At 59.2% G+C, this 56,453-nt stretch overlaps 1 protein-coding gene across 1 annotated transcript; it reads right to left on the bottom strand.

The window, feature by feature from the left end:
• Positions 1 to 812: 812 nt before the first annotated feature.
• PLXNA3 (plexin A3) lies at positions 813 to 42,963 on the bottom strand. The gene is made up of 32 exons (XM_029067623.2): positions 42,857 to 42,963; positions 34,634 to 35,918; positions 33,727 to 33,909; positions 29,865 to 29,993; positions 29,478 to 29,578; positions 23,391 to 23,514; positions 22,743 to 22,899; positions 22,500 to 22,599; positions 19,878 to 19,992; positions 17,670 to 17,870; positions 16,793 to 16,889; positions 15,905 to 16,095; positions 15,056 to 15,201; positions 14,626 to 14,746; positions 13,907 to 14,043; positions 11,909 to 12,079; positions 11,684 to 11,777; positions 11,103 to 11,342; positions 10,585 to 10,728; positions 10,249 to 10,483; positions 9,816 to 9,958; positions 9,468 to 9,724; positions 8,233 to 8,299; positions 7,822 to 7,968; positions 7,472 to 7,631; positions 6,455 to 6,558; positions 5,814 to 5,910; positions 5,239 to 5,429; positions 4,924 to 5,093; positions 4,045 to 4,257; positions 3,283 to 3,433; positions 813 to 3,082 (listed from the first exon to the last, which is right to left on the bottom strand). The coding sequence occupies exons 2-32, from the start codon at positions 35,828 to 35,830 to the stop codon at positions 2,987 to 2,989; spliced, it is 5,679 nt and encodes a 1,892-aa protein (XP_028923456.1). The 5' UTR covers positions 35,831 to 35,918; positions 42,857 to 42,963; the 3' UTR covers positions 813 to 2,986.
• Between the last annotated feature and the right edge of the window lie 13,490 nt (positions 42,964 to 56,453).

The following is a 56,453-nucleotide window of genomic DNA, read 5'->3' on the forward strand; positions in this document are numbered from 1 at the left end:
CTCTCTGGGGCAGGGGTTCTGTCTTTACTTGCATCGTTCCCTTCTGTAGGCCCAGGCCATTATTCTATCTCCAGCCGGCCTTCGCTCAATAAACCCTGGAGAACCACCAGCGGCTTCCGGGGTACCTCGGTGTGGTGATAAGGGGCCAGTTGGTCTTGACCAAGGGCTCCCACTCCATCCCCCCACCCCACTCCTGGAAGCCACAAGCGGTCCTGTCCCGGGAACGTTTTCTGGCCAGAGCACGGGGCCCAGTTCTGCCCAGATGAAACCATCCCCCCGGCCCCAGTCCGTCCAGCACGTGTCCCTCCGGGGCCGAGGCCACAGAGCCAGGTCTGACGGGGAGGAGAATCCAGTAGCCCTCGGCCCGGACGACAGTCACACCAGGCACTGTTTCCAGCATTTAATTAGCAAAAGAAAATAATCAGAAACTGAAAAAATAAAAAGCTCATGCGGGCGGGAGTGGGGAACCCCCAGGCTGGGGGGGACGGACACTATTTACAGGGGCTTGGTCCTCAGGCCGGACCCCGCTTTGTACAGGGAATTTCTACATCCAGGAATAATTTACACGGATCCCTACAAGACTGAATAAATTAAGGAATAAGGCACCGTCCCTTTGCTTCACAGGACACCAGAGCGAATGGGGAGGGAGGGGGCAGGGGACTCGGGCACACACACACACACACACACACACCCTCTCAGAGGGTCCCAGCCCCGGGGGGGGGGGGGGGTTGGAGGGAGGGGGGAAGGGGAGTGGAACACCTCGTCCAACTCCGGGGTTTTGGTGTATTGCCCTTTACACATTTTCTTTTCACTTTTTAAATTCTCCATCGAAACTACTCGATATACGTCACAAGGAAACACGAACGTCTCTGGGGCCTCTTGGTCTCTCTCTCTCTCTCTCTCAATATTTATAGCTCTATGGACTATATATATACACACGTATACATATATATATATATGTCTCTATACTGCGCGGCTCAGGGGCCCGGCTCCGGCAGGCTCGGCTCAGATTCAGGCTCTGGGTGGGGTTGAGGTTCCTGCTTCCCAGTTGGGGGGTCCCGGGGGTGGGAAACTGAGGCAGCAATCTGGAGCGGGGAATGGGGGAGCAGCTTGGCCTTCTGAGATGGGGCCGAGGGAGGGTGGCAGAGAGCAGACAACTCTGACCTCTCCGGGCAGATCTGGGGAGGTGGGGGGGAGATAGAGGGAGGCTCCTTGCCTCAGTTTCCCCAGCTCCAACCTTACCAGGGATAATGGGCATAAAGCAGGTGAAAGGCACTGCTGCTAGAGTAGGGTGGGTGGCACGGGACCCTTGGCAAGGGAGGGGGTGGGGAAAGGGAGAGGGTCACCCAGAGCCCCAACTACCTCAGTCCAGGCAGGCAGGCAGGCAGGCTGGCGGGCAATGGCAGTTTTGCCAGGCTCCTTGTTATTGCTTTTCTGGGTCAGGTATATCTGCAGCTCACCCCCACCCCCACTTCACTTCCCCTGGGCCACTGGGACTGGAGGTCCTGAGCCTCAGGGGCCAGCTGGCTCCAGAAGGTGGCCAGAGGACAATGAACCTGGGAAGCCCCCACCCTAGATCAAGTCCCAGGGCCGTGGCCTGCTCTGTTTCGCCCTCCTCCCCCTCCTCCCCCGGTACCACCAGTTCCCCTCCACCCCACCCCAGACCCAGACCCAAGCCCCTCCTGGGGTCAAGGGCGTGGGGGTCCAGAGGGTATTTAGGTTGCTGGTTTCCAAGGACCAGTTTGCCGAGGAGGACGTGGGGAGGAGCCAGCACCGGGGGAGGCTTTGGCGAGGTGGGTGGGGAGCGGAGGGGGGCATCATCGCTGGCCAGAGTCAGGGGGAAGCAAGAAGATCAGGGAGGCAGAAGGGCAGTGGAGGCAGGCAGGCACAGGAGAGAAGGGGCTTCCCTCAGCAACTCTGGGGGTGACATCGGGGATCTGTAAAGCTCCCAAGCCTTCTCCCTGGCTCCTGGCCACCCCACGCCAAACCGGAGAGGGGGAGAGGCAGGTAGTCAGCATAGTTTGGTGCTCCCAGGGCTCCCGACCCACCTGAGCCCCCACCTCCAGGGTTGTTACTTACAAGCTGTGCGGGAGCTGGGGAGAAGTGTGTGTAGAGGGGGGTGATTAAATTAAATAAATAGAGAAGGGAGGGGAACAAGGACACATAAATAGGACAGGGAGCAGGGAGACCCGCCTGCCGCTAACGCACATCTTAGACAGAAGCCAGGGGGGAGGGGGCGTTGGGAGGGAGCCCCCGACTCCTGATGGCATTGGGCTGCTGCCAGGGGAACCCTGCTCTTCCCGGGAGCCTCCGGCTGGCCCTGGATCCGGGGACATCCACTCAGAGACTCTGCCCAAGCCTGGCCCTGGTCCCCCGCCGCTCTCCGGTCTGGTTCACCCATGCTGAGGAGCCGGTAGGGGACGGGGGGTGTGGAGGCTAGGAGGACCGAGGGGCCGGGCTAGAGGCTGGGGTAGGATATTGCTGTTGGAAAATACAGCTCTGGAGGTAAGTGAGGGGAGGCGGGGCCCCCCCCGGCGCCCCCCCGGCCGCTGTGCCCAGCCACCTGGGCCCTGGAAGAAAGGCACGAAGTACGGATCCCCCCAGAGGCCCCGCGGGCGGAGGCACTGGTGGGATCCATCTAGAGTGGGAGGGAATGTCCCGGGGGTGGGGTCGCTGCCCATGAACTCACATTCTGCCAGACCTAGAGGCGGGCGGGGAGGGTGCCCGCTTCGTCCTGCTGCTGAGAGGAGTTGGTGAAGGGAGGGAGCGTCTGCCCAAATCTCTCCCCACCCCACCCCCTAGCGGGGTTGGTTTCACTGAACTGGGTGCCGGTTCCCCCCTCCACCCCCAGTGGGTCCCAGAAGCTGGAAAGCGGAGAGGAGGGGGCCAGGTTCCAGGCTCCAGGGTTGAGAGTGGGGCCTGTCCAACCGCGGGGTGGGAGGGCCTCGAGGGCGGGGGCCACCGACTCCCCCCCCCCCGACCCCTCTCAGCTGTTACTGGATACCAAGCTGATGATCTGCTCCAGCTTCTGTCGCAGTTTATGCTTCCGACAGTAGGCATCACGGTCCAGAGCGGTGAGGATCTGCAGAAGGCCAGGAAGAGATGGGGGTCAGGGGCGGAGAGGGTTGGGGGTCGGGGAGGCGACTGGCATTTTGCCCCAGAGGTCGCCAGCGGGCAGCACGGTTCCTGGAACAGCCACCACGGGGCCAAAGCTTGGGCTGGGCAGCGGTTGACCCGGGGGGCTGCGATGGGGAAGGGGTTAAGGGGGGCCGTTGAACAGACCTCCTCCCGGTACTTGTTGATATAGAAGTAGAGCTCGCTGAGGGCACTAAGGGTGTTGAACTCGTTGGCGTGGAGCCGCGACTGTTCCACGAGGTAGGCATCCATGTCTTGGTCGCTAATGGCCGCCATCTTGGAGATGTCACGGTAGTACCTGTGGGGGCGACGGTAGGGGTAGCAGAGCCGAAGGGAGACATAGAGGCACCTCCCCCCATAAAAAAGCCCCTTGTGAAACCTCAGCCCCCCACCCTGCTTAATCCTTCAAGGGGGAGCCAGGGGCCTGGAGGGCAGATGGATGAAGTCGTGCTCTGCCCTCGGCCCCAAGTGAAGGGGAGGAATGATGCTGCAATTGTCTCTCGGGGCCCCTCTGGGTCGTCTTTGGTCAGGGGGACGGCAGGGCAAGGAGAGGTCCACTTCCCATCTTCAGCCCCCGCCCGGCTCGGCAGAGGGACGAGGGATGGCGCCAGCCCCGAGGGCGGCCAGCCCTCTTCTCCTCCTGGCTCTCTCAGGGTGCCGTCTGCCGGGCCTGCCGGTCGGCCCAGCTGTCACGTGATGTTGCCAGGGGAGGGAGGCGGCCAGCGGGGATGGCAGCTACGTTCTCCGCTAGGCACTATCGACTCCATCCTTCTCATCCGCCACCCGGGGTCTCGGCACTGCCGGACCCCCTCTGACCCCAGCGGGTTGGACACGGGGGTCAGCCGCCCTGCTGGCTGACGGGAAAAGTTAGCCCTGTCCAAGCCCCTGCCCCGACGCCCTACCGCCCACCTCTCCACCCAGGCCTTGTAGCTGGGGATGTCCTTGGCGTAGAGCAGCTTATTGGAGGGGGAGTCCTTGCCCAGCCGGTGCTCCGAGGTGGAGCAGGAGTCCATGAAGGTCTGGGCCACCACTGACAGGCAGGCATCCGTGATGCTGTTCTTGTGGATGTCGAACACGAACTGGGGGTTCTTGATCACATTGACCCAGAAGCGCAGAGGGAGACTGAAGTGGGGTGGGGGGTGGGGTGGGGGAGAAGAGAGTGAAGAGTCCTCAGATCGATGGGGAAGTGGCAGGGGCAAAGGAAGGTATCCCTCCAACTTGACCCCAGGTCCACCTGCCCGGAATATGACGGCGAACGGGTGAGGGGTCCGGAGACTCGGTGAGTGGGGTGACCTCGGCAAGTCTCTGAACTCCTCTAAATCCCCCATTTCCCGAAGCTGTTGGGGGCCGCTCCGGGGGATTTTAAGCAGTGTGGCCTAATGGAAAGAGGCCGGGCCTGGGAGTCAGACAACCTGGGTTCTCATCCCAGCTCTTCCACTAAGTCTGCTCTGAGACTTTGGCCAAGTCACTCAACTTCTCTGTGCCTCGGTTTCCTCATCTGTAAAATGGGGATTAAATCTTACTTCCTTCTACTGTGAGCCCCATATGGGACACGGACCATGTCTAACCTGATGTTTTGACCCGATCTATTCCAAGTGCTAAGTACAGTGCCGGGCAGACGGTAAGCGCTAAACATCTGATACAATTATTAATGAGGCCTATGGAGATAGATGGGAGCATCCTGAGGTGTGAAAAGGTCTGGAGAAGCGAGGAGGGGAGGGAAAAGTCCAGGGCTCTGCTAGGCCCCCGGGGTCCGTCGGGGAAGGGAGCGGTCACGGGTGGCATTACCAATTGCTTTTCCAGGTGTGGCGCACGTCAGGGTCACCGATCTGCCGCCTGTCAGCCTGCTCGTCCAGGAAGTCGAACATGTACTTGATGGCGAGGGGCAGGGCGGAGCCGCGGTGAGCCGTGCTGAACACCGTCTCAAACAGGTCATCCACGAACTTCTGCAGCGTGCCCTGCGGGGTGGGCGAGGGCCGGGACGCCCCTCTCAACGGTGGGGTCTCCCGCCCGCCCGCCCGATCGGAAAGCGGCCTCCGCCCCTCTGGGTTCCAACCGGGGTGGGGGCGGTTCCCCCGCTCAAGGCCGGAGTCCGGCCCTCACCTTGGTGGCGAGCAGGCGGGTCAGGTAGATCTCGGACACCATCTTGCTGCCCCGGTCCCCCTCCTTGTGGTCGTTGTGGTCGTGGTTCTTCACCAGATGCCACAGCTTGGTGCCCGTCTCCTGGTCAGGGGTGATCATGGGGGCGCGGGAGCGCAGGCTGTCCGGGCTGCTGGAGGTGCGCAGCAGGCTCTCTGCCGGGGGAGGGGGCAGCTCAGACCGGCCCGGGGGGCTGGGCCCGGACAGAGGCCCGACCCCCAAGGGGAAGGGCTCTGGGGGTAGAGGGCAGAGCCACCAGCCAACTTTTGCCTGCTGTACTTCAGGCAGGACACTTCACTTCTCTGGGTCTCGGTTTCCTCTTCTGTAAAACGGGGAGTCAGTGTCCGTTGTCCTTCCTTCTTAGACTGTAAGCCCCATGAGGGACAGGGACTGTGTCCCACCAGACTAACTCGTATCTGGCCCAGCACTCAGTACCATGCTTGACACGCAATAAGCACTTCTCAAATATCTCCATCGCCACCACCGCCACCACTCCCACCGTTATCAGGGCTGATATTATCCGCCTGCGGCCGACTTACCGTAACGGCTGAGCGAGCGGGTGAAGGTGAAGGAGTTGGCGATGTTGTAGGCCGAGATCTGCTTGGGGACCAGCGCCACGATGGATCCATCCGTCACCTGCAGGGACCCGGTTGTAACTGTTCGCCTGGGGCGGGGGGTGGCGATGCGGGGAGGCCCATCTCCTCCAAGAGGCCTTCCCTGACTAAGCCCTTCTTTCCCCTTCTCCCACTCCTTTCTGCATCGCCTTGATTTGCTCCCTTTATTCGTCTCCTCTCCCAGCCCCAAGGACTTATGTACTAATGTCTGTCTCCCCCTCTAGACTCTAAGCTCGTTGTGGGCAGGGAATGTGTCTGTTATATTGTACTCTCCCAAGCGCTTGGTACAGTGCTCTGCACTCAGTAAGCACACAATACATACGAATGATTGACTGACCTCCTGAAGGCCAGCAGGGAGGAGCTGGCAAGCTCTCCGCTTGACGCTCTCAGGGGTGGGTGAGGGAGCTTGTGAATCGTGGGGGCGATGCATCAACTGGAGACTGGCTGGGAGCCAGGACTCTCCTTGCACCCACGGAGGGGGATGCCTCAGTGATGAGGCCCTGGGTTGGGGTCAGAGCCCTTGAGCTGCAGGGGCTAGAGCTGAGGGCCCAGGTCAAGCCGCCCACCTGGTAGTGTGCCAGCGAGTTCAGGCGCTTCCAGTCGCACTCGATCTTGGTGGTGACGTCCTCGTCCTGGAGGGTGATCCGGGCCAGTCGGCCCTGGCGCCATTCTGCGGGGGGCACGGCTCGATCACCGGGGCAGCCCTGGCCCCGTGGCACCACTCTGCCCCCTGCCCCCGTCGGCCCCACCGGCCCAGCCCCTGCCGGCCACGCGCGGAGGAACTGCCAGAAAGGGAATGGCTGCTGGCCAGTCCCTCCAGACCAGCGAGGGGGAGGGCAGCCTGGGATCCCCGGGGCCGCTCAGCCCAGGCTGCCTCACCCCTCCAGTCCCAGAATCCAAGCCACTTCCAGCTGTTGCCAGGAGATAGGAAGCTTAGTATAGTGCTTGGCACACAGGAAGCATTTAACAAAGCAGGCATGATAACCCTCAGGTGGGAAGAAGTTGGGGGTGAGGGCCCCAGGCGGCCTTGGGCCAACCTGGGAAATGAGGTCCCCGGTTTGGGAGTGGGCTTGGTTGGGGGGCACCAGGTCCACACTGAAGCTAAGCCGGAACCGCCCCAGATGGCCTTGGACTGTAAGCTCATTGTAGGTATGGGATGTATCTGTTTATTGTTATATTGTACTCTCTCAAACACTTAGTACAGTGCTCTGCACACAGTAAGTGCTCAATAAATACGATTGAATGAATGATTGAATTGGGAGCTCCTCAGGGCTCATACCTCAGGGCTCACACCTCAGGGCAGGTTTCTCCCACACCCCTCCGCCGCCCCTGTCCTTGCCATTTCCCCAACTATCTCTTGGAGAGGGGAGGGAAAGAGGAGGGATTCCCCGAGGCTGAATTGGAGAGCAACTGGACTGGTGTGCCTGCTGCATGGCTACTGTGGTTTGGGGTGGCCTCGCTCCCCAAGCTCTCTGCTTCCTCTTGACCCTCCCGGGTCCCAGCAGTCCTCGCCCCCAACCCCACCATCCCGGGGCCACTCGGGAGCAGCTGGGAGGAGGCCTGCCCCCGCTTCCCTCCAGCACCTAGGTCCATGTCTTCGGCCTTGGGGCGCTGGGAGTACGGGAGGCCCTTATAGACCGTGTCCAGTAGCTTGTCCTTGGCCTGCGTGACGCTGTCGCAGTTGAGCACCTTGACGGGCACCTCCGTGCCGCTCTCGCTCTCTGGGCACACACAGTTCAGCGTCTGACAGTGACGGGTGAAAAAGGGGACAATGGGAGGGGAGGGTTGGCAGCTCCCATCTTCCCAGACGTCTCCTCCAGGCAAGCTAGCCCTGAGCACCACCTTCCCCTGGGTCCCAGGAGATCCCGGAACCGAGTAGCACGCCCCCAGAAAGCCCGGCACAAGGTTCCCGCGTCCTACACCCAGCCCTCACCAGGGTCTTATAGTCGATTTGCTGGCGGATGAGCTTGTCCTCGCTCAGGGAGTAGCGGGCCTCGCCCGTGATGGCGTCGATGGGGCCCTTCTCCATCTGCTGCTTGATGGCGCAGTACAGCATGAACAGCGGCTCCCCGGCACACTCCTGGGTGGGGCAGGGGCACAGGTTTCTCAACTGGACCCACGGCCCTTTTAGGGGAAACTGAGGCAGGGGAGCCCTCTCCGGGTCAGGGAACTCTGTTCACCCCGCCTCCTGCTCCAACCTGTGCCGGGCCCGGGGTTCCTGAACTCAGCTGAATGTGCAGTCTGGGTGGGGAGGAAGTCGGTGGAGAGAAGTCCGACTGTGGTGTCCCCCCGCCGGCCCCCAGACCACCCACCCTGCCCTGGGAACCCACTCCCGTGAACTCGCCTTCAGAAACCTGTGCAGGAGGAAGGTGAACCAGTTGGTGAGCATCTTCTCAGCCACGGACTCGGTCCTGAAGGAGCAAAGAAAGGGAGGGCTCAGCCCCCACTGTGGGGAGACAAAGCAAGGGAGGGGCCCGTTTGGGGATGGGGAAGACAAAGCCCAGATGCAAGGCCCCGAGGGGTAAAAATAATGATTGGGGTATTTGTAAGAGCTTTTTATGTGGCGACAACAGTACTAAGCCCTGAGAAGGACACGAGACAATCGGGTCGGACACAGTCCCCATCCCACATGGGGCTCAGGGTCCAAGTAGAAGGGAGAACAGGTTTCGGATTTCCATTTTACAGATAAGAAAACTGAGGCACAGACAAGTCGAGTGACTCACCCAAGGTCGCACGGCAAACAAGTGGTAGAGCTGGGATTAGAACCCTGGACCCGTAACTGCCTTGCATGAGGATCTGCATCCTCTATACACCCTTAACTCCACAGCACTTATTTATATTAATGTGTGTCGCCCTCTCTATACTGTAAGATTGTTGTGGGCAGGGAACATGACTAAAAACTGTTACACTGTATTCTTCCAGGTGCTCAGTACAGTGCTCTGCACAAAGTAAACAGTCAATAATTGCAATTGACTGATTGATTCATGGGCTCTTTCCCTTATGCCCCGTTGCTTAACACAACCTAGAGGGAGGATGCAGATCAGGGGAGAGAACAGGGAATCCCTAGAGCCAGGACCTCGACCCCAAAACCAGAAGCCCAACTATAACTGGCCACAGGGCACGGATGAAGGTGTGACAGGGGTGAGTCAAGCAGTCCTCTACACTGTAAGTTCCTCCTCTCGACTGTATGCTCCTTGTGGGCAGGGAACATGTCTACCAACTCTACTATATTGGTCTATCCCAAGTGCTTAGTACAGTGTTCTGCAAACAGTAAGCGCTCAATAAATAAGATTGAATGAATATGATTGATTGATTGTGGGTTCACAGGGGACTTAGGCCCTACTCTACTCCTTTCCTAGTGTCTCCTGGCCCACAGCCTCAGACTCTCCTCCTTCCCACTGGCTGTGGGAAGCAAGAGGGGGCTGACAGCGTGGGCCACCCAACAACCGGCCCCCTCCCACAGCTGCGCCCCAGAGACCAGGAGGGGGAGGAGTGGGAACGGAGGGAGGAGGAGGGAAGCCAAGCTGGAAGAGGAGGGGAGGCCCTAGTCTAGGAGCCCAGGGGTCCAGGAATCTAGACCTGCGCAGCAGTAGCTTGGGCTGGTTCTTGTTTTCCAGATTCTTCTCGATGAGATCGGCGAGCAGCTGCTTGAGCACCACGGTGGCGTATTCCATGCGGCCCTGCAGGGCCACCATGGCGAGCGAGGCCACGTTGCCGCGGTCCCGCATGGAGAAGCTGCGCTGGGCCTCCAGTGTATGGATGAAGGTCAGCAGGAACACCTTGCTGTTGAGCAGCTGCCCGAACAGCCGCAGGGCCTTCTCCACATTGGGCGGTGTCTGTGGGGTGAAGGGAGGGAGGGGGAGGGCAACCGTCACCTTGGGAGCGGGCGGAGGGGCAGGGGCAGGGCCGGGGCCGGGACACACTCACATCCAGCTCCTTGAGCACTGGGTGTTCCTCTATGCCCGGGAAGAGCACCCGCATGGCATAGGTCTTGTAATCCAGGAAGGGGATCTTGACGCCATCCATGTTGTTGGTGAGCTCGTTGATGTCCGTCTGCAGCTCGGCAAACGCTGGAAGGAGGGTCGAGCAGAGGGGCACGGAAGTGGGCACGGAGGGCAGAGCGGGAGGGGAGAGTATAGAGGTCAGAGAGCACGTTAGGTGGGCAAAATGGGGGTACCATGGGGCTGGGGAGAGTGCCATCAGGAGAAGGGGAGGCCAGGCCAGAAGTGGAGAACTCTGCTTCCCATCCAGATCCCGGCCAGGGACACCAGGAGCCGCCCCCACCCGCCGTAGCGAGGGTCCCCCGCCCACACCGCCCGCTGCCCAGAGTTCTCCTGCTACCCGGCTGGTCAACCAATACCTTCCTTGCACTCCAGGGCCACCCGGGACTCCAGGTTGTCCATCTGCATCTGCAGCCTCTTGAGGGTGCGGTCGGCGTCGCGGGTCTTGCGCTTGTAGGCGATGAGCACCACGACGATGGCCAGGAGCAGCAGCCCCCCGCCGGCTCCGAGCCCCACGATGGCCGGCAGCGTCAGGGCGCTGTCCGCGTAGATGTGCAGCGTCCCCGGAGAGAACTCCAGCCCCCCAACTAGAATCTGCATGGGGGGAGAGAGGGGTGTGGGCTGAGCAGGAGGGGAGGGGAGGGCACGCCGCCATGCTCCCAGTCTCCCCGTCTGAGTCTCCCGCGGGGCCTGACCGTGACGGGCCGCTTCCCGGTCTGGCTGGGGGAATCGCAGAGCAGCTGGCTGTCGGAGACCGTGAGGGCGCAGGGCTCCGTCCCGATCAGCACCGTGTAGTTGAGCCGCGAGCTGCCTGAGGCGGCGGGGATCAGGTTCTTCCCCTGCACCAGGTGGATGGGCCCCACCCCCAAGAGAACAGACACATGAGGGCCGCCCCCCGTCTCAGTCAATCGTATTTATCGAGTGCTTACCCTGTGCAGAGCACTGCACTAAGGGATTGGAAGAGTACAATCTTACAATGTAACAGACACAAGCACATGGCCTAGACCCCCCCTTCAGAATGGCCAGAGTCACCAGGATGGAGTCACAAGCTGCCTGGGTCCCCATCCTATCGATCAACCCATCAATCAATTGCATTTAGAGCTTGGGAGAAACGTCCTCAGGCCTAGTAGCCCACCCGTGGCTGCTTTCCTGGCCCCGGTGCTCTCGGCACCCAGCAGCCACCACCCCTCCCCTCCCCGGCCCCTCCACCAACCTTGAGAACGATGTGGGAGCCGGGCTTGATGTCCATGACGCCGGCGGGGCCGAGGGGCTCGAAGCTGGGATCGGGGTAGTAGGTGAAGGCCGAGCGGTTGAGCGCACGAACGGACTGGACGTGGTCCAGCACGAAGCCGAACTCGTCGGGATGCTCGCCTTCCAGGGGCGGGCGGGGCTTCCTGAAGAAGATGCCTGGGGCCTTGCACAGCATGACTGTGTCGTTCAGCACGTGGCATGTCTGCGGGTCAAAGCTGTGGGGTCAGGGACCAGGCCACACAGGGGGTGACCTCAGACCGCGCCTGCCAGCTGGGCCCTTGTCGGGGGGACGGCCAAGACACCCGAGACACCCGGGAAGAGGAACGGGGGAGAGGTCAGTAAGGGGGCCGGCCATGGGCAATTCGCTCTGGGTCCAAGGAGACTGCATTTCCCAGCAGCGCCGAGCCCAGATTAGACTGTAAACCCATCAAAGGGCAGGGACTGTCTCTATCTGTTGCCAATTTGTACATTCCAAGCACTTAGTACAGTGCTCTGCACATAGTATGCGCTCAATAAATACAATTGAATGAATGAATGACTCACATTGATGGTCTCGATGCCGCTGTATTTAGCTCGCACGCGGGGCTCCTGGATGGTCAGCAGGTGGGTGCCAGTCACCGTGATGGTGGTGCTGCCACTGTGGGGACGGGGAGGAAGGACAGCTGTGAGCCCCTCCTGAGTCCTGCCACCTGCCCACAACCCCAGCACCACCTCCCTCCTCCCCTCCCAAAGCCAAAAGCCAAAGAGAGGAAAGGAGGTGGAACTCACTTGAAGATGCTCCAGGCAGGCTCCAGGCGTGCAATGGCAGGGTCCTGGGCGTAGGTGTAGGAGAGACCCGGGTTGGGGACGTTGGCCCGATCAATGCTCAGGGTGACGGGGGCCTGGCTGGGGCCCAGAGCGGAGGCCGGTGAGATGCAGACGATTTCCTGGGCATTCCTCCTGCCAGAGCGCGAGAGAGGGAGTGGGATGGGCAAGGGTAGGTCTGGGTCCCCCCCATTCTCCATCTACACCCACTCACTCCCTTGGAAAACTCATTCAGTCGTATTTATTAAGTGCTTACTGTGTGCAGTTACTGTGTACATGTACTAAGCACTTGGGAGAGACAATGTAAGAATAAACAGTCCCGTTCCCTGCCCACAACGAACTTAAACTAATTCGCTCCCAACTCCCATCTCTATGTGGATGATTCCCCAATCTACCTCTCCAGCCCCGACCTTTCTCCTTCTCCGTAGTCTCGCATTTCCTCCTGCCTTCAGGTCACCTCTACTTGGATGGCTGCCGACAACTCCAATTTAACAGAACTCCTCCTCTTCCCACCCAAACCCTGTCCTCCCCTAAATTTTCCCATCACTCTAAACAGCACCACTACCCTCCCTGTTTGACAAGTCCATAACCTTGGCAGTATCCTCGATTCATTCAACCCACATATTCAGCTAGTTCCCAAATCCCATTGGTTCTTCCTTCATAACATCGCTGGAATCCATCCCTTCCTCTCCATCCAAATCTACCACCCTGCTGGTTAAAGCACTTATATTCTGCCTAAGTCCTTACTTCACTCTTCAACCAGATCATTTGTCTACAACATATTCAGTCTGCGTTTCCCCACTTCTCAAAAACCTGCACTGGTTGTCCATCCAACTCCATGCCAAACTCCTTCGATCAGCTTTAGGGAACTCAATCAGCTCTCCACTCCGACCAAACCTCGCTGATTCCCTACTTACAACTCAGCCCCGCGCACTTCACTCCTCCAGTGCCAACCTGCTCAAGCACCTCAATCTTCTCTGTCTCATTGATGACGCGGTACTCCTATCCTCCCTCTGGCCTGGAACTCCCTCTCCTTTCGTAACTCGACACATCTCCTCCAAGAAGCATTCCCTGACTAACCCCTCATTTCTTCACCTCCCTTCTGTGTCACTTATGCACTTGCGCCTGCGGCCCTTTAGCATTTTGATTCTCTCCCACCCTCAGCTCCACATCACCCTTAAGCACTTGGATACTCACCCCAGCCCCACAGCATTTATGCACATAACTCTATACTTGGCACTTTCCCCCATCTGAAATTTACTTTTATGTCCACCTCCCCCTATAATCTGGAAGTTCCTTGTGGGCAGGGATGATGTCTACCAACTCTACTACACTGTACTCTCCCGAGCGCTTAGTACAGTGCTCTGCGCATAAACTCCTAATAAATCAATCAATGGCATTTACTGAGCACATGCAATTGATTGATTGACTGGATGAGAATGGCAGGCAAGCCGCAGGCAAGCAGCATGATCTAATGGATAGACCACGGGCCTGGGAGTCAGAAGGACTTGGTTCTAATCCCAGCTCTACCACTTGTCTGCTGTGTGACCTTGGGCAAGTCACTTCAAATCTCTGGGCCTCAGTTGCCTCAACTGTAAAATTGAAATTAAGACTGTGATCCCTATGTGGGACGGGGGCTGCGTCCAACGTGATTACCTTGTACCTCCACCAGTGCTTAGAACAGTGTGTGGCACAACAGTAAGCCTTAACAAATACCATTATTATTACTATTATTATTATTATTAACATGTTCTCCTTGAGGGCCTTGGGGAGGGGGCTGCTGCCTCAGTGAGCAAGGCCCAGGCTCCGCCCGTATCACCTCAGTGTTTCGGGGCCCACGGCCTGCCAGCCTGTGTCAACCCTTTCCTTTTTTCTAACCACATCCTACCCTTTTCCCTCCCATCCCACCCACCAAAGAGCAAGTCATAGCCCTTCTGCACCACCACCAGGGCCCTCACCCACCTCACAAACTGGCACTCCCCATCCCGCACAGCCACAGTCACCCTGCTGCCCGCATCCAAGTGGTTGCCCGAGATGGTGAGGCGGGTGCCCCCGGAGGCTGGACCCCGGCTAGGGTTCACGCGGTGGAAACTTGGGGTCTGTGGAGGGGGCGCAGAGGAATCGCTCAGAGGAGGGGTTCAGCAGAGGGGGTCTCAATGGTGGGGGTTGGGGGTTGGGCTTCCCCCAGGCCAAGAGAGGGAACAGAGTCCTCTGACTCCCCGACCCCATTGGGAGGTTGAGGGCTCCCATCTCCACCCTGATCAGGTCCTCCCATCCTGGCTCTGAAGGCAGCAACAACAGAAGGAAGGGGAATCTGGGGGGAAAGGGAGGAATGGAAAGTGAGCTGAGGGAGAAGCAGGTAAGTAGAGGAATGTGGGGGAAACCAGTTAAATAGGAGAGTAGGGAGAAAGCAGGTAAGTAGGGGAGCCAGCAGGGTAGAAGGTAAGGAGGAAGGAAGAGTCAGTGTTTGAGAGGAGGAAGAAGAAAGGGGAGAAAGTTGGGGAAGGAGCTTAGGGAGGAACAGAGACAAGAGGGAGGAGAAGCTGGTGAAGGAGAAGACGGTGGAGGGGATCTGGGGGCTGGGGAGAAGGGGTGGTGGGGGGACCCGGGGACGGGGAGATCTGGGGTAAGGGAGCCCAAAGTAGGGGAGCCAGGGATAGAGGATGCCCAGGAATGCATACCACGAAGGTGTAGAGCTGCTCAGACTGGGTGCGGTAGTCAGCCGAACAGTCCCCCACACAGAGCTCCACGGGGCCAGGGGGAGGGTTGGGCACCAGAGACTCCTCCATCTCACACACGATCCTGGGCAGTAGGGCAGGGTGAGGAGCAGCCCAGCCCCTGGCCCCCGTCCCAGCCCCCAGCCCAGCCCCTAGCCCACCCCGCTTCGGGCCGTGCGGGCCGCTGGCCGACTGGACAGGTGGGAGGGAGAGCGGCCTGGACCACGGCCTGCGGTGCCCAGCCCTGTTCCACTAATAGGCTCGGCCGAGGAGGAGGCCCCGGGGAGCCGCGGAGCGGCCGCGGCCTGACCAGCCAAACCACAGACACTCAGAGCCGAGTTCCCCCCCGCCCCTGCCCGCCATCGCCCGCCAGCTTCTCCGGCCCCACCCGCACCTTTCAGCGCTGATGTACTCGGCAGGGATGGAGTTGCAGCGAACGCCGGCCACACGCACGGCCACCTCGAAGTATGTCAGGCCCAGGTTTTCACCTGACACCGTGACTCGGGTACCCCCTTCCTTGGGGCCCGTAGCAGGCTGGATCTGTGGGGAATGGGGGTCAGTGAGCCCCCCCCGCCCCCCAACCTCTCCCCTCCCTGGAGGTGCAAGCACTTTTCAACCTTCACTTCTGGACGATGAGGAGGTAGGGAGAGATGGGGTACAATCCGAGAACAGGAAAAATCCGGTAGGGGCCACCTTACCCCTCTACCACCAGCTCCCTTCCAGTGTGGGCTTGGGTTGGGCTCTGCTGGTCCCGGGCTCTCTGGTGGGTTCAGAACCATGGGGGGGGCAGATCCCACCAATCCAATCAACTCAGATCCCCCCTTTGAGGGGAAGTTCCTGGTGGGTGGGGAACTTATTCTAGATTTCCCAAGCATCTAGTAGAGTGAGCCACAACAAGTGGGTGTGCAATAAACGCCTCGGTGACGACTACTGCTCTGGGACCCTGGAGAGTCGGAGGGGAGTTTCAGGACTCCCAGAAGGGTTCTGTTCGTGAGGGACTGGGGCTGGGGGGTGTCAAACGAGACCCCCAGAGAAACCCATCACTAATGGGCTCTCTCCAGAACCCTTAGAAACATGGTGGGGGTGGCCCAGAAAGGGGACAAACCTCCCCATTGCCAGGAGGAGCCTCGGGTGGTTACAGTGGTTTGGGTCATGGAAGCTCCCGACTGCGGAGCCAGAGTGCCAAGTTTGTCTCCCCCGGGATGGTGGGGTCTCCCTGAGCCAGGGGGTGCAGGGGTCCTACCTGGGTGATGCGAGGGTGGCTGCAGCGGGGGTTGCGTTTGCTGGGGTGCATCCAGTTGGCTTTTGGCGCCGGGCAATGGGCTCGGAGCTGGCACTTCCTCTCGGAGACACACCAGCCACACTCAAAACGGGCATCGGCTTTGAGGCAGAGACCGCAGCTCTTCCGTTGAGCCCAGCACTTGTACAGGAGGGCTGTGGGCACAGGACATGGCAGAGGTGGGCCATACTATTGTTATTCATACTATCTCATTTATTATTTATTTATGTCAACGTCTGTCTCTCCATCTAGACTGTAAGCTCGTTTTGGGCAGGGAATGTGTCCGTTATATTATCTCGTTAAAGTGCTTAGTACAGTGCTTTGCACACAGTAAGTGTTCAACAAATATGATTGCCTGACTGATCGTGGGCACCCAGGAGTTTAGGAGACTGGAGCTCGGGCAGGTGAGGACTTGGAACCGAGTGCAGGGAGGGGGGTGAGGGAACAGAGCCTAGGAGAAATTTGGGAGCAAGCTGGGGACAAGGAAGCAGAGCTGAAATGCAGGGTGGCCTAGTGGAAAGAGCACCGGCCTGGGAGATGGAGGACTTGGGTTCTAATTCCGGTTCCTCCACTTATCTGCCATGTGACCTTAGGCAAATCACTTCTTTGGTTCTCGGTTTCCTCATCTGCAAAATGGGGATTCAATACCTGTTCTTCTTCCCACTTAGACCGTAAGCCCCACGTGGGACCTAATCATCTCTATCTACCCCAGCACCAAGTATAGTGCTCAGCCCATAATAAGTGCTTAATGAATACCAGCATTATTAATGGGGACTGGGGAACAGGAGACAGAGGTCAGTTCTGGGGAAAGGGGAACGGTGAGGTAGGGAGAAGGGGAGGCAGGGCACCCACCTTTGAAGTTGGCAGGCTTGTCGATATAGAAGTCTCCATCCCACACCACCGAGAAGTCCAGGGTCATGTCACCGTGCTCATCCCCGTCGTAGGTATACTGGGGGGTGGGCAGTGTTTCAAGGTCCGGGGGGTGGCCTTTAGGACCCAGGCCCCAAACCCAGCTTGGTGGGAACAGGGAGGAGATAGGCCCGGTCAAGGGGAGGGGTGGGCTGGGCAGGAGTAGAGTCATGGCTGGGAGTGGAAAGTTACACAGCGGATATGGAGGACAGGGCACAAGCAAGAAAGAGCTTGGGTTAGAGCCGAAAGGCTCCCCACTCCTTCCCAGGGGCTACAGGGCGTTGATGCGCTTGAAGGGGGCTGTTGGGGAAAGGCCAAGAGGAGCCTTGCACCCTAGGGTTTCCATAGCAATGGAAGGGCGGGCTACATCCTGTCACCTAGCAACACGGCCTTCCCTTTTCCCAGCTGTGTCAGGTGTGAATTCGCATCAACCGTCTGCCACACATCTACATCCTCCTGGGCCCCTTGGACTTGCCACCCAGTCACATTCACAGACGTTCTCCCTCAGCTCAGGGGTGCAGTGACATTTCCCCCTCATGAATTATTCCCCTCATTCAGGGAGTACCAGCTGGGCAGGACCCTGCCGGGCGGCCCGGATACCCACTGTTGGATAGCGCAAGGGGCACTGGAGAGGAGGGAGAGGGGCCGGGTCAGGATGGAGGGGACCCGGTTGGGAATTTGATGGTGTTGGGGGACGGTCAGGGCAGAGGGTGCTTGGCCAGGATATGGGGTTGGAAGGGTCCAGTTAGGGCAGAGGGAGTGTGGCCAGGATGTAGGGTTTGGCGAGGGGGATCGGTGGGGATGGAAGGAGCGCCCATACCGAGGTATTCTGGCACTGCACGCTGCTGCTGTTGAAGCGCACAGCAGGGACGCGCTGCTGCCGGCCCTGGATGTTGAAGACGCACTCATAGTTCTTCTGTCCTGACTGGGGCTGGGGCAGGTTCTTGGCCCGCAGGGTGAGGGGCTGTACTACGCCCACCGGAATCAGGATCTCCCCACTGGGCAGGATCTCTGGGCAGCCCTGGTGGGGCACAGCAGGGGAAACAGCCAGCTCCCACCTCTCCTCCTCCTCTCCCACCCTCCCCTGCCTCACGAGACAGCTCCTTCTGAAACCCCTCCTACCAAAGGCTCTGGAGGGGAGGAAGAAATAGGGGGAACCACATAAAGAGGTCAGGGGGAGCAGGGAGAGCCACACTCGAGGAGGCCGGGACCCGGTTTGCCCTGGTGAAGGTGGGAGGAAGCAGATCCAGTCCTGGGATGGGCAAGGCAGGGCAAGGTCCCCCACCCCCGCCACTTTGACCCCTACACAGAATGGATGGAGCCTAGTGGGAGACCCAGAGGAAGCTCTGGACAACGCAGGCCCCCGCCTTCAGCCGTTCCCAGCCTCTGAGCGGGTGTGAGCCGGAGTCTCCCCTCCCCCCGGGGCCGGCTCAGCCCCAGACAGAGCGAGGAGCCAGGCGGCGTGTGCTGAGCCGCCATCACCATGACAACCCCAGAGTGTTTAATTGCTGCCGGGGACCGCGCTGGGGCTGAGAGCGACGACTGTGCGATGGGGTGGGCGCAGTGCTGGGAGAGGAGGGGGCTGGGCCCATTCATCCATCTAGGGGTACAGGGTAATGCCTCAGAATCCAGCTGCTTTCTGCTCAAGGTGCACCCCCTTCCCCCTCCGATCCCCTTCCGCCTCCCTGAGTCTTCTCCCCGAGGCGGGCAAGATTTTGGGAGCAGGGGACAGGCCTGTCCAGGAGTGACTGCGGGAGGGAGGCTGGGGGCATCCCGGGCAGGGAGGGGAGGCCAGGGCCAGTGCCGAGAGGAAGCTGGCTCTGCGTCCAAGAACAATTCAATTAGCCGAGCTCACTTCCGCCCGCCAGGCCCCGGGGTTAAATTTAGCCACGACAGATGAAGGGCTGGGAACCTGCTGCCCTGGGGGAGCCAGCACAGCCGGGTGGGCCAGAGCCCGCCACCTGCCACCCGCCACCTGCCACCGGGCTCCCCCAGCAGCGAGGGCCGGGGGGGCGGGAGGAAACTGCTTCCCGGATCCCAGAGTTGGGGCCCGCCCGCTGTCCTGATTGCGAGTTACTGACTGCCTGGGAGTCAGAAGGACTTGAGTTCTAATCCAGGCTCTGCCACTTGTCTGCTGGGTAACCATGGGTAAGTCACTTCACTTCTCTGTGCCTCAGTCATCTCATCTGGAAAATGGGGATTAAGACTGTGAGCCCCAGGTGGAATGGGGACCGTGTCCCATCTGATTTCCTTGTATCCACCCCAGTGCTAAGTACAGTGCCTGGCAATGGTAAGCACTTAATAAATATCACAATTATTATTACTCAAAGTCCACGACTGCCCATTCCAGCTTTTTCAGGATAGCGAAGCCCTCCCCCATCCCCTCAGCTACCCACCCTCTGAGACCCCATCTGCAGGGGCTGCCAGCGGCTGCTGGTGGGCCACTGTCCCTTTAGGACCGGCCACCACCACTAGCCACCAGGGTTTAGTCCGGGACTCACGGCCACCTCAATGCTCCTACCGCAGCGGCCCGGAGGAAAGAGACTGGGGAGGAGAGGAGCTGGCGCAGGGAAGCAGGTGGGGAGAGGAGGGGAGAGACGTTTCCCGTTCAGACCCAGAAGCAGATGCAGACCAACTCAGACCCGGCCAGAAAAGGCGCCCGGAAGCAGAAGGGACCATCAGGCAAGGAATACAGGCGGGGAGAAAACCCACATTCACAGACTCCCACTTCTAGAAAGAAAGCCAGATGTGATCCGAACTGAAGGGGATACACACAGACACCCACTGTTCAAAGACATAGAGGAGAACACACAAAGAAACGCGTGAGCCCCCCTGCTCCCCCGTCACCCCCCCCACACACACACACAGACACCCACCAATGCTGAGAGATTGGGAGACACACACACACACTCACTCCCACATGGACAGAAAGGAACGGAGAGCCAATGGAATAATAAGCAGACAGAGCGGGAAGCCCCCGAGCCCCATGGCTGAGACCCCACCCTGAAAAGGGCTCAATGCCCCCTACCTCAGTGGTGTTGACCCGGCCCTCCTGGAAGGAGCACTCTTTGGCATTATGGGTACAGATGTGGCGATATTTGCACCAGTGGCAGGGGTAGCGGCTGCTGACGCAGGACAGGCACCTAAGGAGGACAGAAGGGAGAGAGGTGGGGGAGAAGGCAGGGGAGCCATGTCTGGCAAAGCCAAGACACAGAGTCAGGACAGTGGCTGGGTTTAGGGCAGCCCACCCCAGATGCCCCAAGCAAAGCGGTTACCCGGAGCAAAGCCGACCGCTGGTGCTGCGGGTGAGACAGGGAAGGTCTGAGGTAAACGGCCCCTCCCACGGCCCCGGAGGCAGTATCAAGGAAGCGGCATCTTGCTGGGGGAAACCCACCTCCGGCCCCATCTGGGTCCCCAGGACGCCCAACCACGCAGGCAGACAGACTGGCACAGATGGGCCCAGCCAGACTCCCGCCCCGCAGACACAGATGGGCAAAGGGAGGGAGGCTGGCGGGGGAGTGGAGGGGGAGGCGGCGAGGGAGGGATGGGGAGAGAGAGAGAGAAGGGGGGGGCGCAAAGCCATTCCTGATGTGGAGGGGTGGAGGGGCTGGATATCCTGGTGGCATAAGTAGGCGGGGGCAAAGACGGGCTGCTGGTGACTCTTTTGGCTCGTTCCCCAGGCATCGTGAACAGCCAACCCCTGCACGCCCTTCTTGTGCCATTGTCCACCTCTATCCCCCAGGAGCCTCTGCTGCAGTGCCCCCTGCCCCTTTCAGCTTCCCCCACAATTGTTTCTAGCCTCATTGTCCTTTCCGTGTTTATCACTAGCCTTCCTGGCAGGGCAGGGAGGCTGGGCCCCAGGGCCAGGGTAGCTGAAGCAAGGGTTACCTCCCTGGATGCCATCCCTTCCCCCCAGGAGCGGGATGAGTCCTTAGGGCACCCGCGGCCAATTGCTTAGCAAGAGCGAGGAAACAAGTGGTTCGGGAACAAGGGCCAGATCCTCCGGAAGGAGGTGGCCAGGGAGGGAGGGCATGGCGGGAACGGGGGCGGGGTGAGGCGGCGGTCAAGGCCGGGGCAGGGTCCGGTCCCGAGGCCCGCAGAGGGGTGGGCCCCGGCTGACCGGTGGATCCAGCTCCCGGCAGGCCGGCCAGAGCCAGGAGCGGCAGCTGTTGCCTCAGCTCCCAACAGCTGGAAGGATCTCCCGGCCGGCCCTGGCCTCATTAGGGAGACTCGGCTGCTCAGATAATTGAGACTGATGCTGCAGCGGATGGCACACGCCAAAGAGGAGATGAGAAGGAAGGAACCCAAGCGTGCACATTCCCAGGCAACACAGACACCACAGCCCTTCCCCCGGGGGAGTTCTGTCAACATAACCCAGCCTCACTCACCCCCTGCCTAAGGAAAAGCCCCCCAATCATTCCAACAAAATTCCAGGCAAGCCCCCACTACTACCCAGCCACACACCTCACACTCCCCCCCCCCGACACCACACACACATATACACAAATCCCTTGGGCGACACCACTCCACACCCACCCACATAACCCCCACAGACACAGGCACGGGCAAGAGCCCAGGCAAGGGGCCGAGGGGCAGAAGAGAGGCGCCCTGGCAGAGGTGCTGGTGCCTGGGGCTGGAGGCAGCCGATAGAAGAGGCAGGCCCAGGCCTGACTGGGTCCCCTGCAGGCCCTGCGAGAAGCTGGCACCTCAACCCAGGATGGGCAGGATTGCTCTGGCAGATGCTGGGAACGGCAAGAGTTCTGACCACGAACAAAGGCCTGAAATTGGTGCCAGGCCAGGGCCAAGTGGGGTGGACAAGTGACCTCAGCCCCAAAACGAGAGCCTCCACAGCCCCCTTAGGATCCGGGAGCCATGGAGCGGAACGAAGCAGGACACCAACTCCTCGAAGCAGGCCAGGTCAGGTTCAAGCTGCTCTTACCACCCAGCATCCACACTGTACACACTGACTTCGGATCCCTGGGTCCCTTCCTCTACTCCCCCTCCGCAGACTCCCCCCCGGCCCCGCCTCCTGCCTGCCCAGGGCTTGGCTTTCAGCCTTCAGGGCCTGACCCCAGGCCAGGAGGAGGCAGGAGCAGAGTACCCAGGGGAATGCTGCTTTGGGAAGACGGACGTTACAGACGTCTGTAACGGGAAGCAGTGTGGTCTAGTGGATAGAACCCGGGTCTGGGAATCAGAAGGACCTGGTTTTCTAATCCTGGCTTTGCCACTTGTCTGCTGTGTGATCTTGGACAAATCACCTCTCTGGGCCTCAGTTACCTCATCTGTAAAATGGGGATGAAGACTGTCCCCATGGGGGACAGGGACTGTGTCCAACCCAATTTGCTGGTAATGATAACGGTATTTGTTAAGCGTTTACTATGTTGCCTGGCACTGTACTAAGCACTGGGGTGGAAACAAGCAAATCGGGTTGGATCGGGGCTCAGTCTCAATCCCTATTTTGCTTAGAACAGTGCTTGGCACATAGTAAGTGCTTAACAAATGCCACAATTCTTCTTCTTCTTAGTATTATCTATAAGGGAGGAAGGTGGGGAAGGCTGCCAGCCCTCCTTTGCCCACCCACCCTCGGGGCCAGAGCTTGGGCCCCGGATCTGTGGCGGGAAGTGACAGGGACTCAGATGCGGGCACTCACGACTGGAGGACGCTGCAGTTGTAGAAGACGAAATCGGCCCCGGCGAACTTCATCCCCGTCTCCTTGGAGCGCAGGTGGAGTCGGACGGTCCGCGTGGCGCCTGGGGGCACACCGGACGTGTCGGGGATCAGACTGGGCAGGGCGGTCCCCGAGGCCGCCGTGTCCCAGCTGGGCTCGGGCAGGGCAGCACTCCCCAACCCCAGTCACCCCGCCTTCTCAGAGAACCCCATCCAGCCTGCTCACCGTGCCCACTGGTGACGGCGGGGACGTCCCGCAGGGAGGGAGAGGAGCAGAGGATCTCCCCGTGGGGTAGCAGCAGAGCCTCGCTCTCGGCGACATCCTCAAAAGAGCAGCTGACCCCAGCCGCCAGGTCCGGCACATTCTGCACCGAAACGGTCAGCTGTGGGGGAGGGGGAATCGTCAAAATCAACTGCATTTACCGAGTCGCTACTGGGTGTGAAGAAAGGGATGAAGTGCTTGGGGTAGAAGTGGGGGTCCTTTTCAATCAATAAATAGTATTTACAGAGCACTTATTGGAAGGTTACACTGCAGTACAATGAGCAGACATGTTCCCTGCCCATAATGAGCTTACAGTTTAGATGCGGAGGCAGACATTAATATAAATAAATTAAATAAATTCCAGATATGTAGATAAGTAATGTGGGGCTTAGGGAGGGGTGTATAAAAATGTAAATCCAAATGCAAGGGTGACAGAGAAGGGAGTGGGAGAAGAGGAAATGAGGGCCTAGTGGGGGAAAGCCTCTTGGAGATGTCCCTGACCTCAAGGAGATTATAATCACGGGTGGGTGTGTCTTGAGCCTCTTCCCTCACTCTGGGTCTTGGGGCTGACCCCAAACTTCCTGGAATCCTCACCCTCTCCCCCAGACTCACCTGCACATCCGGCACGGTGACCGACACATTGCTGGGCTGCACGGACACGCGGACACACTGGCTCAGGGTGGCGGTGAAGCGGTGTGGCTCCGAAGCCCTGGGACACTCTCCCTCCCGGCAACACCTGAGCAGGTGGGCACAGTGGGCCAGAGTGAGCCTCCGGGGCCCCGATTGCCAGTCTCGTCTCCTCCACGGGAGGCCCCCAACTCTTACCCCCAGGATTCAGGCCTCTCTAGGTTCGGGGCTTTTACAGCCCACTGGGGCGGGGGAGATTGTGGAGGGGTCAGGGCTCAGGCTTGAGAGTGGAGGGAGTTGAGGGAAGGGGTCTTCCCCAGGTCTGGGCTCATGCCAATCGGAGCCAGGGCTACATCACCATGGCAACATCAGACTGCCGGGAAAGAGCCAATCTACAAGGCCCACTAGCCCTCCCCTCCTTCCCCGCCTCTCCTCCCAGCTAAGTCCTTAGCAACCAGCCTGCCAGCCCCGGCAACGGGAGCCAGGCCCAGACAGCGGCAGCTCCCGGAGAGAGATGGGGTGCAGACACCGGGCTTTGGATTGCGGACCAATCAGTCCTGGCCTCCCAGGGGAGGAAGTCGCTCCAGGCTATGGGCTCAGGGCTCAGACCAGCAGCAATGCTGCTCCTGGGGGGACTGGAACCCACTGCCCTGAACTGCCCATGCCGGTAGCCCCCTGGAGCTTGAGGCCCACTCCACCGGCAAACAGGTTCAGCTAGTCCCGGGGGCAGGGGAGTAGCAGCCAGGTCTCTGATAGCAGTGACCCGGCAGTGCCCGACAGGCAGAAACTCCCACTGGCATCGGCCCTACAGGCAGCACCTCTGCAGGAAGGGGTCAGCTAGAAGTGGGAGGTGGAGAGAGATTTCCCCTGTCCCTCATCTGAGGGCCAGGTGCTCACGCCGTCTCTTGCCTGCTGTGGCATCAGTGCGCCCGTGGGAGAGGTGTCGGGGGAGGCCGTGGTGCCAGGCGACCAGGTCCCCAGGTAAGAGAGCCTGCCGGGGGACTTGATTAAGGCAAGTGCTTCCGCTACCACCTCGGCCCACGCTAACGGGAGGAAGCAGGACAGGCTTTGGGGGAGGGGGACCCAAGGAGAGGCTGGCTCCGGGCCAGACTAGGCCCGGTGGGGGGCAACAGGGTGCAGAGCTGGGGCTCTGGAAAGCACAACTGGAAAAGCCGGGGTGGGGGCAGAGGGGAGGGTGGACTGGCTGGCTGCTCCTCAACCCCAAGGCAGGGGCGGGGAAATGAGTTGGGCTCCCCTGGATTCTCCCCCGTGCTTCGGCAGAAAGGCACCAAGACAACCCCCAGAGCAGCCTGCCCAGCCCCCACCTCTGGCAAGATGCAGTTGGTCACCCACCAGACACTGGGGTCAGGACAGCTCCTCAGTCCGGGCCTGTACCCTCTGGACCTAGTCGCGGGGATCCGGGCTCCTCCATTCATTCAATCATATTTCCTGAGTGCTTACTGTGTGCACAGCACTGAACTAGAGACCCCCACCCCCAACCCCGGTCCCCGAGGATCAATCAGTGGTATTTTTAAGTGCTTACTAAGTGCAGAGCACTGTACTAAGCACTTGGGACAACACAAGAGAATTAGCAGATGCTCCTACACATATCTCTAGCCCCCCTCTAGATCCTCTGTTTGGGGATCTGCTGCTCTAGAGCTGGAGGTCAGCCTGGGGACCATCTGGGGAGGGATGCAACCTCAGGGGTGGAGGCAGAGACTACACCCAGCCCGACCCCAGACCCCCATTTCCATTGGGGAGGGGGGTCCTGCCAGTTGGGTGTTAGTTGGAGGAGGAAGAGAGAGAGAAAGCTCCTAAGCAGAGGTGGGTAGTGGGGAAGCTGCAGGCTGGGAGAACTGGGGCACAGCTGGCTCCTCATGTTATGAAAAAGCAGAAGGATTTCACTTTGTCAAGGCTCGCTGCCATCCCAGGCCCCCTGTCACCCAGAGGTGTGGGCAGAGACACCCAGACAACTCAGCAAAACACAGACCCACATTCATGCATGCGTGTGTGTGTGTGTGCATGCACACACACAGCTGCCATGTGTCAGCGGGAGAAGGGAAGCTGGAGCCTCTGGATGCACTGTCCTGATCCTGGTGATGGTTGAACAAATACCACAATAATCATCATCTTTGGGGACTCCTGGCATTGGGGTGCTCGAGGGGGTTCCAGTAGACTGCCTCTCGCAGTCGCATTCCCCCAAAAGTAGCTCTTGGGATACAAGGAGAGGCTTGGGGGACAGAGAGAATTGAATGGCACAGGAAGGGGGAGGTGGCAGTGAGCCGGACTGTGCTTGGGCCCTGGCACTGTGCCTCTCAGAGGAGGAAATACGGTGAGGCGCTGCGCTACTGGCATGAGGCCCTGGCACGAGCCTGGCTGCTTGTGAGGCCTTCCAGCGGCTACTCCAGCGGTGCAGCTACTGGGAGGGGGAGTCTTGCGGAAGGGGGGAGCCTTGGGGAGAGGGAAGCCCCATGTTAAGCAGTGTGCCTTAGTAGAAAGAGCACAGGCTTGGGAGTCAGAGAACGTGGGTTCTAATCCCGACTCCATCACTAGTCTGTTGCATGACCTTGGGCAAGGTACTTAACAATAATGATAATAATGACATTTGTTAAGTATTTACTATGTGCAAAGCACTGTTCTAAGTGCTGGGGAGGATACAAGGTGATCAGGTTGTCCCACGTGGGGCTCACAGTCTTAATGCCCATTTTACAGATGAGGTCACCGCGGCACAGAAGTTAAGCGACTTGCCCAAAGTCACACAGCTGACAGGCAGCAGATCCGGGATTTGAACCCAAGAACTCTGACTCCCCAGCCCTCGCTCTTTCCACTTAGCCACGCTGCTTCTCTAACTTCTTAACTTCTCTGTGTTTCAGTTACCTCATCTGTAAAATGGGGATTAAGACTGTGAGCCCCCTGTGGGACAACCTGATTTCCCTGCATCTAGCCCAGTGCTTAGAACAGTGCTTGGCACATAGTAAGTGCTTAACAAATGCCATGATGATGATGATGATTAACAGCCTCTATGCCAGTGAATCGGGCATTTCCACACAGCCACACACCCATGCCTCTCCCTGCTCTCCTGGGAGCGAGCTGGGACTGGAGCTCTGCATCCCAGTGGGCGATAGCCGCTCCCCTGATGCTCTCTCCCCCTGCATCTGGCATCAGCAGCCAGCCCCGCCTCTCCCCGCTGTGGGCGACCAAGCATTGACGAGGCTCCCATCTTAGGACGGCCCCTCATGGACGTTGGCCATCCAGGCCCTGCCCACTCCCTCACCCAAGGCCAGGGGAGCAGCCCCTAGCCCAGTCAACCCCTAAGCTCGCTGGGGGAGAGGCTGCCTACGAAGGAGGGCACCATGCCCCACCAGGCCCTGGAGTGGAGCAAGGAGCCCTGCTCCACAGGGTAATCGTGGGATAGGGACAGGCAGCAGCCCGATACCTTGGGTAGCAGCAACGGAAACATCTGCCCAGGGTCGGGTCTGGGCTGAGTCTCAAGCCATCGAGGGCCCCAAAGCCCTTACCCACGTCCAGTTTCCTGCAACCCCCCCAGATTAATTTCCCCCACCCCCAACCAGGCTCCCAGGTGCCCTGGGCCTGCGGCTGAGGCTGCCGGCCCTTCCCCCGCCATGATTAACGGCTCGTTAGCCTATCTGGGGCTGCAGGGCCATGGAGCTACGATTTATGGCCGCCCAGGCGCCCAAGGCGGGATGAAATAGCGGTACTCTTGGCTCCTGGCCACAAAGGGAGCAGTGGATGGCAGGAGAGAGACAGAGGAGAGAGGGAGAGAGACAGGGGGGGGGAGGGAAGGAGAGAGAAAGAGACAGAGAGAGCGAGGAAGGAAGGGAGGGAGGAGGCAGAGAGAAGGAAGGAGGAGGGAGGGAGGGGGGAGGGAGGGGGGAGACAGAAGGAGGGAGAGAGAGAGAAGGGGGAGAGACAGAGAAGGAGTGAGGGAGAGAGGGGGAGAAGGAAGAGGGGGCGAAGGAAGAGGGGGAGGGAAGAGGGGAAGCTTGATCAAGGAAAGCTTGACTGTTAGTTCTAGAGCCCCTCGGGCCTAGCAGGTGCCACACAGAGTGGCTAGTGGGCATTTAGGCACGGTCAGAGAAGGAAGGTTGCACCTATCCCTCCTCCCCCTTCAGCCCCCTCTGAGGCTCTACAGTTGGAGGGAATGGTTCAGACCCCAGGCAGGGGCTGCAGGAGACGGAGTCCCCAGAAGCATATGGGAAACTGGGGTGGGGGAAGCAGGGATGGCAGGGTGCAGGGTTAGGGCATGCCCCTCTCGCTCCTGTGTGCTGGGCCCAGCTGTGTCAATAAGCAACCTGGAGTCCAGGCTCAAAGCTCTTTGTAATCTCCTCATCACCAGTTCATAAATCTCACTGGTTCCTACTGGCTTCCCTTCTGACTAATCTATCATGGCCCCCTCCCAGCCCGGGAAACCTGGATCCCACCCCCTGTCCCCACCCCGGCCCAGCCCTCACCACTGCCTCAGCACTCCCCAGCCCCTTCAGTTCTGCAAGGGCAGTGGAAGAGAGCGGGGGTTTCTGCCTGCAGGTGCAGGGAAAGGATTTGGGGCTGAGGCTGGGGGTGTTGGGGGAGGAGTCTTGGGTGGCTGACAGGGAAACTCTCCACCAGTCTGGGCCACCAGTCAGCCCTTCTGGAATCAGTGGAAAGGATCCCAGGTGGACCCCACATACACCTTGCTCCACTGGCCAATGGGTCATTTTCAGAACACATCATAGCTTAGTGGAAAGACCCTGGACCTGGTAGTCAGAAGACCTGGGTATCAGTCCCAGCTCTGTCACTTGCCTGCTTGAGCAAGCCACTGAACTTCTCTGTGCCTCTGTTACCTCATCTGTAAAATGAGGATTCAATCCCTGTTCTCCCTCCTACCTGGACTGTCAACTCTATATGGGGCAGGGCCTGGATCTGATCTAATTATCCTGTATCTTCCCCAGCGCTTAGAACAGTGCTTGACACACAGAAAACGCTTAACAAATACCACAGCTATTATTATTATTATTACTGAGAACTACCTGAAAACTAGATGTCCCCTCTTTCCTCTACACTGCTCCCACCGCGAAGGCCGGGCCCAGAGTTGGAGGCAGATATTCCTGCCAGGAGAAGGGCTGCAGGATGGACCGAGGGTTCAGAGATGGACATGTCTACTGTCACAGAGACAGAGCTCAGGACAACCACTACAAGTCTGGACCCTTCCATTCTCACGGGAAAGGGTGGAAGAAGAAAGTCGCATTTCCATCATGGCCTAGAGACCAGCCCCGCCCTCTCCAAGAACACCCCCCTCCTCCCCAAGCTCCCTTGGCTCCATTCGCTGCTTCCCGGGAAGTCTCCCTGGGGGCCGAGACTTCTTGGGGGAGAGGGATGGGGGGGAGTCAAGGCCAATAGCTGTCTTGGACCTTCAATCAGAGGAAGCGAGGGGGGTGGGGAGCTGCCAGACAGGCCCCCTGCAGATGTGTCTGGCTCCCCAGAGAAGGAGCACCATACCAGGCCGCTCAGGGGTTTCCCCGCACTGCCCTCTCTCCTCCCCGGGGCAGGCGGGGAGGGAGGTGTGGCCCACTGGCCCCTGGTGCCCCTGAGGCTCGTGGGAAAAAATGTTCTTCAGGAATGTAGCGGTGTCCAGAGAGGAAACTGACTGGGAGGGGGAGATGAGCCACTGGAAGGGGAGGCCAGAGGGCAGCCTGCCGGAGCTCGGCACAACGGGCACAGGCCTGGGTGCAACAACTGAAGGAGCGGGGAGAGGCTGGAGCTGGGCACTGGGGTTCTAGGGGATTATTTTATCTAGGTTGGTGCCAGCCGAGACAAGTCTCTGCCCCCGTCAACCACCTCCTGCTAGGCCCCGGACTGGGACCCCAGATTGGGGCTGGTGATGCTATCTCACAGCTCTGAGGTCCTCGGGAACTGGGGGGAGGAGGAGCTGATCCCAGGGGTTCCTGAGCTCATGTACCACCTCAGCTCAAAGGCTCCAGGGAAGCAGACAGAGGGCTGCCCCGGGCCCCACAGATGCGGGCACCCCGAGGTGACGGCCCGACCAGCTCCAGCGCTCCCCGGGCTGGGCCTTACTTGTTGTGGAGGACACACCAGCCGCAGTGAGGGTCCCCAGAGCCCAGGCAGGCCGCGCAGCTCCGGTACTGCTCACAGGTCTCCACTGGCACCCGGCTCACCTGTGGGGAGACAGCTGTCAGGCCCAGGGGCGCCCACCCCCTGGGCATCAATTGATGGTATATCCTGAGCACTTATTGTGTGTTAAGCGCTTGGGGGAAATCAACCTTAACAGAGTCCCATTCCCTGCCCCCAGTGAGCTTACAGTCTCTGCCTGAAGCTTTACCTCCCCTTCCACACCTCTGGGAGACCCTCTATCTATTAAGTGTCTTCCAGCTCGGATTCCTCCTCCCTCCCACAGCCCCGCCCTCCGGGCTCCCCTTGAACTCCGCCCCCCGCTTCACGCACCTGCTTATCACTGAGCAGGTAGATGTATCGGTAGTCAGGACTGAAGAGCAGATCTCGCTGGATGGGGTGCCCCTCCACCACCGGCACAGTCTCATACAGCTGGGCTTCCTGGGCTCCGTCCACCCGAATCTGGGAAGAGGCAGGGGACCATAGGGATCAGGTACCAGCGGGGGGTGCCGGACTCATTGCCACATTGTGGTGTGCCAGGGGAGGTTCACCAGAAGGCTCCCCAGCCCACCCGGTGGCTCTTTAGATGAGCAATGCCCCCACTGCCGTGCAGGAGTCCTGGTAGGGAAGGGGTAGCTGCCCCCGTCCCTGCCCCTCAATGTCATCCAAACCCAAGCCTCTCCCTCCACCTCCTTGGTTCCCCATTCTAGAACTCCGGCATTGCTCCAACCTCGACTCCACATCTCCATTCCCCAGGTGCAGCAGAGGCCCTGGAGCTGGGGGATCTCACACCATGGATGGACACACACACACCTCCACCCCCCCTTTAGCCCCAACACTGCAGGGAGAGGAGTGGGCTAGCGATGTGAAGTGGGTCAGGTGAGACACGTGAGGGTGAGGGCTCAGTGTCTCAATGGCCAGAACCAGACTGAAGAGCAGAACAAAACGCGTCCCATCCCAGCTCAGGGGTGAAAATCAGCCTGCCTTGAGTTGCACGCTTGGAAACACCCACAGGCCCAACTGTACCCAGGTCAGCCTGGGCACAAGAGTCTCCTAGACCAGCAAGAAGCCTTCCCCAAAGCCAGGACCATGTCATCATTAAAGTTACTGTGCACTGTGGGTGGCTGCACACACACACACAAATACCAGCATTATTACATACACACACACATGCTGTGGTTGCATGTCACAGGCCCCATCTCCCTCATACCTGACCCAGACACCCCTGCAGTCACTGGTATGAAACTTGCCATCACCAGCAGTCCCAGTATGCACCAGGCCATCCCGCCCACACCAACTTTTAGGTTCACAACCACCAGGCACATTTTCCCGATGGTGGAAGAGTGGGCAGAGGAGAGAGCGCCTTCCTGCCTACTTTCCTTCCCACCCCCAACCCACCACCCCAGTTTGGGGTACAGGTGCAGTCGGGAGGCTGGGCAGCACGGCCTAGTGGATAGAATTTGGGCCTGGGATTCGAAACAACATGGGTTCTAATCCCGGCTCCGCCACTTATCAGCTATGTGACCATGACCAAGTCACCTCACTTCTCTTTGCCTCAGTTACCTCATCTGTAAAGTGGGGGTTAATGCTGTGAGCCCTGTGTGGGACATGGACTGTGTCCAACCTAATTAGCTTGTATCTACCCCAGTGCTTAGAACAGTGCCTGGCACATAGTAAGTGCTTAAGAAATACCATCATCATCAGGGACAGAGGTGCCTGGGCACCGCCCAGCTGGAGCCCGGCCCAGAGGCCTGAGGAGGGAGCCAAGCCACAGAGTGTATGGGGGAGAGGGGAGAGGGGAGGGTGTTGGAGGGGGCAGCCCGGCATTGGTCTGGGCCTCTGACTCGGCTCCCACCCTAGAGACATAGAACACAGGGGCTTCTGGAGTCCCTGGACTTCTTCCCCACAGGGTTGACCCCGAGGTAAACTCCTGGCTCCCATAGGCAGGGCCCTGAGCTTGTGTATGTATATACATGTGTCTGCACCCCCAGGCACTGCAGCACAGGGGACAGGATATGTGGGGACAGTTTGAGACCCAAAGCCTCTGCCCCTGGGGGCAGGGAAGATCCCCTACAGTGCCAGTCAAGGAGGGGTGGGGGGATAAGGGGTGGGAAGGGAGGGCAGGTTTTGAGTTTTCCCCTTCCCAACGTGGGATCCCAAGGTCTGGGCAAAGTGAGCCCAGGAGGGGAGAGACGGTGAAGGGTCAGGGCCAGTAGCACAGGAGACAAGATGAACAATGGTCAAATGGAGGCCCAAGTCAGAGAAAAGGGTGCTTGGGGCCTAGCAGCTGGGTGGGAGGCAGGCTGTAGGCTACAGCCCCCGCCCCGGCCCCTCCACTCCATTGGTGCCCCTTCTGGCATCAGTCCCTGTCCCCAGCTCTCTGCCCCTCTGCCAGGCAGAAGGCAGAGCAACAGAATAATCTGCAATTTGGAAACACCCTTCCTTTCCCCCAAAGCTCTTCCTCTCTCAACGACCCTCTATTCCCCTCTGCCCTCCACCTACACTTCTGGTTCTGGGGGTGGTGGGTGGGTCGGGGGTGAGGGGAGCATGCAGAGGGGAGGGACCCAACCTGGACCCTGAATATAAGGTCTGCCCTTTCCCCTCCCCCATCCCAGTCTGCTGCTTTTAACTAATTGAATTTCTTTTATCTGCCGGGGTCATAACCTCTCTAAAGACTGAGTGGCAAGGAAGCCTCTCCTCCCCTCCCCCAACCGTCCCCTCCTCCCTGGGGTCACAGCACCATCCTGGGCTCCCCAGTCACCACCGGTCCGGGAGTCCGGGAGGGAGGGAGAGCAGCCATGGGATCTGCAGGAGGACGGGGGTGGAATCTGACAGTCCCTCCAGCCCTCCTCCTCCCACCTCCTCAGCCCAGGGTACAGCTCCTGGCCAGAGCAGTGAGACAAGCAAAACTGAAAGGAAAGGGGCTGGCTTTTTAAGGGGACTTGGAGGTACTTTCTGTCCTCTGAAATGAAACCATCTGGGAGAAGAACCGGGGGCCATTTGGGAAGTGGACTCTGGAGAGGCAGCAGAAATCCCCAAAAGGCCCGGGCTGAGTCTGCAGAACCTCATGAGGGAGGGGCACAGGCAACTAGCCGGGGGATACTGGAAACCGTGGAAGGGCTGGGCCAGGCTCCTCTCTCCCCCCAATCCAATTCCCCTTCACTGGGGTTTCAGAGCTGGGCCATTTGGCTCTGCCTGCTCCACCCAACCTGGGCCAAGCCCCCGAACTCCGTACATATTTTCTGCCTGTGAGTCCATAGGCCGCCCCATCCCAGCTTGCCGGCTCCCTTGCCGAGAAACAAATTCGACAGCAGCCAGACCTAAGGTTGAACGCTGACGAGAGGCACCCCTGCCCGCCCCGGCCTGCCTGCGGTGCCAACGGGGAGCCCTCACCCCTGGGAGGCCTGTTCATGCCTGAGCCAGCCAGGCAGGAAAGGATCGCGAAAAATGGGCCCAGCCCCGACTCCCTGGCCCATCCGAACAAGCCCCGTGCCAGGGGAAGGGTGCCAACACGGGCCCCCGCCTGCCAGCACGCCCACGGAGGATTGGGCCCGGTGCACTCACTTGTGAGCATACGTTCATGCTTAGCAGAGCTCCCCTCCCCCACTGCCTGGCAGGCAGTGAGGAGGCAGGGGGATCACAGAACTGGCAGCTCCCTGAAGACCAAGGAGAGGGGAGCCACAGTGTCCCTCCTGCCCTGAGACTGGTACTGGGGAGGTAAGGGATGTGGGTGTAAACCTGGCCCACAGAGCCTGCTCGGCTCCAGGGAGGGTCTCCAACAGATCCAGGTCCCAGCTTGGTCGGGGGAATTCTGGGGGCATCCCAGACTCCGGGAAGACCAACTGGAGGAGAGCTGGGAACAGAGGCTCTGAGGAGAAGGAGCTGGGGAACGGAGCTCTTCGCCCATCCCGCTCCCCCGCCTGCCAAAGGCTCAGGCGTCATCCACTCGGCCACCAGGCAACCAGCAGGCCTGTGACCACCAAGCCGGGCACCGGTCGGCTCACCTCCATGCCAGGGAGAGGTGGGGTGCCGAAGGCACATAGGCACCAGCGAACTGGGGTAGCCTCCAGGGGCCCCCCAGATCGAGACCTCCCCTTCCCAAGCTGCCAGCTCCCAGAGTCCCAACTAGGGAGTGGGCAGATCCCCTCGCTGGGGACCCCCGCCTCCCTCCAAGCCCCACCTTCACCCTGCTTACCTTCTTCAGGTGGCCTGTGCGCGTGCCGACGAAGACCACGGAATGCTGGCGGTAGGTGTAAGCGGCCACGCTGGCCATGCCATCGGTGCGGTCCTCAAAGAGCGGTACTCCCTCGATCACCTGCAGCCCGCCCAGGGGCTGGTTCAGCACCAGCCCACAGAAGTTCCCGTTGATCTGCATTGGCTGGAGCAGGAAGTGGGGGGCGGGAGGGGGCAGGACATCATCAACTGCCCAGGGTGGAACCGGCCACCAGGCCGGTGGGCTCTATGACAGCCATCCTGTAGCCGGGGGAGTGACCCTCCCTCCCTCCAGGGGACACAGACAAATCAGAGCCACACTCAGCCGATCCCCCATCCCCCCCTGCTCCCCTTGGGGATCCAAATCTTCTCCCCCCGGGCTCCGCGCCGCCACCCCCACGCCCCACCACCCAGGGCAAACTGTTGCTGCTTCTATAGATGTGATCAGTGCCACTCGTAACTTAAAGAGCTGGGAGCCTCGTCCCAGAAAAATCAATGTCTAATTACATTACGCTTTGGAGAGGCAGCGCAAGGCAGGGAGACGGAGAAAGAGCGAGAGGGAGGGTGCACACGAGCACGCGCGAGGGTGAGAGAACCAGAGCACGCGCCTGGCAGAGAACCACCCTCTCCTCTCCGACGGGGAAACTGGGGATGGAAAGCTCTCCCCGCTCTCCCACCACGCCAAGTAGGGGTTTGGGGAGCAGGTGCCTGCCCCAAAAGCTGCTTGATGACTTCAGTCTCTTGGGGACTCAAAGTTTCCCCGAGGAAGGGACCCAGCAGCCTCCCTCGGGCCCCCCGCCGTCCTCCGTCGGGCCAGATGAGAGTCCCAGGACTCAGCCTCAGGCCGGGAAGGAGGAACCCCAACACACCCACCCCTCGCCCATACTGACCGTGTTGATGCAGGGCAGCTCCTTGTTGAGCAGCCATGGCAGAGAGAGCTTGCCCTCGCCACGGTAGCAGGACTGGATGCGCTCCTGGATGCGGGCATTGATGTCGCTCAGCGTGAAGAGGCAGAGCAGGGTTTCCCGGGGGGGGCTGGCCCGATTCTTCTGGCCCTGGGAGAAGACGGTGAACAGGACGTCCTGGTCCTCGGGCAGCCCCAGGGCCTGGGCCAGGCGGTGCCCAGGCCTGCTGAGGTAGGCGCTCTGCACCAGGCGGTACTCGACGCCATCCTTGGCGCAGCCGATGGGGAACTCGACATACGAGTAGAACTCGGAGTCGCCGGCACACATGCGCACGATTTTGGAAGTGAAGAACTTTTCCCCCGCCGCGTCCAGCAGGGTCTGCTGGGTGTCCAGCTGCAGGGTCAGGAAGTAGACGAAGGAGGAGCTGACAAAGCCGTACACGTAGTAGATGTCGAAGGCTGGGTGGAGGGAAAGAGTGTCCGAGGGGATCTTGATCTGGGACGAGACGAACTCGTCCTGGTACACCAGGCTGAACATGTCGGCGCTCTCCTCGTCGCGGGTCAGCTGTCGGGCGCTGAGCGTGGGGAAGTACTCGGACTTGCCGTCGATGGCGGTGCCGATGAACAGCTTGCTGGGCCCGGCGCCCTGCTCCACGATCACACCGGCCATGGCGTCCGGCTCGCGGGCCCCCGACAGGTAGTGCTCCTTGCGGTGGTGGGGCTCCCCGAGCTTGAAGAGGTCCTCCAACCGCAGGAACTGGCAGACGCCCTGCCAGACGCTGCCGCAGGCCACCAGCCGCCGGCCCGGGTAGTCGATCAGCAGCAGCTTGTTCACGTTGTCGGCCCGCGCCAGCTTGTGGGAGCACAGGCGCATGCTGGGGGGCGGGTAGCAGCGGGCGTTGTCTTCGATGGGCCCGGTCACGTGGGCCCGGAGTTCCGTCAGATTGGGGGACAGCTTGAAGACGCGGTTCACGGCCCCGGCGTACACCTCGCCGGTCTGCCGGTGCACAGCCAGGTGGGTCAGCGTGGTCTCCGAGACCGAGAAGACTCGGAAGGGCTCGCCGGCCCGGGGTCCCGGGGACGGCTGCGTGGGCAGTGACAGTGGTGGCAGCAGCAGCAGCAGCAGCAGCGGGAGGGGGGCGGAAGTGGGGCGGGGGACCCCCGGCCGGGCCCACAGTCCCATCTTCAGCGCGGCGGGGTCTGCGGGCTCTCCGGCCGTCGCGAGTCCCGCCTGGGCCTCGGGGCCACCGGATTCATCCAGATCCTGAGCCCTGTCGGGGGGGTAGGCGGGGAGCACGGCATGACGGGGGTGCCCAGCCAGGGCTTATTTCTCAAGGACCCCCGCCGCCGTCCGCTTCATCCCCCCAACCCCGGGGCCAACAGGCCGGCCGAGGAGAATCCTCGGTGGCTTGGGAGCACAGTGGACAAAGGGCAGAAGGTGTGACCGGAGGAGGAGGGAAGGGGAGGAAGGAGGCAGGGGAGGGGCCCCAGACAGTCTGGTGCAGAGGACCAGGATAAGGTGAGGGCTGGGGGGAGATACGGGGACCAGTCGGGCATGGTGCAGGGGCGGGGAAAGGAAAGGAGGCTGGCGGGGGATGGGATCGGGGCTGGGGGGAGGAACGTGCGGTGGCTGCTTGATTTCTCCAGAATCAGCAATCAGTCAGGGGGCAGGCGGGCGGGTGGCCGTGACGACGTCGTCTTCGTCGTCGATGGGGAAGCGCGGTAAATCAATCCCGGGGCCGCCCGGGGAATAGGCTGGTGAGATCAACTCATTACTGAGCCCAGCTCTCTCCCTCCGTCATTACAGCTCCCCGCAGGCCGGAGGGGAGGCAGTGGGGAGTGGTGGGGGGTGGGGAGAGATGCCTTGCTCAGAGCTCCCCCAACCCACTGGGTGTTTGGGCCCCCTCCCGCCATATTTTCTGAAGGGACTGAGAGGGGGGCCTAGGGAAGGAGGTTGGAGAGAGACCTATGGGAGCCCCAGAAGCTGATTCTGAGTCTCTGGCCAAATTCTGGCCAGTCTGGAGAGAGTCCCCTTCCCTCCACTGGTCTGTTGGGCCACAGTCACCAATTACAAGAGACAGGACAGAAGCTTCACACTCACTCACTCACTCACCCACTCACACACACACACACCGCCCCAACACCACCCCGGCCTCCCGCGCCGCCCCCGCTCCCGGCTGCGTAACTCAGGGACTCTGGGGTTTGAGAAGTCCCCATGGCCCGAGGAGATGGAAGGCAGCCCCACAGCACTTATGTACACATCTGAAATTCATTTATTTATATTAATGTCCGTCTCTCCCACTCTAGACTGTAAGCTCATTGTGGGTAGGGAATGTGTTGGTTTATTGTTGCATTATACTCTCTCAAGCACTTAATACAGTGCTCTGCACACAGTAAGCGCTCAATAAATATGATTGAATGAATGAATGAATGAACCCAGCTGGGCACCTCCACACACATACACACGCCCCCCCCCCCCCCGGCTGCCCCACTGAACTTACAGGCCCCTTTCCTCTCCCGCACCACAAGCCATAGCTAAAGTCAGGAAGGCTCATTTGACTATTCCCCCACCTCGACTTCCAACACACTGGAGGCAGAAAGAAGGAATAGCAGAGGAACAAATGCCCCTGGCCACTTCTGGGGTTGGCCCTGGAACTGAGGCGGGGAGAAGCGGGATGAGCTAGAGAGGCCGGTGGAGATGGGAGAGGCTGGCGGCATGGGGTGGGGAGGAGCCGGGGTTGGTTTTGGGGGGATGGCTATGGAGCTGGGAAAGGCAGCCTCCCCTGCCAAGCCAGCCTGGCTGCTCTGGAGGGGCCTGGCTGGCGGTGGGGAACAGAGGGGAGGGGGCTATCCTTCCCTGCCTTTAGGGTTCAGCTTGTCCATATTCAGCAGAATTACCTCTATGGGCTCAGCTGACCCTGTCCTTAACTGGACGGCCCAGTGGCACCGTAGGCAGTCCGGCCACAGACCCCTTCGGCCCTCAGGTGCCCTGGGGGCCCACCTCTCTGCCCAAGCCAACCTGGAGTCTCCGCTCTCCCTGCACAAGCCCCAAGACTCTCAGAGATTCTGGATAGGGATTGTCCCCTCACCCAAGGCCCAAACAGAGCCCCTTTCTCCCTTTCTCTGCCCCCAAGGGCTGTATCAGGAGAGGACTGCTGGAGGAAAGATAGGGGCTGGGGCTGGAGAGCCCGGGGGGGGGGGGGGGTATTTTAAAGGGCAAAGGTTAAATCCTTCCCTCCCCCAGTGGCAGGACAGCCCCAGCCACACCCTCCCTTGCCCCATTCACCTTCCTTGGGCAGCAGCTCCATGAGAGGAGTGGGTGGTGGGGTGTCCCCCCGAGAACCAGCAGCCCCCACTCCCCTCCCCCCCAAGTAGGCCTAGGCTGCCCAGTCTTACCTAGAGTGATTTCACGCTGGGGAGAGGTGCCCCTTCCCCCACCCCCATCCCACCCCAGGATAGGCACCTAGGGCCCTTTCTCCACTTTCCACCTGACTCGAGGAAAAGTGTAGTCAAGGGGTGCTGGTGGAGGGGGCAGGGGGACCTACCCAATCCCAGCCCCATCTTGGTCTAGTGGATAGCGGCAGGGGTCTAGGAGTCAGGACTTGGGTTCTAATTCTGGATCCGCCACTTGCCTGCTGTGTGGCCTTGGGCAAATCATTTAACTTCTCTGTGCCTCAGTTATCTCATCTATAAAATGAGGATTAAGACTGTTAGCCCCATGAGGGACAACCTGATCACCTTAATATCTACCCCAGTGCTTCGAACAGTGCTTGGCATGTAATAAGCACTTAACAAATACCATCATTATTATTCAAATCTCTGGGCCTCAGTTCCCTTACCTGTAAAATGGGGATTAAGACTGTGAGCCCCATGTGGGACAGGGACTGTATCCAACCTGATGGGCTGGTATCCACCCCAATGCTGAACAAATACCACAGTGACTATTATTATTATTATTATTCCAGTTACCCACATCCCCAATCTCAGCCCAGCAATCCAGAGCAAGGGCAAGAATCAGGCTGACCAGCCTGTTGTCACTGCGGCCTCCTCCTCTGCTTCTGCCTAGGCTCTCAACCTCTGACCTCATCCCACCCCCTTACCCTGCTGACCTCAATCTCTCTCCTCCAAAACAGCCCCCTCACCCTCAGTGGCATGGGCACACCCTTCTCCCCCGCCACTCCTGGCCCCGGCACACATTTGCCTGTACACATACGTGTACTGCTACCTCTAATAGCAGGTCAACAACCCATTGAACCCCAGACCATCGGCAGAGACGGCTGTCCTCTAGACTGTAAGCTCATCGTGGGCAGGGAATGCGTCTCTTATATTACTCTGTTGTACTCTCCCAGACGCTTAGTACGGTGCCCTGTACACATTCAGCGCTCAAAAAATGCGATTGATTGATATCCACCATGACCTGGAATTTCCCTGGGTCTCCCAGCCTCCCTTTCCCCAAGCTCCTTCCATCCCTGCACCCCCTCCCTCTCCCACCTGCCCATCGCTCTCTCGGTCCTTGCTCCCCTCCCACATCCCCCCGACCGGATCTGCTACCATCTCTGCCATCTCCCGGCTACCCGCGGCTGTTCCCCCTGCACCTCTGGACCACTTAATGCCTTGAGGATGGCCATTATCGGATCGGGCCAAAAGTATGCCCCAGGTCCATCCGCTTCTGCCAAGCAATGGATCCAGAAGCGACAGGCTGGAGGTCATATCCCATTCCTCCCCCATATGTGTTGGGGGGGGGGTCATCTGTTGGGGTCCCATTGGAGGCCTTTCTCTGGCTGGGGGTGGGCGCGTCCAAGAAGAGAAACAAAAACATCATCTGAAGGGACAGTACGGCCCAAGGGGCAAGGAAAAAGATAGGGATCTCGGGCCCATCTCTGCCCTGATTTGCCCCTCTGCCACCAGCCAAGTGGCCAAGAGATGGGGCTCCTTGAAGGCCAGGATCATGTCTACCAACTTTCCTGCCGGCTCCCAATAACCTAGTCCAGCGGTCTGTCCCCAGCAGGCACTCAATAAATATCATTGATTGATTGACAAGGCTAAGAGGGAATTTAGTTCCCAGACAACCTCCCGAGACCCACCAAATCCTCCGCTCAGGAGACCACTGCTGGCTCCACAAGCGTCTCTTCAAGATGGCTCTCCGCCTGGGCTGACACCAACCTTGGCGATCCCTGGGGAGCCTCGGTGCTGCCGCTGACACACCCTGGCATCATGGAGGAGAGTGAGGGCGTGGAATGGGACAGCCCAGGCAGAGAAGTGGAGGGGCACCGCGGGGACAAAGCAGAGCCCTGTCACCCCCTGTAAGGGTGCAATGGACATTCCACAAGCCAGAGATGGGCAAGGTGAGCCCAGCCTCCCCTCTGGCGGATAAACACTCACCCTGGAGTGCGTCTTTTTGCCCACTCGGGACTGAAAATAAAATCTCTGCTGGTGTCCATGGGGCCCAGCCCCTCGGCCAATCAATCACTGGGGTAATCTATAGAATGCTTACTATGCACAGAGCACTGGACTAAGCCCTTGCCAGGGGACAGTAGAGTTGGTAGGTACAATGTCCCCATATGCCTTCTGCTGGGCCACTGCCACACACCCCTCCCTGCTTCGCAGAACCCAGTGGACAGGGTGTAGAGGTGCTGCCTCTGCTGCCGATACAGAGCAAGGCTGGGTGAAGAGCCAGTCGAGGTGGAAATGGGGTGCATTCAGCCTCCCTAGGAGGAAGTAATGAGGAACTCCCTTCCCCATCTCTCTTTGCGCCGCTTCCACCCCTGACTAGGAGGCCAGCCAGGCACAGAGCCTCTGGAAACAGGGCCAGGGGAGCGGTCTGGATTGGGGGTGGGGGGTGGGGGGGAGGTGCACACCAGAGTCAAAGAGAAAATCATTCCCAAGATAAACAGAAAGCAGCGGGAAGCAGGCAGGCGCCGAGAGAGAAACCTGCAAAGTTTCAGGCAAGATTAAAAATATATCTGTGTGTATTATTAGCTGGGTCAGAACCTCAGCTCCCTGCCCCCCCCCCCCCCCGCTCTCCTTCCTCTGGGAGGGAGAGGGAGAAAGAGGGAGAGAAAGAAAGAAAAAAATCTTCCGCCTTGTTGCCGGTCTTTGCCAGATTCCCCACAAACTTCATAAATAAATGAGCAGGAATTTGGACCTGGAAAACCGGCCCCTGCAGGCAGAGTAACAGGCCAAGGTGGAACTGGGGAGACCACGGGATCTCCAGGTTCCCCTTCCTCACTGAGAAGCCAACGACTACCCTCTCCCCGCGACCGGGCACCACATACGAGCCCCTCCCCGCCCCTACCTGCGCTAGGTGCTAGCCGCTCCCGGGGGGCTGGACCCCCTAAAGCTGAGACGGGGCCCACCTACCTGGCTCCAGGGATCGGGGCAGGAGAGGAGGGTTCCCAGACACATACACAAAAAGTCGAGGAAGGGGCCAAGTGGGGAAAATCATCAATCCATGGTATTTATTGGGCCCTTACTGAGTGCGGAACAATGTATTAAGATCATGTGATGGCTTCTAGGTCTTCCCCGATTCACAACAGTTGAGATGCACACACTCTCCCCCATCACCCCTCCAGAAATATACAGGACATGCACAGGTTCTAACCCACCTCTCACACACAGACATGCATGGCTCCCTCACGGCTCTCCAGACACCCGTGGCCACTCCCTATACACACCCCAAGTGTCCAACAACCCCCCACTCACTCCCTTGTCTCACAAACTTCCCTTGCCACTCCTCCCACACAGACATCCAACAGTCGTACACACACACACACACATACACGCACACACTCTGCGTGTGTTTGTCTGACACACAAACCCACTGCCCCCTGCCCACAACTGCACACAAAGGCCCAGACGCCCACCCACGCCCACCCCTCCAGACATACAAATACACGGTCTTCCCACACCCACCCCCTCCAGACATACCCCCCCACACACATCTCAGACCTCACTCATACAAATCCACATGCTCTGACCCAACGCATGAGTATATGCGCCCTTCGCCCAAGATGCCAGGTATCAAATCAATCAGTCGGCCGTCCCACCGTTGTGGGGGTGGGCGCTGGGCGGCAGAGTGGGGCAGGGGAGGAGAAGGCAGGGGCAGGAGGAGGTAGAGGGGGGAGAGGGCAGGAGGTGTGGGGAGGGAGAGGGCAGGGGCAGGAGGTGCGGGGGGGGGGGGAAGGGCAGGGCATGGAGGGGAGGAAAGGCAAAGGCAGGGCCCCCTCTCTGTCCTAATCCTAGGCCTTGATGGGCTTCTTGTAGGAGGATGGGGAGGGTGACCACCCCACGACCCCCCAGCTCCGGGCCAAGGGGCAGGGGGCAGTGTCCCAACAGAGGTGGAGGGGCCGGGTCACCGGACCGACCCCTCTCCCTCCCTCTGTAAATCCTCTTCCCACCCGTCCCTCTGGCTTCCCCCTGATCCGGTCCTGGGCCTCGGAGACCCCGGGGACCTCTCCCGCCTTGGTCCCCCGAGACCCCAGGGACCCTGCTCGATCTGGACCCCTAGGACCGGCGTGACCTCGCCCCCCACGGACCCCCAAATATCCCCGGGGTCGCACGGGGCCGGGTGGACGGGGATGGACCGGCCGGATGGCGACAGACAGGTGAGCGGGGGCGACCGCGAGGACCGGGAAGGAGGGGCCGCTGAGAGAGCCTACCGGGAGCCCCCAGACCCAGGGGTTCCCTTTGTCCCCCGGAATAGCGCGCAGGGCGGGGTCCCGGGGCGGGGGGGAGGGAATGGGGAGCTCTCAGGGTCCCGTCCCTGGACCAGAGGAGGGGGCGGGGCCGCCATCTACCTGTAGCTGAGGCCGGAAAATCGCCCCTCCAAGACCCCCCGGCTTCTCCCCTTCCTGCCTAGGGCATCTCGGGGGGGCGAGGGGGCCTCCCCTTGCGCCCCCTCCCCCATATCCACCCCCACACCCATGTCACCGGGATTAACGGCCCCCGGGAGCCCCTTCCCCCAGACCCCACCCCTCCTAAAGCTGGAAAACCCGGAGTTGGCAGGGAGAGACCCCCACTCCCACCCCCAGACCCTCGGGGGGGGGGGGGTCCGCCCCTTAGCACCACCTGCCCCTCGCCTGGAGCGGGGCCCTCTGCGGGGCGAGCAGAAGAGGTGTGATGGTGGGTGGGTGGGAGGGCGGTGATGGGGGTGGGCTCTCCTTCCCTGGGGTCAGAGCAGGGCCCCGAGAGGTCAGAGCCCCGGTCCTACCTGCTCCTGCTGTGCCTCCCGGAGGCGCCGTCCGGGTGCCCGGTGCCCGGTGCCCACCGGCTCTCCAGCCCTCCAACCTCCAGCCTCCAGCCTCGTCCCGCCGCCTACACACTGTGGCCGCCCAGCCGGGCTCCCCCCTTTTAAACCGGGCCGGTACCATCGCCCCTGCAGGGGGGAGGCCGAAACAAAACGAGCCGCGAAGCTGGAGGCAGAGCCCAGAAGTCTCCCAGCCCACGGCGACGTCGGTCTTTACATTCCACGATTTTACTCGACGAACCAAGCGTTTGGAGCTCCAGCTCCCAAACAGGGCGGATTCACGGGGCTGGAGACACCGGTTCCTCCCTCTCCGCCGTCGTCGAAGTGGTACAGTCCTTCGGCTCCCAGCTCCGTCCCCGAGCCGAGCTCCCGGCCCTTCGCTCTGAAGCCATTTAATAATAATGTCGGTATTTGTTAAGCGCTTCCTCTGGGCCGAGCACTGTTCTAAGCGCTGGGGGAGATACAGGGTCATCGGGTGGTCCCACGGGAGGCTCACCGTCTTCATCCCCATTTTCCAGATGAGGTCACGGAGGCCCCCGAGAAGTCAAGCGACTGGCCCCAAGTCACACAGCTGACAGGTGGCGGAGGCGGGATTCGAACCCATGACCCCTGACTCATAAGCCCGGGCTCTTTCCACAGTTGAGGTTCAAAGAGCCCCCAGCCGGGCCGGTCCTGGGCACCCCACTTAGTCTCCACCACACGATCCCCAGTGAACCTCCCCTTCCTCAGGGATGGCAAATAATTAGCCCTCAAGGCGACCGTGAGGGAGAAGGGAGAACTGCTCCCGGGATGGGGATGAGAACAGCTTAAAACGCCAACCAGCGCCAAGCCCCAGACAGCTCCCGGGGCGACACAGTCTGAGGTTGTGTGCCTAGATTTCATCAACACACAGACACACACACACACACACTTGTTGGATTGATGGCCGACACACTCACATTTCTATTGCCTTCAGCTGCCCCCCAAGAAGGGGGAAGGCGAAAGGATGGAAAAAGCAGGGGCCTGGGGGCAGGGGGCCTGGGTTTTAGTCCCAGCCCTGACCCTGGCCTGCTGTGTGACGTCGAGGCAAGTCACTCAGTGTTTCTGTGCCTCAATTTCCTCATTTCTAAAATGGGAGTAATGACACCTGACTTTCCTTACCTCGCAGATATGTTGTGAGGACAAAACATGAAATGAGTAATGTGAAAACTTTGGAAAATGAGCACACTCTGTGAATTCAAGGTATTACTATTTGTGTGTCACATATATCCATCAGAACTACCCAAGTTTCTGCTGCCCAGACAGAAGGAAGACTTAATTCCCCTGCCGACATTTTTGATATACAATCTTATTCCTAAGTATTCCTTCACACGATCATGCTCACACACGCACACACACACACACACACACACACACACATTAATTGGGAAGTATATCATTAGGTTGCGGACTCGGGCTGGACCCAGACTAGACTGCTTTGCCCCCCTTGTCCCTGTGTTGGGGTGATCTAGGGTACAAGAAGGGGGGCAAAGAAAAGCAAAGGAAAAGGAGGTTGTGAGGCTCTGGGGTAGGTGTGAGTGGTTTTTTTTATGGTATCTGTTAAGCACTTACTATGTTCCAGGCACTGTACTAAGTGCTGGGGTGGAGACAAGATCATCAGATTGGACACCTGAGGCTCACAGTCTTAATCCCCATTTTACAGGTGAGGCAACTGAGGCACAGAGAAATTAAGTGACTTGACCAAGGTCACAAAACAGAAAAGTGGTGGACTGGAATTAGAACCCAGGTCATCTGATTGCCAGCCCCGTGGTCTTTCCACTAGGCCACATTGGTTTCCCACAAATAGTGGCTCTGGCCTCTCTGGGCCAATTCTCTGAGCTCTCTGATCACTGAGAGCACTTACAAAGAAATTTCCAGAAGAGGGCAGGAGGGGAACTGGACTAGATGCCCAGTGACCTGCGTATAACTCCCTTCAAGACACCCTAGTTATTACCTCCCTTGAAGCCCCTCTTCACCCAAGGAAAGTATTGCTCCCAGAGCAGCAGTCAACCCTTCTCTAACAACTTCTTCCTCAGTGAGTTTCCCAGCACAGAAGTCCCCAGGGGGAGGGAGAGAAGCAGGGAGAGTGAGATCCAGATTCCAATCAATCAATCGTATTTGTTGAGCACTTAGTGCATACTGCACACGGAGCTTTACACTAAGCGCTTGGGAGAGTACAGTACAGTAGAGTTGGGAGACACAGTTCCTGCCCTCAAAGAGCTTACAGTCTCATGAGGAAACAGACATTAAAATCAATAAAGGAAATATGTAGATAAGTGCAGTGGGGAAGGAATGGGGGAGTATCCAAGTTCCATCCTCTCCTATTCCTTCCTACTCAGATGGCAGGGTGATTCGTGAGTTAATGGAGCTCCAGCACTTTGGTCTCTGCCTACAAGGTCCCCCCAGGCCTTAGAGCTTCCACCTCTGGAGAAATCACATCCTCCTGAGAGACCCTGCAGTCTCTGGCCTGGAGGGGCCATTAGGTGTGTAGGAGTCTCCAGTAGCAATCCTAAGCAGAGATCGCCAAGGCTCCCACACATACATGTGAACCCTGGAGGCTCACATCCCTCTCGTCATTGTTGTTATCTTCGGTTGGATCCTTAGCCTCATGCCCACCCACTCTTCCCTTCAAGGGGCCTGGAAAGAGCCCCCTCCCCAGCCCGAGCACCCCCTCTCCTAGTGCTCCCTGCTCCATTCCCCAGGCTGGGCTCTCCTGCTCCCCTTGCCTCCTACCATATAAGGGAGCAGAGAGAGAGAGCTCAATTAGACACCACACACCGTACCAGGGCCAGTTTCCATAGCAACAGGAGATGAACTACAGAGCCTGCAGCAGCACCAGGACCCACTGGGCTGGGCTGCCCCTCTGCCTGGCATACACATGGGCCAGGAGGACCTGGAGAGGGGAAAGAAGAGTCCTGGGGTTGCATGGAGCACGATTGGGGTGGGGGGGTGGGGGAGGGGTAAAGATTGTTAAACCCTCTTATGCTTGGAGAGGCAAAATCCGCTGGTGGTGTGAAGAGTCACAGAGATATCCTCCCAAACCTTCTGCCCTGGGGGGCAACATGGGAGAGACAACCACCTATTTAGATTAGTGTTGTTTAGGATCTTGCTAAAGTGACCTCTCCATTCTCTACACAGACATAGAGCAGAATCTTCCCCAGTAGCCCCCATCCATCCTGAGGGATTCTTTTTTGTTTTTCTCACTTGGGGGGGGGCTGGGTTACCATGGTAACCACAGAGGCAGGTGAGTGGAAGGGCATATCCCTAGGGTTACCCCATCCCCAACCAAGACCTGGACCATTTTCCCCTGCCCTCCTTCTTTTCTGGGAGGAATGTGTGGTCCTGCTGGGAGAGGGAGGAGGGGAGAATCCAGGCAGCGGTGGGGAGGTGGTGATGGTGACCAGAAAGGACCCCAAACCCAGCTCAGATTGGACACTGTCATCCCTAATCTGTCCACTGCCCACTGCCCCCAGCAGACCCTCTGCATGAAAAACCATTACCTGGAGGTCAGAGACAGCACAAACCCCCTCCCGCACCCCCTACCCCCTACCCCCAGCCATCAGCTCTCCACCCCCACCCTGGGGTCATCCCACAGACTCTCTGACTCACTCCACCTCCCCCATCCCCAGTAGGGAATTCTGCATATGGGAGTAGGGGGAGAGGGAGTGACAGGAAGACCATCAGGCAAGGAGGGGGAGAGGTTGACTTCTCTGTGCCCTATGCCCCCTCATCCTACCCCACTTAACCAGCCCAGTACACCTGGGGAAGGGAAGGGGAGGAGGAGAGGGCAGGATAGAAGGGGGGTGGAAGGAAGGAGGGGAGATGGAAGGAGGGAGGGAGGCAGGAAAGGAAAGAGCTGCTCAGAGGTGGGTTAGCCCTACCCAGCGGCCTTTCCAGGTCTGACAGTTTTCAGCCCCGGAAAGAGAGGAATGGCTAAAGAGAAGTGCAAGGGCTAGATTCCTCCCTCCTTTCAGAGCTTCCCAATTCTCCCACCCCCTCCCGGGGCCAGCAAAAGGAAGCTGAGTGGCCCTTGGGCCCCAGGAATGGAGAAAGGGGCCACAAGACCTCTGGCAAGTTCCCCCTCCCATCCCCTCCTAACCACAGGGCGGGTTCAGCCAGTCCTACAATCCCGCTGTGCAAAGAGGAAAAAGCACAGTGAGATGGAAAAAATTAACTTGTGGGTCGGCTCCCCCCACCACCTCCCCTCCACCCTGAGGAGGGCTCAGGCCCCCATAGGCACTTTGCCTCCCAGCCCGGCCCCGGGGGTGGATCATGGCTGGGGGCCGGGGGACAATATGGGTAGAGAGGGAGGAGCTCCTAGAGGGCAACTGTGAATACTGAGGAACACCCTCCCACTTAGCCTAGCTCCTGGGGATGAGGTGGGTGGGGTGGAGAGTGTGTTTTAACTCCCTCCTCCTGCCCAGGGTGGGTGGTGGTGTGATTTGATTATAACAAGGTGGTGGTGGTTGGCAAGTGGAAGACCTCCCCTCCTCCATAAACCCCCCACCCACCCACCCCCATGTTCTGTTGGAGCCTCAGGGGGAAGAGGAAGAGCCAACTGGAGTTACCAGGCGGAGTGGCTGGGAGCTTCCCTGCCAGCAGACAGGAGCAGTCAGGCCAGCCAGGCAGACAGCTGCTGGGTGGTGGGGTGGGGGTCGGGGGGAAAACACGGGTGAGGAGGTGTGGGGCATGTAGCACACCCCCACACATACACACAGTCCCAGAAAACTCAATTCCCAACACAATACCCTATCTGCTCTCCCTCCCCATGATGCAAAAAAGGAAAAAGACCCTCCACACCCCACCCAAGAGGCAGCAGCTCAGTCATCTCCTCCCCTTTCCGCCGCCCCCCGAGGTGTCCTGCAGTCCAGTCAGCGGGAGTTTAGAGAAGCACAACTGTCTTGCCCTCTCTTCAGGTCCCATCTCATCCCTTGACCCTAGGGCCATTTGAAGGCATTGCCCTGGACCCTGCTCTCTGTGGCGGGGCAGAGCCGGGGGTTTCCCTTCCTGGTTGAGCTGCTGGGTCTGGGTTGCGTTGATGGGGGAGGGCAGGAGCAGGGCCCTGGTGCCCGACTTGGTCAAGCACCCAGCACCTCTCTGTCCATGGAGAGAGGAAAGAGAAGATGGTGAAGCGCCTTGGGGGAGTCCTGATCTGTGGGATGGGGAAGGAGAAGAGAGATCTGAGGGAAGCATTTCCACCTTTTAATCTCCACCCCTACCCTTGCCAAGGAGGTCCAGGCTGCTCCTGGCACTCTGTTCCCTTCCCTCGCCCAACTGTTGCTATACTGGCCCTGTTGGGGCCACTGGAGACAGGTACTGCAAAGGAGTGTTGTCCATTCACAGCCTCCCTCACCTGCTCCCGCTCCTTCACCCCACTCCCAGACCCAGCCCCTCCTGTCTCCAACCCCTGTTCCCTTTTCAGCAGGCGCAGCAGCAGGATCCGGGGGCTGGCGTCAGAGCTGGGTGTCAGGGTGTGAGCAGTGGGTGAGAGTCAGCAGGGGTGTGAGTGAGGTGCCAGGGAGCAAAATCAGGGCAGGCAGGGGAGGGCCTGTGGAGGTGACCTGAGAAAGTCAGGCTCTGGCTCTAAAAGAGTTGGGGAGGGAAGGAAGGGTGCTTGTGGTCATCTGGATAAATCACTTGTCTTGACCAGTAGACAGACCGGCAGGAGGACAATAAAATTCCTCCCCCCGCCATCTCCCAGGGGACTCTAAGCCTTGTGAGTCCTGGAGAAGCAGCGTGGACTGGACTTGGGAGTCAAAGGTCGTGAGTTCTAACTCCTATTCTGCCCCTTGTCTGCTGTGACCTTGGGCAAGTCACTTAACTTCTCTGTGCCTCAGTTACCTCATCTGTAAAAATGGGGATTAAAAAATGTGAGCCCCACGTGGGACACTCTGATTACCCTGTATCTACCCCAGTGCTTAGAACAGTGCTCAGCACATAGTAAGTGCTTAACAAATACCATAATTACTATTATTATTTAGTGGTCCTCAGTAGGGGACCCATGTCACCAGTATCCCAGCCCGATTTGAGATGGACTTTCCCAGCTCCACAGGTGGTCAGCGGTCTCACCGGCTGAGCCTTTGCCCTGCCGGTCGGCCACCGAAATGGAGGCCCGGGTCAGAGGGCTTCTAGCCCCTTGGGCCCCGGGTCACGGGTGGTGACGGCTGTCCCTGGGTTGGGGAGATGAGTGTGAACCCCACCTGGGGAGTCCCCGTTTCTCATTCCGGACGACTCCCCTGCACCACCAACCAACTTCCCAGCTTCCTGTCCTGCCGGTCCCAGTCTCACCCCACGTTCAGGACACCGGACTTTCGGTTCCTCAGAAGAACAGCTCGGGGATTCCAGCGTAAGGATGACTCAAAGACAAAGCTGGGGCTGGGAGGAGGAGGAGGACACAGAGGGGGAGAAGAGGAGGGGTGAGGGGCAAGGGAAAAAGGGGAAGAAGAGTGGAGGGGTGGGCAGACCAAGCAGCCTCCTGCCCTCCAGTTTTTTGGGGGGTGGGGGACAGGGCGGGGAGGGGTCCGGGGGTCCGGGAAAGGAGGGGCCCAGGCCCCGCACTGCGGTTTCCCCGCCTCTCCCAACTTCATAAACAGCTGAAATTCAACACCTCCGGAGAGGACTTTATGGGATCCAGATGCTGCCGGGCTACCGAGTCCTGGAAGCCTCGGCATGTGCTGAGTGAGCAGGGGGTGTGGCCAGGGGCCAGGGGGGTGCGGCCAGGTGCCAGGGGGCGGGAGCAGGCAGGCGGTAGGGGCTGCAGCCTGCGGGAGGCCCAGAGCGCCCGGCCCGAACGCCGGATGCCCAGCCTGGGGCCGGGCCCACTAAAGGGCAGGCCTGGTGGCAGGGAGCGTGGCGAGGCTGGCAGGGAACTCGGGAAGTTGGCAGCAATGCCTGTCCGACGGAAGACTATTTCTGTTTTCAAAGGGGAAAGAACTCTGCCGGTGCCCCTCGCCCATGCCAGACCGACTCCCTGGGCTCACCCGCCTTGCCCTTGCCCTCCTGCCCCTCCGATCCCATGCCAGATGGGTCTTGCCAAGAGGAAGACAGATTGCTCTGGAGGAGGATCAGCTCAGAAGCAAAGGGAAAAGGGGCTGGCCAGCCCACCCGCTCACACAGACCCTGGGCGGTCCCACATCTCTACAGCTCATTCTTTCTCTCTGTCGTATTTACTGAGCAGTTACTGTGTGGAGCACTGTACTAAGCGCTTGGGAAAGTACACTATAACAATAAACAGTGACATTCCCTTCCCTCAATGAACTCACAGTCTAGAGTGGGGAAGACAGACATCAATATACGTAAAAAAAATGAGAGATATGTACAGAAATACTTTGGGGTTGGGGGGAAAGAGCAAAAGGGTAAATCTCTCCCCCCTCCCTCGCATGGAGACGGAGACCTGCTGGGGAGGCAGCCAGTGGAGAGGCTCTGGATTTGGGGGTTGGACAGGGTCGTCGGCCCTCCGGGAACCGGGACCCTTCTGACTGTATTCCCAAACTTTCCTAGCAGTCACCATTGGAAGCATTTTAAGGGGATTCCCCCTGCCTCAGCCTGAATCACCTGGCTGGCTGGGGGGAAATCCCCAGAACCACCCTTAGGTCACCCCTCCGGGGGCTTGTGAAGAAAACCTTCAAGCGCTTAGTTTAGCGATCTGCACCCGATAAGCGCTCAAAGAAGAAGCACTAGGTTGTGCTAGGGCCCTTCACCTGTCCTAGTGGAATGATCACGGGCCTGGGAGTCAGAGAACCTGGCTTCTAATTCCGGCTCTGTCAAATGTTTTCTGGATAACCCTGGACAAATCACTTAACTTCTCCCTGCCTCAGTTCTCCTGTTCTCCCGCCTACTTAGAGTTAGACTGTGAGTCCCACATGGGACAGGGACTGTGTCCAAATTTATTTACTTGTATCTACCCTAGCACTTAGAACAGTGTTTGACACATAGTAAGAGTTTAACAAATACCATTAAAAAATAAAAATAAGGAAAAAGTAAATACAATTGAATAATTGATTCCTGCTCTCCCTCTCCCTTAGACTGTGAACCCAACGTGGGGCAGGGCCTGTGCCGATCTGATGGCATTGTACCTACCCCAGCGCTTAGCACGATGTTTGGCATATAGTAAATCTTCACAAATACCACAGTGATGATGATTACATTTATTGGCTCAACCTCACTCAGTCTCTGCCATCTGAGTTACACAGAGACCTTCATCCTGCCTCCCCCTTCCCTGAGTAGTGCCCTCTGGGATGCCTGGGAGAGAGAGGGGGAGATGGGAGAGGGAGAGATGGGAAGGCAGTAGTCCGCCCCTGAGGCCTCCTCCAACCCTCCAGCCCGTCGTATTCTGAAGTCCACTAGCCCGGTCCTGTTCAACCTTTTCCATTTCCCTACTCCCTCCAGCCTCTACTCCTGAGCCCTCTCCACCTGAGCCCCCTCCACCCTTCCCCCTGAAGCCCTGTCCACGGCCTTGGTTAGCCTCCCTCCACAGCTGGCTCTGGCTTGGGCTCTGACTTCGGCTTGGGTTCCGGCCGCATCTCCTAGCTCCTCCGACCCTGTGGACTTGGCTGCCTGGCTGGGGGAGGGCCAGGTTTCAGTGGTGAGCCCCAGTCCACATGACGGGAATCTGGGTCCTTTAATTATGGGCTGGAAGAATTTGGGTGGGGGGAGTATGGGTGACTTTTGGCAGAGGCTCCGCTGACGTGGCCTGGGGGCAGTTGGGCAAGGTTGATAGGGACCCTGACTCCGTGGCCAGACCATGAGGTTGGCATGGTAGCCATGGGGCTGGGCAGTGACCTGACCACACCCCCCCTGCCCCCCAGTTGGCCCACTGGGTAAGGATTTCCTGCCACTTGGGGGCAAGGGGCCAGCCCCAGGTCAGCAGAAGCATCTGGTGTTTTGCCACCTTTGAAACAGCTGTCTGACACCCTGACAGGTTAGCTCAGACTTACCCTGCCCTCAGATAGCTGGCACAAGCATGGGGAGGAGTCCACCCCAACAGTGACCCAGACCCTCTGCCTGCCATGATCCTAGTCCACCCCTCCGCCAAATGTTCATCTTTGGCCACAGATCATTCCCCAGAAACTTTCCCTGAAGCCCAGTGGGCCCACAGGCTGTGCCTGCTCTTGGTTGCCCTGGGACATCCCCTCCAGCTGAGGGGAAAGGGACAACAAATGGGGAGGAGAATGTGGGGTAGTGAGCTGGGCCCCTTTGGCAGCAGCAGAGGAAAGAACACCCGAGATGAGGGGGAGCCCACAGAATGGAGGATTACAGAGGAGGCGCCCCAGCCAGAGGCTGTAAGGAGGCTGGAAATAGCCTTGGGTGGAGGCTTTGGGATGACTCCGCCCTCCAATTTGGGGGATGCCTGTGGTTGGGGGGGTCAGGCGCACCAGGCTGCCTCCACCGCCACTGCTGCTGCTGTTTGTGGTGAGCACACGAGGCCCATCCGCCCATCCAGCCACCACACCATTGCCATCAGGGGAGAGGCCCCCTCATAGCTCAGGGAGGCGGGGAGGACAAGGAGTGGGAAGTTGAAGCTGAGGCCTGAGGGTCTGGCTGGTGGGTGGGGGGCGGGGGGGCCTGCCAGTATGGGGGGGTGGGGGAGGGAGAGGGAAAAGTAGAGAGGAGGGAATGCTATTCATTCCAGCCTTGTTCATCTCCTCAGCACAGAACAGAGCAGACTCCGTCTTCACAAGGCCTCACCACCAAGGATTTCCAAGTCTTTTTTTTTCTTCTAATGGAATTTGTTAAGCACTTGCCATGTGCCAGACACTGTCCTAAGTGCTGAGGTAGATACAAGATAAACAGGTTGGACACTGTCCCAGTCCCACATGGGGCTCACAATCTTAATCCCGTTTTACAGGTGAGGTAACTGAGGCACAGGGAAGTGACTTGTCCAAGATCACACTGCAGACAAGTGGATTTGAACCCAGGGCCTCTAACTCACAGGCCACACTGCTGACTCCATCGCCCTGCCTCAGCAGGGTAAAAGGAGGCCCCGAGGTAGGAGGGGCTGGTCTAGCCCTGGGCACTAGGCCCAGACCACTGCTCCCTTGGCATTCAACTCACTCTAGTCCCCCACTCTCTGCCTCCACTCCTTGGTGCAGGCAAGCATGCCCCTGCCCCCTCCCATCCCCTTATTTCCAAAGCACCCAATCCATCCTCCCCTTCATCCTCTGCCAGTGTCATTCCTGCAGCCAGCTCATCCGTCTTCTCTTCCCTCTGTGAACTTCTATTAGAACTGATCTCCCTCTTGACAGTCAGCTCCTCTAGGGCAGGGACTGTGTCTTTCTTTAAAAACTCTACAATCCCATAATACCAAGGCCAGGGCAGCTAGTCACCTTTTTTTCTTAATGGTATTTGTAAAGCGCTTACTATGTGCTGGGGTAGATATAAACTAATCTGGTTGGACACAGTCCAAGTCCCACCTGGGGCTTACATTTTACAGATGAGGGAACTGAGGCCCAGAGAAGTGAAGTGACTTGCCCAAGGTCACACAGGAGACAAACAGTGGAGCCAGGATCCGCACCCACTCTGTTAGTACTCGGACTATAGTCGGTGAGGAGCCCCTCAAGGGACGGGGCCGGGTCTAATTTCCACCTGGGTATTCTCTCCCAGTGCTCAGTACAGTGCTCTGTACACAGTAAATGCTTCATAATTATTATTAGACTCTAAGTTTGGTGTCGGCAGAGAACGTGAATACCAACTCTGTACCGTAAAAAAGAATTGTACTCTCCCAAGCGCTTGGTATATTGCCCTGCATAGAGTAAGTGCTCCATAAATACCACTGATTGATTGATGACTACCCAAGGCCACTACCCCAGTTCCCAGTCCAAAAACAACCTCAGAGCCCCTTCCTATTTCCAGCTCCAGAGTCTCCCAGCCCCTGTGTCCAGCTGCCTGGCCCGGGGCCTTCCCGTGATTTCCCCAACACGCTGCCCACCGAGAAGAAGAGGAGGGGAGGGACCCAGTGGGTGCTCCCTCTTCTAGGGTTAGTCATGGAGAAGGGAGGGAGGGGAAGGGGAAGAAGGAAGGTAGGGACTTCCATACCATCCAGCCCAACCTGTGGGCTCTTCAAGCCTCTCCCTAAACCGGAGTCATATCAGGTAGCGGGCACTCAGCCGCTGGAATCGGGCTTCCTGAGGGGGAAGCAGCGTGGTTTAGTGGGTAGAGCACGGACCTGGAGCCAGAAGGTCATGGTTTCTAATGCCGGATCCACCACTTGCCCTGTGTGTGACCTTGAGCAAGTCACTTCACTTCTCTGGGCCTCAGTTATTTAATCTGAAAAATGGGGATTGAGAATGTGAGCCCCACACGAGACAGGGACTGTATCTAACCGGAGTTGCTTGTATCCACCCCAGGGCTTAGTACAGTACCTGGCACATAGAAAGCGCTTAACAAATAACCCTAATTGTTATTATTTGCTTGTATCCACCCCAGGGCTTAGTACAGTGCGTGACACAGAGTAAGTGCTTAAGGGATACGAGTTATTATTATCATTAGGTTCTGGAAGCCATCACGGCCCCGGGCTACCGATGGCTGAGCTACTCTAGCCAGCACTGGAATGCCCTTCCCTGCCTCTGCTCCTTCCCCCATCAGGCCCCTCCACCGGGGAGCCCTCACCCCAGGCAGATGTCTTTGTTGAAAGGTAAGTGGCATGTAACAATCCAGCCCTGTCAGGGCCCTGCCCCAGGGAGGAGAGGGCAGGGGGACGGGAACAGCTGGCGGCAATGGTAAGTGATATAGACTAAAAGGCTTCTCCCCCCTCTGCTAAGCCCATTACCCTGAAAAAAGTCATCAATCTCCTCCCAGCATATGCCGCTGGGGGAGGGGGAAAGAGAGGGTCAACGGAGAGCTGGCTGGGAGCGACGCACAAGTCCGGAGGGGCGTCCGGGCTGGGGAGCAGAGGAGAATGGGCTCATGGTCTCTTTCTCTTTATCTCTCTTCCCAATCCCACCCCACCCCTCTGCCTCCCTCCTGCCAAGCTGGAGCCTGGGGGGGACGGGGACACCCACTCCTATCCGTGGCCCCAAGCTTAAGCAACTCTATCTTTCCCCCTCTTAACTTGTTCTCAATAGCCCCTCCTCAATCCCCCAACAGCCCCCAGTGAAGAATGAGCCCCAGAGGGCCTGGAGGGGAGAGGTTGAATGTAAATGTGTGGGGTTGAGGCAGGGCAGGCTTCCCACAGGGTCTGAGAAGTGAGGCCGGGGCAGAGGGGTGAGGGACTACGGCCCCCCCAGAAGTCGGAAAGGGCAGAGAGGCAGAAGGACTGAGGTCATGGGGTCACTGCTTCCAGGATGGCTTCCTCTGGCCTGCTCCCTCAGATCCAGCTGGGAGCTAGGTTTCACCCGGGCCACACCCCCTGCTCACCGACTGCTCAAAGGCTTAGGTTGGGCCGGAAGGCTGCGGGACTCTCCCTACCCCTTCCCAGGAAGGGAGGTCCTGGGCATACACTCCACAACCCCCCCATCCAGAGGATCGGGGCCTTTCTCAGGGAGTGGCCACATAGGGCTGAAAGTGATGAGAGGAGGAATGAGGCACCTCGGGGTCCCAGTTGCTCTCCAATCCCAAGATAAACTGGTCATTTTATTTTGACCCCCAGGGAGAGATGGGTGCCGTCAGAGGCTCCAAAGAGGAAGGAACCCAGAGGTGGCCCATCCCCACCCTCACTGGGCTAGCTCGGTTGTGAATTCAGCCAGAAGAGGGGTCCCAGGAGAGGGTTGGAGCTGAGGAAGCCTGTGGATCCCAGAGACCCCCCTCAAGTAAGGTTGGGGCCAGGGGCCAGAGAGGGGGAGGGTTGGGTGGAGGGGGAATGGGAGGGTGGCAGGGGGGGCCTGGCCTCCTGCTGTCTAAAGACTATTGTTGCATAGGACGCCAAGGTCTCTCACATCAGAGTTCTGTGAAGGGAAGCTGGGAAAGGCCTCGGGGCTTGGAGACTGTGTCCAGGGCTTGGGGAACAGAGGGGCCTTCTCCCAACCAGGGGGAGGCATTCCTCTTCATGAAGGGAAGGTCTGCAGGCCTCCGGAGAACAGCCAGTCCATTGTGGCGGGGGGAGCCGCAGCACAAAGGGGAGGGCAGCCTAGGGCCGCCCGCCGAGGACGCCTGAGCCACGCTGGGGTTGGGCAGAACTGAGCCCTCTGCTCCGCTCCCAGTACCCCAGCTGCTAAGAGAGAGCAGGGTGTGGGGGGTTGGAGACAGGGGAACTTGGTGGGGGCGACTGCCAGGGGGACGAGAGGGAGGGACGGCCTAGCCCAAAAAGAGGAGAAAGGAAACAACCCCAGGTTTAGGAATGCCAAGTCGACACAAGGACAGACCGGTCCGAAATCAGGCCCATGGAGGCAACCTGGGAGTTGGCGGGGTCAAAGGCCAGGGGGTGGGAGCAGCTAAAGTTCCTGCTGCTTAGACCTCAGGGAAGGAGAACAGGGTCACTGCTTCTCACTCCCAACCATGGCAGGAGCTCTCTTGCCTGAAGTCCCTTGAGAATACCACCATCTGGGAGTAGGGGAAAGGATAGGAGAAATGTATGGAGAATTTAGCTCTTGGACTGAGACCACAACGG

This window comes from Ornithorhynchus anatinus, chromosome 6 (assembly GCF_004115215.2).
Source record: "Ornithorhynchus anatinus isolate Pmale09 chromosome 6, mOrnAna1.pri.v4, whole genome shotgun sequence".
Lineage (NCBI taxonomy): Eukaryota > Metazoa > Chordata > Mammalia > Monotremata > Ornithorhynchidae > Ornithorhynchus > Ornithorhynchus anatinus.

Excerpts from the sequence above, each read along its gene's own strand:
- PLXNA3 (XM_029067623.2), bottom strand. The coding sequence starts at position 35,830 with ATGGGACTGTGGGCCCGGCCGGGGGTCCCCCGCCCCACTTCCGCCCCC. Across the intron at positions 5,430-5,813 it reads CCGCTCGCTCAGCCGTTACG|AGAGCCTGCTGCGCACCTCC; the intron begins GTAAGTCGGCCG and ends CTCCCCCGGCAG. Across the intron at positions 5,094-5,238 it reads CCCGCCTGCTCGCCACCAAG|GGCACGCTGCAGAAGTTCGT; the intron begins GTGAGGGCCGGA and ends CCCACCCCGCAG.